This window comes from Agelaius phoeniceus, chromosome 1 (assembly GCF_051311805.1).
Source record: "Agelaius phoeniceus isolate bAgePho1 chromosome 1, bAgePho1.hap1, whole genome shotgun sequence".
NCBI classification, from domain to species: domain Eukaryota; kingdom Metazoa; phylum Chordata; class Aves; order Passeriformes; family Icteridae; genus Agelaius; species Agelaius phoeniceus.
This window is the reverse complement of record NC_135265.1, coordinates 119,328,391-119,389,338: the sequence shown is the minus strand read 5'-3', so window position 1 is coordinate 119,389,338 and position 60,948 is coordinate 119,328,391. Positions and strand designations below refer to the sequence as shown.

The 60,948-nt window shown below is 42.8% G+C and overlaps 3 protein-coding genes across 3 annotated transcripts; all 3 read right to left on the bottom strand.

Moving 5' to 3' along the window:
* Positions 1–267: 267 nt before the first annotated feature.
* On the bottom strand, positions 268–20,526 carry VXN (vexin). The gene is made up of 6 exons (XM_077186125.1): positions 20,179–20,526; positions 17,189–17,244; positions 10,570–10,699; positions 6,663–6,724; positions 4,930–5,015; positions 268–3,276 (listed from the first exon to the last, which is right to left on the bottom strand). Exons 1-6 carry the CDS (start codon positions 20,240–20,242, stop codon positions 3,090–3,092), a joined length of 585 nt encoding a protein of 194 aa, XP_077042240.1. The 5' UTR covers positions 20,243–20,526; the 3' UTR covers positions 268–3,089.
* Positions 20,527–32,207: 11,681 nt separating this feature from the next.
* On the bottom strand, positions 32,208–50,180 carry ADHFE1 (alcohol dehydrogenase iron containing 1). The gene is made up of 14 exons (XM_077186119.1): positions 50,055–50,180; positions 49,694–49,731; positions 46,740–46,783; positions 46,524–46,577; positions 45,319–45,473; positions 44,959–45,155; positions 44,476–44,553; positions 43,205–43,310; positions 41,810–41,962; positions 40,589–40,687; positions 39,612–39,690; positions 39,365–39,461; positions 36,004–36,161; positions 32,208–32,465 (listed from the first exon to the last, which is right to left on the bottom strand). The coding sequence occupies exons 1-14, from the start codon at positions 50,108–50,110 to the stop codon at positions 32,382–32,384; spliced, it is 1,398 nt and encodes a 465-aa protein (XP_077042234.1). The 5' UTR covers positions 50,111–50,180; the 3' UTR covers positions 32,208–32,381.
* A 2,655-nt stretch (positions 50,181–52,835) lies between these two features.
* Positions 52,836–54,150, bottom strand: RRS1 (regulator of ribosome synthesis 1). Its single transcript, XM_054635900.2, has one exon. The coding sequence runs from the start codon at positions 54,050–54,052 to the stop codon at positions 52,964–52,966; it is 1,089 nt and encodes a 362-aa protein (XP_054491875.1). The 5' UTR covers positions 54,053–54,150; the 3' UTR covers positions 52,836–52,963.
* Between the last annotated feature and the right edge of the window lie 6,798 nt (positions 54,151–60,948).

The window sequence follows — 60,948 nt, the reverse complement described above, 5'->3', positions numbered from 1 at the left end:
TCTGGGATGTGCTTGAGGTCAGGCGTGTAAAGGTGTATCTGATTTCTAGCTGCTGACAGTGCCTGGGCTTTTCTCTGCACATCTGATAACAAAATGGCTCTATCACCTGTACAACACTGGAGCTGCTCACAAATACACTTTCAGGCTCTGGAGAACAACCTTCATGTTCTTTGCTATCAGAGATTCACCTTTTTTCAGTATCATACTCCCTCTTTTACTTGCCACTAAATGCTTCCAAAAAACTCCTAAGTCTCTGAGATCCGTATGTAACCACATGCTACTTATTTTATTGTTTGTTTGGTTTTTTTTAAAGAATAGAACATAGTTTTAAATCAATAAAATAAATACTACAATACAAAAAATCTTCACAGCAGTTCCTGGAATACAAGGAAATTAAATATGCTTCTTGTAAATAGCTCCTTCTCTTGTGGATCCAAATTATAAATAAATAAATAAGAAAAGCATAAATACACATGTCAAAATACAGCAATTATTAAGAAGAAATATTAATAATCTCCACCTCCATCCTCATACTGCTCAAAGCTATTAATTAATAAATTGAATACTACTACTACTACTACAATGCAACTTCCTCAACAAGCAAAACTCTTGCTGCCCTGGACTGTGTTTGAGTACTTTTTGGGCCATGTTAACTACAAGGACAGGTACCACAAATGTTCACTCTCTTAATTACACCTAATTCAGTAAATGGACTTTTCCCAGTGTCTGTCCATCACCCTTATTTTTCCTTTGTTTAGGAAATGAGACCAAAAAAAAGGACTCAGTGATTGGTCTTCTCCCAATTCTTTGAATGCATGTACTGCAATGCAGGGGAGCAGTCCCACTGAATTTACTAGGTTTACCTATGTGTGCAAAAATACATATATGGATTTCTGGCAGGAGTTCTGTGGGCTGGGGAGGGGGCTGAAGTGTGATATTTGTAAAAAGTGTTTCAGGAAACTCTTGACCATGGCTCCAGCTTGGCTCAGTCATAGAGGACCTGATGTTGGCAGGGTCAGTGTGCCAGGCTCTAATTGGAAGGTGAGGTGGGCCCCTGTCTCACAGGGACCTGTTTAGGTGAGCAGCCTTCAGTGGGTGTCAGCATTGCTCTCCCATGCCAGGGCAGAGAACACACAGTCAGCACTGGGTCACCACTGCCAGCACATGGTTCGCAAGGAATTCTGTTCTCCTTCTTTGCCAGGAGCAAGAAATAAAAGCTGGAGAGCAGATCATCCCTGTCTTAGGCTGCTGGGCCAGAGAAGGACTTTCACCTTTGCTAATGAGGAGGGAGAGTCTGTGTGGTTTAGAGGTGCAAAGTTTTCCTCTGGCCAGTTGAGCAGCTCTGCTGGAGGAGCCTGTGACAGGAGCAGTGACAGAGAGCTGAACGGGAGGGCTAGCAGAGGTATTTCATGAAGGTCTCTCTCCTTGGCACACTCTGGACTGACTTGGCTCTAGCAGTATGAAAAGCCACAGTACCTTTTTAAGTAAGAACTTCCATCCCCATCCTACTACCACTCCCACCGTGTCCAGCCCTCAATAAGTTTTTGCTGTTGCCCTCCTTGCAGCCATCAGGACCATATGCTCTGTAAAGCTACTGGCCTGCTCCATTTGTTTTCCCATTCCATGAACTTTGGTCGCTCAGGCTGTCAAGCTGCAAACCTCTCCTGTGTGCTGCTCCAGCCAAAGCCACAAGTCCTGGCTGTCTTTCCCTCCCACCCAGGTGGTGCTTTGGTACTCCTGAGATGGTGACCCTGACCAGGGCCAGCTGCCCCTCACTACCATGGCCTTGCCTGTGATGGATCTCAGTGCATTTCACTGCACTGGCTGCAGGCAGGTAAGGTGCAGATGGGAGCTCCTTCCCCCTGCTGCTGTCACAGAGTCAGACCTTTATTTTTAATTTACGCCTCGGTGCATGGGCGGTTAGATCAGAGGTCATCACTACTACAAACAACAGGAGATACGCCTCCTCTGACTTTATATTTAAAGTTCTGTATTTAGGGAAACCAGTGGTTTTTTTATAATAACTAGGAGAACACTCACAGAAGGCAAGTACTGCTCATGGCTAATAATAATATTGTCCATAACAGTGGCAAAAACTTTTTTTATAAAACTGTTTCATTCTTTTTTGAGAGAAAAACTAAAGAGGACCCAATCAGCAATTTCTAAATTGAAAAAAAAAGAGAGAGAAAATTTTTTAAAGCAAATCCCATTAAATCCACCTATTCATAAGCACAGGTCTCTTACATGCAAATATACTTAGTCACTTAGTTGCATGATTTACATATTTTCCTTCCTCCTAGTATTTTGTGCACTTATTAATGTAATATCCTTTCCACATGGGTGGAGGGTAAATTGCTGACTACCATTTCACTTATAAGCAGGTTCTACAGCAAAAAGTATCCCTTGAGGGTATCCTGTTGCTAATAGTTTGATCTGGCAGGACAACTTGAAACACAAATCATTCATCACATAGCAAAGTTTGGTACATATGTTTGCAAACTTGCTCAGTTCTGGCCCATTGTTTTAGAATTTTTGCATCTTTTACTCCTGCCTTGAAACATCAAAACTGAAGGAAAAGAGATATTTAGCATGTGTCATTCAGCCAAGCATATCGCAAGATGAGGTTTTTATCTCATGATATGAGAGGGGAAGGACGACAGGCAGTGGTGCACGAGCAGATCCTGGGATTTAATGGCACTCTGTAATCAGTCTGCTGCCTTGCAGGAATGCACAAACCTCTTCGTAGGCTTCTCTTGTTGCAAGTCCAAGCTCATTCAGACAGGACATGGGAAATGGTGACCCACAGGTGAGTGGGTCAGCAGTAGTCTCAGCATTGAGTCAAGAGGTAAATTTAGCAGCATAGCTGGGATTTTAGTGTAATGCAACAAGGAAAGGCCATTGAGTTGCATCATATTCACCATTTTTACCTTTGTTAGCCTTTCTCCCACTGTTCTGAGGCAATGGCATCAAGTAATAAAAAAGGATATAATTTTCCTGGATGAGCTGTTCTGTGTCTGTTCCCTCATTGATCCTAAAGCACCTTGTCCTGCTAAAGGACCTTCTGCCTTTCCAAGGGATGCTGAGCCTTATCAGTCCGCCTCAAAGGCACTGTTTGTTGCCCCCAGGTACTCTGACTTCTTCTTGTGCTTCATCCACATCTTCCTCAGGAGGCTGGGTGTCCCACACAAGTTGCCTCCTGTCAGTGGCAGGGAAGCTTCTGCTCCTGGTGGCAGGGACAGGTCATACTCTGTTGTCTTCCTCCAGTGCTGCCTGTGGCTAACAAATAAAACACAAAGTGTGTGCAGAGTGCTTCTCCCTGGCCCTTCCTCCCTTGCTTATGGCAACCAGCCCCTCAAAACCAAGGGCTCCTGGCTGAAAAGGTGTGCCCGTGTGTAGGGGAATAGAATATAAGTAAATAAAGGTAATATAGAAAGTAATCTTATCCCCTAAAGAGTTGCAGCTGGGTTAATTACTAAAGATTAGGAGCAGGCCTGATGTTAACAGGCCACAGCTGTAGCCAATCAGGAGAGTGTTATAAGAGAGTGGATTGGGTGGTTGAGGGCTCTGGAGTCAGTTGGCTGCTGTGAGGACAAGAAGAGTCAGTGCCTAGAGGAGCTGCCTACGAGAAACATCAGGGAGGTATGGAACTCTAGCACTATGGAACCCTTGCAATGTAATGACAATAGAACTCTTGCACTAGAATGACAATACCTGTGCCTGGCTGCAAAGGTGTGCCCATGCCTGGCCCATCCCTGGGACCAGCAGGTCTGGAATGAGCAGGGGCTCTGTGGGTTGGGGGGCTGGGATGCTGCAGCTGCCACACTCAGCTTGGTGCCCTTGTTCCCTCACTCTTAGAGGAGACACCAACACAAGGGGACAGGCTACAAGTGGGACCACTCCAAGTGCATCCTCTCTAGCAGTTGCCACCCAAAAAGGAGTGGAGAGATTGCCCGAGGAGAGAGCTCCACCAAAGCCCCAGGGACCACATGGCAGTGATGAGCTCCATTAGAACTGCCATCTCTGTGAATGGAGTGCAAGGACACTGTGACAATGAACTAGTTACTGTCCCTCAGGTGACAACAGTGGCATCTCAAATCCCACCCAGATCCATGTCTGGGTTAACTGCCTGGTGATGAGTGCATTTGTACTATGATCAAGCTGTTCCTTAATTAGACTTTGTGACATAAATTTTTTTCTTCAATTAATTACATTTTCTAATCACATTTTAGTGTAAATATTACAGACTTCTTAGGGGGAAAATACTTTTATTTTGAATTATGATGATTTTTTTCCCAGTGATAAAGTAGAGCTGTAATGGGCACTGAGATAGCTGTATAAATGGCCATGGCTGATAATAAAATCTGCATAACTTTTAGCAATCTGTCCCTGCCTTTGGGAAGCAAGAGGCATGTCTGGAGGGTGGGAAGTGAGAGGAATGGCAGATTTGTCTTCACACACAAGCTGTGGGTTTGCTGGTAGATAAAACTAGCACTGGGAGATAAAAGAAACGTTGGGAAGGATTCCGTTGATTGATGAATGGAAAAATATATTTGCTTTTACAAATGAATTTTAGGTTTTCTGATAAACAAAATTAGACATTGAAAGATGAAAGAAACAATGGGGAAGAAAAACCCCTAAATTCCATATGAATTAAAAATTAAAAGGGAGGGTTATACATTAGAAGAAAATCTCTGATATGAGGCGTCTGTACCTCTCAATACCTCAGCCAATGGGGAAAGAGAGAAGGGAAACAGAGCCGGGAAATTGGGATAAAAGGGAGGCTGTGTCCTCCAAAAATTGGAGAGATCCCAGGGGAATGCCCCATGGCCTCTCCCTTTATTAGAATAAAGTAAAAGGACTCTTCTGTCTCCTTTTTGGCCATAAACCTCTGGTGTTTGGGGATTAATTTTCCCAACAGAAGGCACTTACTCTTCTGTAGAAGCGCGGTCGCGTGTGGGCGAGCCCGTGACAGCCACAGCTTTCACCGTGATATGGGCAACTGGAGATGGAGGAATCTGGGGGAGGATAGAGCACATCATTAGGAAATGCCACTGATGAGTGGGGACAGCAGTTCATCTGAGGAAAGAGGCTGTTTTAAGAAAATCAATAAATGCTGTAAGTCTCTTAACAAGAGAAAGCAGGTTAAGGATTTGACGGCCCAACTCTCACCCACACAATCACCAGTTGCTCACGTGAATATTCTCACTGAGCTCAGCACAGGACTTGAGTGAGCCACGGTTACACCTCCCATCCAAGAAGGGGCACTTCAGAGCTTTTTATTCCCTAGTTTTTGTGTTTAGCTTTGTGAGGCAGTGAGGTTTTGTGCAGAGTGAGCAGCCTGCCTCTTGCTGCTCCCCACCTCCAGGGCTGCCTGGGAAGCTGATGTCTCAGCCATCACAGCTCCTTCAGCATTCAGAGGAGTTTCCCTGTTTTGTTGTGAGCTGCTCTGTGGTGTGGGGGCACCCTGATTATGCTCCAGGTCTGCCATGGCCCCAAAAGTGCTGAATCATCCACTTCCTCCTTGTCTGACTTGACCATAAATTGCCCTCCAGAGCTGAGTCTCTGAGAACAGCATATCCTCCAAGACAGCAAGTTTAAGTGTGAGTTGCCCAGAAATAAAAAAAAAAAGTCAAATTGTGAGGTGATCTCATTATTTCAGGTGATAAGCATACTTATTGAGTTTACTGGCAACTCTGAAAAAAAAGTTCATATAATTGTTGCTACCATAACTGGTCTTAAGCTTTCTAGGGCTACTACTGCTAGGATTAATCTGAGACTGGGTACATTTAAATGTGTTTTTCAAGTATCCTAAGACTTAGAGATGTTTGAAATCAGTATTTCAAGCATCCTTTGAAATTTAATTAAGTTAATTATTAGTAGGTTCAATTGTATTCATTACACTGAATAACATTAGTTTTAACCATCTTTAAGTATTGTACTGTCATTTTTCTTAAGTGTAGCCCAGTTATCAGCAAGCAAGCGTGCTTCAGCCATCCAAAAGAGCCTCTGAAACCATAAAGTTTCAACAGCATGGTCTAGTGTTGGCCAGAAAATATTCAAAATATTTTTTTTCTTTGAAAAAAAAATGTATTATTAAATGTAGAGGCTATGAAAATTAGGGGGGCACTGTAAGACAAAGAAGGGAGGGAGAACATTTTAGTAAAGGTGAGTCATTTTTAACCATAATATTTTTTCTGCCTATTAGAGAACACATTTTGGGGGTTTGTATGATAATTTTCCCATCAACTCTTTATTTATGTTTCTGACTTTGGAGATTATTGTGTCAGGATGGCACTCTGGAGAAAACAAATTATTTGATGCTTGTTCCACTTGAGAAATTATTTTTTTCCCAATTTGTGCAATTCCCTGAGAGACAAGAGGCTGATTTCTCCCAGCCCTTGAAGGTGGCTGAGCATCCAGAGCAGGAGCCTGCCTGTTTCCATCCCACCACTCTTCCTGGTCACTGAGGGGCAGTTCTCTGTCCTGTGCCAGTCTCTGCTCCCAGCTAAGGGATCCTCTGGCATAAGTCATGTTTCAAGCTTTAACAAGGGCTGTGGAATCTGCAGGCTCTGAAGCAGACTGACATGCTGTTACTGTGGGACACGCTGATGGGTACAAGGTTTTAAGATGCATTGGTACTTGGTCTTGCTCTGTTTGCTTACCAAAGATTTTCCATCCAACAGGTGATTATAGGATTTAGATGACTCTTGTTCAGGAATTCCTACTGTAAAGCATAAGAAACATGATATTAGGTGCAATTATTCCATTGGCACAGCTTCTATGAAAAACCTCCTTCTGTGCAGTGAAACCCAGATATGGACAGAGCCCAGACACAGGTTACAGTCCCACCAGATTTGATTATAGCCAAAAGAGCAGAGTGGTCATCTATTGTGATGTCATCTATAAGTGATTGTGGAGCTGCTTAAGTCATTCTGGAAAGTCTCAGCTCGCTCCTGGACTTTTCAAATGAGATGACAAGCTGCCCTTAGCAGACCAAGCTAAGTGGGAACCTTTCCCCCTCTGTAAACACTCACATATTTCTACAATATTTCTACAAGCAAAGAGCCCAAATGCTGCTCCTCAGCCCCCAGCTTTGTCCTGCCTAGGAGATCATTCTCTCCTTTCTGTATTGCTCTGGGGAGTTATTTTAACCTGGGCAGAGATGTGTGCTATGTCAACCCTCTCACAGGGAGGGATTTCCACCTTTCTGCCTGTGGCTGAGTGACATCTCTCTCTCTGCTGTCCTCAGCTCTGAAGGTTACCCTTCAGTTTCAAGTAATTGCTCATCTGATAGCTTATCCATGGATAAATGCTCACTGACATTCCTTCCCACTGTGCCAAGGAAATATATGAGTGAGGGATGACAGATTTTTTCATGTGGCCAAATCCTCCTATTTGGCTGGGGGAACATGGACCTCTCTACTGCTTTGACCAATGGAATATAAATAATGACAGCAAATTTGGAAATAGCCAGGGTGCTGCTTACAGTGCTGTCTCCAGCATGACTTAGCAACTGGAGCTGTCTCCTCCTTCTGGGGGCAATATTTGACTGTGATAAATATCCTAACCAGCTTCCTTCTTCCTGCTCCACCCCCCTCCACTAATTCCATTAGGTACCTTACTGTATCCCCTCACGTCAAAGTTAATGCAATTACCTCCTCTCATCGTGCATATTAGGTACTGACAGTATCCAGCAAGTGGATCAGCAGTGCTTCAGCTTGTGCCCATGGTTTTTCTTTTTATTTGGTTTTGTTTTCTCTTATTTTGCCTGATTCTTCCCTTCAGCCCATCCCTCTTATTAGATACAGAAAATATTCTTGCAAACTTTTAGCAAAATATGTAAGCAAAGGAAAGTCCTCCTGGCTTCATAAGGTTTGTAGCTGCTGCCCTCAGGGCAGTGGTGGGTGGATGCAATGTGAATTCCTTCCAGAATGCTGGAATGGACTGTCCTTCTGCTTTGCTGTTTGTGCAGGATTTCTGATGGTAGCAATAAACATGCTAATGGCCTCATCTCTGTTCTTTTGTTTGTTTGGTGGTGGTTCTAATTTAAGCTTAATTTCTAAGTTTTGCCTACTCATTTCCCTTTCTCCCTTTATGAGACCTGTTTCCTCCTTTCCTGCCCTTGTTTTAGATTCCTACAGCTTTTCTCTTGCTTGCATCTATGTGTCATCCTTCAGTCTCATCTCCCCTAACAGCAGAGACCAGCAGTCCCTCCTTTCTGAGCCAGTCCCAGCCACTCCTCCTGTCCCTGCTCTAGTCCTGAAGCTCCTGTTCTTTTTTCATCCACATCTTGGCTCTGGTCCTGAGATCTTTTTGAGGTCCTTTCCTATGGTCCCAGGCTTAGTTTCTTCCTTTCCAGTTTCCCAGGCCCCACTCTTGTCTGGTTTGTTTCTTAATGGGATGGCTTATGTGCAGTGTGGTTGCAGACCAGGGATGTGATGAACATGCACCTTTGTGGACCTACTTTAGAGATTTAGCACATTTTAACACCCAAATGTCCAATTTATCTTGGAAAAGCATGCCTTGTGGGAGGTCTTTAAAGAACTACAACTTGACTGCATCTGGGTGATTTTTCATAGCAGAGCAAAAGATGTGGTTTTGGTTAGAAGGCCATCCCATATGAAACTGCACGGCCCTGCTCCAGCTTCAGTTTTCCAAACATAACACACCAGTGTTGGAGGAGCTGAACGGCCACTCTGTTTGTGTTTACTCATCTCCTTGGTTTTGTATTGGCAAGCTCTATTTTTCCTTCATGGTTTCTCACAAATATGCTGAACAAGCTTTGGTTGCCAAAAAATCAGGTCTGTGGCTGACATCCAGCATCTGAAAATCCATCCCTGATGATTACCTTCTAGCTGATCCAAAGCAACTGAATCTTCTATAATAAGATGACTCAGGCAAACTCAGTAATTCAAAATTTATCATCTCTAAAACATTGTCAGGGACTGTTACGGCTCTGAATTGTTTATGATTCTGAATAAATTGAGCAATGCCATGGTCATTATCTCATTAATTCCACTGGATATTTTAAGTGTGAAAAATGTGTATTTTATGATTGGCTTTTTGCAAATATTAAAATGAATGCTATATGTGTTATGTTAGAAAGTTATGCTGTATTAATTTTCTTAAGTAGTGTGTTAAATATACTTTTAGGTTATAACATAATGTTAAAATAGAAACTATGCTATGTAAGATATTTTTTTTAAAGAGAGAACTCACATTGAGATAGCAGCCACAGGACACCTAAATCTTTCAGAGAAAATGAATTAATTGCTCCATTATCAGAAGAAATGAACTTCTTCCCACCTTGCTTAGCCCTGAGGATGCCATTAGGATTAATAGGAAGAAGTTGACACTGACCAGACAGAATCCTTTGTTTGAATGGAATTTATGCATCATGTATGAGGTGTTTGAATATGCAACAGGCTATTGCTTTTAAGGGTTAATCCTCTGTTAATGTGTGTCCTTTTTCAGGCTTATTTTACCCAGAAAGAGGTACCTGGACTGTCCGTAACTCTTTGTTTTTATTGTCTCGTGTTGTTCTAAATCCTAATTGTCCAAATGTTTATTACTCTAATTAAATTCCTATCTTTATAACCATTTTATTACTATTCAACTTTTAAAATTTTAAAAATGAGTGATTGGCATTTTTCACATCAGCACGGAATTATCCTCCAGGTACACGATAAAGAGCCTGCTTCTCTGCGCAAGCGGCAGACTGTGATATCCAAAAACATTCTGGAGCCAGGGAGGAACGAAGGGCTTTGGTTCTGGTTCTGGCCAGCCTCAAGAGTCCATGTCTGGATGGGCTGTTTGGGTCCAGTCTGGCTAGCTATGAACCCCAGCCCACACAATCTTACATGGACAAAGGCAAAAGACCAGAAGGGCTCTTCTCCATGTGGGGACCAACGTCCCATGTTTATTTCCAAGGTGGGAAGGAGACCATCCCCTTCTTATGGGGGACTTTCATACCCAGGGAGTGCGGGGTGGAGGAAGAGGACCACATCCACTGGGATACAAGTAAGGAGGGGCGAGGGGAGGGACTGACCAGGGAGACACCACCACCACTGCCAGGGGTACTGGGGTTGTAGTGGGATAGAATATAAGAAAATAAAGATAGTGTAGAAAGTAATCTTACCCCTAAGGAGTTGCAGCTGGGCCAATTATCAAAGATTAGGAATAGGCCTGACTTTAACAGGCCACAGCTGTAGCCAATGAGAAGAAGAGTGCTATAAAAGAGTGGGGTGGCTGGGTGAGTGGGGAACTGGAGTCAGTTGGCTGCTTTGTGAAGAAGAAAGGGTCAGTGCTCTGAGGAGATGCCCATGAGAAAACACCAAGAAGGTGTGAAACTTTTGCAATAAGGAGATAACAGTATGGAACCCCTGTAATAAGATGACAACAGGGAGTGAGGGAAAAACCATGCAATGGCAGAGTGGAATAACAAACCATGTGATGCAACATAAACTATTCATTGTGCTATAAAGACTACTCAGTGCAAACCTTCAATCACCAAGTGCAAAACAACAACTAGGTAAACTGTTTAGTGCCATACAGCATTTGTGGACTCACCAGGGTGCTGGGCAGTGCCTTTGCTGGGGCCGGCTCTGCGCTGCCCGGGGCTGCCCCGCGCCTCCTCCTCGTACAGCACACGCAGGAGATGGTCACCCTGCTGGGGCCGGCGCTCCGAGAGGGCCACCACCTGCAGGGGACAGGCAAACACCCCGTCACACCCGGCCCTGGGGATCAGGTGAGACAGGAATGGCAGATTTGGCTTTACAAATGAGCTGGGCTGGTGGATAAAACTAGCACTGGGAGATAAAAGAAACAATGAGAAGGATTCCACTGATTCATGAATGGAAAAAGATATTTGCTTTTTACGAATGAACTTTAGGTTTGCTGATAAATGAAATTAGACATTGAGAGATGAAAGAAACAATGGGGAAGAAAAACCCCCTAAATTCCATATCAATTAAAAATTAAAAGGGAGGGTTATACAGTAGAAGGAAATCTCTGATATGAGGTGTATCGGGGAGTCTGTACCTCTCAAGTACCTCAGCAATGGGGAAAGAGAGAAGGGAAACAGAGCTGGGAAATTAGGATAAAAAGGGAGGCTGTGTCCTCCAAAAATTGGAGAGATCCCAGGGGAATGCCCCATAGCCTCTCCCTTTATTCGAATAAAGCCAGAAAGGACTCTTCTGTCTCCTTTTTGGCCATAAACCTCTGGTGTTTGTGGATTAATTTTCCTAACAGGTGCTCTCTCAAGGTCATGGGGGAGCTGAAAGGCTGCTTGTTCTTCCTGCTGCTTTGCTGTCATCCAAAGGGGATTTTGTCAGGTGGGGACTGTGGGATTTGTGGGATTTTGTTTGGCTCCAGCTTCTGTGCTGTGTACAGAAGTATGGGAAAATCCTGCTGGGTCTTTCTGGGACCCAGCTACTTAGTTGTACCTTTCTGTACTCTCCTCAGGAGGCTGAAATGTGCTCTTCTCCAAGCTCTACTGAATAGGATTTGCCTCTGATAGAGCCCAGATTTATTATTGCATCACATCTTGGGCAACCAGTCAAACTTATGCCATGCGATCTACAAACGTTGTTTCCTTATGGTCTCTCCTGTCTTTTGAACTTACTTACATATTGTACCTGATTAAAAACTACAGAGACTATGAGGCAGAGGGGAATTGTACTCCTAGAGATTATTTTTCACAAACATTGGCTCACACAGACAAAACTTACTGACAGCTGCAACTTTGAGGATCACCCCCCACTCCCTCCATCTCCCACAGTCCCTGAAAACAAGCATGAACAAAATCAAGTTCTTTTCTAACTAGTTGTGACTAAGCCATGGCACTCACTGTCCTGCCACAGGCAGCTGGGGATGCCAGAGCTAATGTGAGTTTGGAAAAACAGGGATACACCTCAAAAAAGTGGATTGGTCAGGACTGCTCTCCAGGATGGTCTGGAAAGAGTTTTCTCAAGAAGATCAAAGTTCCAACAGCAGGGACAGAGTGTTTCATACTTTGTTGTTTTTTTTTAGTCTTCCCTAAAGACTTGCTGCTGTCATACAGAGAGCCACTTAATGAGGGTGAAGATCCAAACCAGCCAGGAAACAAGACATGTGGCAACTATTCAGACTATTTCCTATTAGACTAACTTATGTTGGAAGCCCATGAGAAAAGCAGTTAGTTGCATCTAGCTGATGACTGGCAGCTGCTGTCTACGTGTTTTAGATATAAATATAGTTATTTTGCCTCAAGACTGAGACCAAAAACTGGCAGCTCAGTATTGACATAGAAATAGCCTTAATTCTGTCTATTGCTCTGCCTTCTAACACACACTCAGGATAAAAACAAGAACCTATTCAAGCATGTCCCCTCACACTAAATTGTTCATTTCCTCTAATTATGTTTTAATTCAATTTGCCAATAATCTGCAATGTTCTGTGTATATGATTTTTTACACAGACTTAACAACATATGCAAACCCATGTTTTCCAAAACAGGAAAGAAGAAAAATCCCAATCTAACCACTTTTAATTCTTTTGTCTCCATGTACCCTCAGGAGTCTGGACAAGCCTACATTACCTAAATCCTACTGACTAGTAGGATGAGGAGCAGAAACTGCCCAACTGTCACATTAGGACACGAAAGAACACAGGCTCACACTGCTGTTCTCAAGGTGAAGAAAAAAGGGAAGTTTATTTTCTGACTCTAACATTTATAGTTTTCTAAAAGTGACAGCAGATTGGAGGGTGACAGTGACACCTCTCCAATGACACTGGTTAAACCAACAGTTTATCAACTCTTTCTTCTTCCATAAAGGAATGCAAAACAATGAGTTATTTACAGAAAGTGTGTGAGAAAGTTCACTACAAGAATGTTAACATCAGAAGGTTTAGAAAATCTTAAAAAACCAAGGTAACACCCAACAACTGGCAAAAATACTTCTGGAAAAGGCAGGTAAGGCAACCAAAGCCTTATCCACAGCCGGATAGGGGTTTCCCCCTATTTCTGCAGATTTTGACACACAGCCTATCATGCTCCATGTGCTGTAAAACTACCTAAAGACATCCCCAGTGTTCAGTTAAAGGAACTACTGATGTCCTTGAAGACAAGCACATGCTAAAGGAGGCTGCAGCTGGCTCCCAGCTCCACTGATCACAAATTTGGAGCTGCCAACAGAGCTGAGCCTCAGCATTGCTCCGATGCTTCAGAACGGGGGTGATGCTGGTTGTGAGAGGCCTCCTGTTGTTGCTTAAGCTGTTGGCACTGTCTCCCTCCCTCCCTGCTGCCCCTGGAGCAGCTCCAGCACCTCCCCATCCCTCTGCAGCAGCTCCTGCAGGTTCCTGTGTCCACACACCCCCTGACCACACAAACCTTACAAGCTGCTCACCAGGGCATCACCCCCTGCACCACGGGCACACCAGTGGAGACTCCCATCCCCAGGACTAATATGATGGACTGTGGCCGGCAGGGGTCTCTAATGACAGCCCTTGGAGTCTGCCTCGTGTGAACCAAGCTCTTCCAGCTTTCAAGGAATGCCACAAAGCTCAGCTTTTCCCACCATCTCTGGAAAAATGTCCAGTGCTCTTGGTCGCACTCCGTCTTTGCAGGTGTGTGACAGAAAATGTCATCAACCCTCTGCTCCTGAGACAGCTGCGGTCACTTGTTTTGCATTGTCATGGAAAGAGCATTTTTGGTAAGTAGGATGTTGGCTGCAGTCACCTCTGACCCTGAAAGTGGCTTATTTGATCAGTGTAAACCACCATGGACTTGAAACTTAACATTCTGCCTACGTGTTGCACAGTTTGGGGAAAAGAAGAGGGTTTTTATCTTGATTAATAGCAAGAATTATTTAGGTACATTGTCTGTGTTTTTGAGATTCCTTGTTGCATATGATATCAGTAATGCCAAAACACCTTAAAGCAGCAGAACCTGTATAAATAAGTTACAGTGCCATTTTCCATTACAGCTGGGGACAACAGTGCAATATCTAGAACATATTTCCAGCAGCATTTTTTTTGGCAGCATTTGTTTGTAGCACATTTTGGGAGTTCCTTATCTCCTAATTCAAGATTTCACAGTGACTTTGGCTACCTCACCCATTACTGTAATATGTAAAGACTTATCTAGGTCAGGAAACTAAACCTGCTGTAGCTTGGTTTTGATCTAAAGTGGAGCTGACATTTCTCTAGGGTACCTAGGGTAAAGCAGAAGGATCAACTTGGAGTCACTTTTCTTTTCTAGACATACCAGGAAATTTAAATCTGTGCAAATGGCAGAGTCAGCCAAACTATGCAGAATTAGCAAGCTGCTCTCTAAAAACCTACTGTTTTTAGAATCTGTAAATCCTTTGGCTGGACCAGTCTGTTTGCAGGACTCTGACTCTGAAATCAGAGCCTAGCAAACTCTCTTTTTCTGGACTTTGCCATGCACATGAGAGGACTGAGGCCTGCCATACCTCCTGCTGGAATTAGCTGTGTTCAGAGGGAAGGGGCACAGAGGACACAGGGCAGTCACAGAGAGGCTCTTCCAACCATCCTGATCCTGGACTTAAAATCCCACTGCCAACCAACAACCATCCAGAAAAGGTGAGAATTAAATACCTGGCTTTGGATAAAACTTTGAAAGTTAGAGTCTGAACAACAATGTGCTTGTTAGTGGAGAAAATTCCAGATTTGTAGAGTTAAGTTATTTTGATGGCCTAATGCTGAGCTGATTTTTAATGTGGCAGCTCTAGCATGCACAGGGGTATTTTCTACTTTCTTGCAAAGTAGACAGGTACTGGTGTCCAGACAGTTCTACCCAGGGGATTTTGGGGCTAGAAGAAGAAGAGAAGGGAAGGATCTACTACCACTGGAACTAACTCTTAGTAGGGCAATAGGAACTGCAAATATACATATTGGTGAAACACTCAGCTGAAAAAGAAAAGGTGCTTCCTCCTTTCTGTCACCCTTCCACAGTCATTATCATGCTTTTGGGATGAATTCTTGTATGTGATGGAAGCTACCCCCCACAGTCAGTAATTTGAATGTTAAATCACCTAATGCTACACTGCTTGAGTATTTCTGCTGTGAAAAAAAGGTCTGGCAGATGTCCACGTTGGTTGCTATTTTTGTCCTTGCTGAGGATTAAAGTTGTGCATCCACTGCAATCACCAGAGCAGAAGATTTCATGTTAGCTGAGGCATTTCTACAGCTCTGACTGCAGGTGCAGATGTAAAAGTGAAAAATAAACAATCATTCTGCGACTCTTCTGTGGGTCCAGAAATTGGCAATCACGGCTTCCTCACAGGCACGTCTATTCCAGTACGTGCAATTTCCTTCAATGCTTGCTTACCAGCTGCTAGCAGCTGCATCCCACTGGGGAAGGGGAATGTCAAAGAGTTGGCTGTGCTCAGTCAAACACTTTGGTTTGAGAGCCATCCTGGTTTTTGTAGCTGGAGCTGCAGACCATTCCTCAGGCTTGGTGTTCCCACTGCTAATATGATGCTGCCTGCATCATGACTAAGAGCCAATCAAAGGACATCCTTAATTGGGGTCAGGAAAGCCCCAAAGGGAAAAAAACCCCAATCCTCTTAAAATATACCAACAAAACAGGGACTTTCTTATCTTATTTTCTTAGGCTTTTATGAGTACAGTGCTGCCACAGCAGCTGATCCAATCCAAATTAAATATTAGGTGCTTCCATTTAGTAGAAACAACTGTCTTCTGAGATTTGGGACAAGATAACAGGCATAGAACTTCCTTTGATTTTGATGTAAACCAGCTGAATTTTTTCAGCTGAATAGTTCTATGAGAAATATTGTCCAAAAAAAAAAGGTAAATTATCCAAGTATTTTATTTCATCAATTCAGAATTGTTCACTTTTGGTTTGGACTTACCTCTTTTTATATTGCATGGAAAACAAAACATACCAAAGGTTTAACAAATGAAAGTGGAGTATCTCAAAATGGCTTATTTTGAGTAACACTCCAGCAGTCTGACTCATCTTTCTTTTGGAATGAAGAGTAATTTTGAAATCTCAGCCTGAGCTATGGGACAAGACCAACCAAACCAAGACTGTCACAGTTTGGGAAAATATACACATGCAGAGTTTTTACCCAAAAAATGACAGACATGTTTCTGACTCTTCCTGGGGACCACTTCAGGTGTCCTGTGATGCACTGGGATCCTGTGATCTGCTTTGATAACCAAAAGAAAGGGTGGGAGTGAATGTGAGGTTTTTTTCCAGTGCACAGGTAAGTGTGGTAAGCAGGAGGACCTACAGTTCTGTGGGGAGATCAGGGAGTCAGGAATACAAAGAAAAGGCTCTTGGAAAATGAGGATGGATCTGGGAAGCAGGAAAGGGCATGGAAAAAAGGAAGGTCATGGAGCAAAATACTTCAGCAAAGTGCTAGATAAGAGACAGGTCTGTGGTGAGAAGAAATGCTTTGGCAGAAGAGTCTCAAACTTGTAAGAAGTGCTTTGATATGCAGAAGAGACTGTCATTCCTGCAGATCAGCTAAAAGGATTGTGCAAGGGGTTGTGAATGGGTCAAGTGGATTTCAGGAGTGAAAACTGTCTCTGAAGACAAGAAACCTCACACCCATGTGTGAAAGCAGCTGAACTTGCAAGACATTTACTCAGAGCATGAAAAATGCTCAGTTATTTTAATATGGGGGGTTCCTCTGTGCCCTCTGCACCGAGGCTGAGGCAAGGGCAGGCAAGAACTGCTGGGACCAGGGGACAAACATGAATATTATTATTATTACTACTTGATTAACACTGCTATGATTTGGTGTGATTTGCTTACTTTTCATTCCTGCAGGTGTCTCTAGGCTTACTGTGAAGGCTCTGTGGACAATAATGAAGTCTGTGATTCCCTCAGATGGCCAGTGTTAGTAAGCCACTATGTTCATTTTGACTGGCTCTGCATGGCAAGGCCTTTTTTGAGTTTTTTTTTGTTTGTTTGGTTTTTGCTGGTTTTGTTTGTTTGTTTTTTGGTATTTTTTTTCAAAGCCCTTCTGTAAATAAACTGCAGCTTTACAGGAACTCCCCCTTCTCTTTCCCACCCCACTCCCTGCATCAGACATGGATGCACTTCTTTACCCTGGAAGATCTGCTTCCCATTTACCCACAGCACTTTTGAGGGTATGGATAGCCAACTAGAATGTGAAAAAAATAAAATAGGGAGAGGAAAGGAGATTTTTCTTACGCTCTTTGCAAGGATGTGCTGTGAAGCTTTGGCTCGTCTTCGGGCAGGACTACATGCTGCAAAGGAAGAACAGAACATGGTCAGGATGCTGTGGAGATGCACATGTGCCCCCCAAAGTCCTCTGTAAGAATTCATGGTGGGCATGGTGGGAAGAGGGGGGAGAAGAAAGGGTTTAAGGAAGATTCCAGCTGAAACAATTGGAAAGTCCCTTTTGATGAGATCCCAGAGACCATGCTCTGGCTGCACAATACAGAAATCCATGGCCACAGGACCACAGCCCATCCCAAGTTTCTGCACCTCTCCCACAGGCTTCCAGAAGGAGCAATCCTCCTCCTTTCTCAGTTTTGATCTGGCCTCCCACCTGCCAGTACTTCAGGAGGAAATGAGTAGTGTATACATCAACTTGGAGATGATGATTTTATCTAGTTAGAGACTTTATCAATAAGCTCAAGCTCCCACATGACATTGTTTCATTTTCACTGCATGATGTCCAAAGCACAACATTTGCACTGAGCCTAATATTTTCTTTTTCAATTCTCAAAATTACCTGTTCTGTTCTTTGGCTTGGGACAATTTCCTTAAAGTCTTTGTCTCACTTTTTATTTCTTAGACCCACAAGGACACCAAAAGCATAGAACCACTAACCAATAGACACACAGGGTGCCAGGGCCACAAGCCAAGCTTTCGTCTGGACTGAAAGAGCTGGTTTTGGGTGATGGTTTTACTGGACTAAGTGAAGGCTCTTTAAACTGTTGTTGTTTGAATTAGGCTTGAAACTGGCCAGAAAGACTCTGTGATCCTCCCAGCTCCTCCTCTCATCATATCTACCCTGCCTTGTGTTCAGGCTACCAGAGCTACAGGATTTAACCACCAGTGACAGAAACAGGCTTGCAGAAAGCTGCCAAATGTGGAGAATTAACTCCAATTCTAAAGGCTGACCCTGGGGCAAGGCATGTGAATGGGGGTTTCCTATTCAGGCTGTGTGTATAATCCCAAGGCTTTGAGGAGCCAGGAAGGTTTGTCACAGGATGATGGGTGACTCCTACTCCCCAGGTGAGCTTTCCTTTAGGTTGTTGGCATACATTTCACTTGCAGTGCTTATTACTGCTGTGTATTACTATGTGCAGAGTTTTGGAGCTGTGGAAGCAGCTGGAGGTCATCCAAGGCTGCTCCTTGCTGGAGCCAAACTCCTCTCCTCAGATGGCAGCACTAACAAGTGCCTAGGCTTTCCAGGGCTCTGGTACAAGCAGAGCTGGCACTGAGACCAAAGTCACTCTTCCTAGACAGCCTGTGAGTGTCTAACAGCCATCCCTCCACTCCCCACTGAGGATGTAAGTCCTGAGCATGGGGAGCACACTGGAGAGGAAATTCTGGCCTGTGCTGTGCTGTAGTGAAACAGGACAGGAAAAAGGGAGGGTCCCTGTGAGCTGTGAGCTGCCCATTGCAGTGCAGGGCACTTCCACACTGAGCTTGTCACAAGGAAGTTGTCTGCCTGCCTGGAGTGTGCTAAGCTGTCAGTGTGATTACAGTCTGCTCTGCACAGTGTGATGTCCTCAGGGATCCTCACTGTCTTCTCCTGCAGGACATGTTTTATATTTTAAACCATGTTGAGTGTGGGATGAAAGCCAGACAAACATAATGAAGGTGGTTTGGGTTTTTTTAAACCTAGGAATACGCTGTAAGTTGTTTTTGAAGCTGCATCCATCACCTTTACTTCTGGAATTTCACTGTCTGAGGACTAAACTAATTGCTTCTAAGCAAAACACTCAAGTGCAGAAAAGTTTAGTGATGCAAGGAATTATCTTCTTGTCTCTCTGGCACTTTAAGTATTTTACCACACAGTGTAAGTAGTACAGATTTTTAGAGATTTCTACCAGAAGCAAGTGCTCTCGTACTGTTATAGCTGCTACCCAGGCTAGTGCAAAAGGAAAAACACATAAATGTGCCTAACAGTAATAAATTTGCCTACTTTCAGAATACATATGATCCACAGTCCCTCATCCCCTGTTGTCTGCCAGAATGAGTGGCAAAAGGTTTACAGGGCTGAAGAAAGGCAAGGCATGAAAGGAAAATCACAGCACCAGCAAACATGCAATTACTTGAATAGGCATTGAAAGAAGGGTGAATCACAGAAGTAGCCAGAAGTGACCCACTTGGGTGGGAATACAATGGCAGCAATGCAAACAGTGGGGCTGCAAGGCTGTCCCTGCAAACACCAATTTCTGCAGAGCTGGAGAAGGGAAAGAAGAAGGAATCCTTGCAGATGATTTATGTGGATTTGCCTGCAAAAGGATGTTTGTACGTATTTGCTGCCCAGATTTCGGGCAGCAAATACAATTACAGTGATGGTTCACTTTGTCATTTCCACTTATATTCCAAAATTAAGCAGCTGAGAGCTCATGCTCGCAGCTTGCAAGTAAAGATCTGATCTGGCCCCACAATTTGTTTTCCCTGCTTTTCCCTGCTTTCTTGTTGCTGAAATATGCAGCCATTGAGTTTAAACTAATTTGTTCAATCAAATGCAGGCTGGGCTTTGTCCGGTTCTTACTCTTCATTAGAAGCAATTAATGTTAATCATGCATTCATTTCCAGGGCATGGCTTTGGAAATGTTCCACTTATTGAGCCAGCAGACTTAAATTCAACATTCATGCACTTCACCCACTTCTAACTGCTCGCAGAACTTCATTCTCTTTTCTATTACACAGAAAAGCCACACAGTTGCAAGCTGTCACTTTAGCAGTTACCTCATAGGTACAGCAACACCGATTCCAGAGCTCCCAATTTTGCCAGAGTAAAGATTTTACAGAGCCACAATATTGAAGCACCTGCAGGGATTAGGTCGAGAAAGCAGCAGCAAGGGCTGGGCTGCAGGCAGAGCGCGGCACAGCAGAGCAGATGAGCTGCTCCCTTCAAATATTTCCCCGCTGCTAAACATCCCACCCCTCTAAAAGACAACACCACAGCCGTTGTTAGATTTGGATGTACTCACATTTGGAAGAAATCACAGTGAAAACTTCTAAATTTTCATCGCTGCAGCTGTAAATCTGGTGCATTTTCCACCTCTCCCTACTGACTGCCTTTCAGCTTCATGCAACCGCTCTGAACTTCTGGTAAATAGGTTTCACTAATCCAATCTGGCTCTGTGATCATTGTCCAGATCTACAAAGGACAGACTGATGCTGTGATCTCATCTCATTCCATATTCTTCATTGCAACATTTTCTGCTCCCATCTGCCTTTCTATGAATAATATTAACACAAAGATTTAATTTAGCTCTTGCTTAAGCCTCTACTCAGATAGGAGCATTTTATTTTACATTTGCTTTTACCAGTGTAGAGAATCCTCTGCAATAAATAGCTAATAATTAAACTCTAACCTATTGGCAAATGTTCACAGAAGTACTGCAAAGATATTTGAAATAAGTTGGGTTAAATGTGTACTTTAACACATTTACCATAAAAATTTGCTCCTTACACATAATGAGAAGATTCTAGAGATATACTAGAGAAGACTCTAGTATATTAAGAAAAGCATTTTGTGCTTTATGCTTTACCTTTTAATTTCATAAACAAATACTGAAATCTTGTGTTTTTCAAAGTAAAATTTCAAAAGCAGATGCCTAAGAAGGGCAGATGTACATAGATCTCCATGTCCCCTGCACATCTGTGGTTGCAAGGGGAGGAAAGGTGGCTCAGTCATGGATGGGTTCCTGACTTGATGGCTCTGGGGTCTAATCCCATATTTATGCACTTCAATAAAGCGTCTTCTTGCCAAAGCTTTTAATTTCTTAATACTCTCATCAGAAATTGTTCCTTTCCACCTCTATAAATATCAGTCCCCTCAACTTCTGGTGACTCAATGCTGCCATGGACACCCAAGACAGAAAATTTTGGCTTGCAGGCTCCAACAACTGATGTAGTTGGAGCACTTTCAAGTGTGAATAATGATATTAAATTATATCAGTCTAATGAATAGCCTTCATTACTACCACGTGTGTGTCTAATTAGCACAAAAACAAGTGCTGTCTTCTCCTATAGATGTCTGCCACCAACAGTCCCAGATGGAAAGTGCCAGTGAACATGGGATGTCACTGTCATATTGATGAACGTTTCTTATTGGAAATAATAAATATTGGTCAGATAGACACCCTGAGCCTGGAAGCCTTTTGGTTGAGTGGAAGGTGTCGCTGTTTCAAGAGAGCAGCGAGCGAAGAGAAGCTGCTGTCACTTGCCACCTCCCAGGGCAGGCTCCTGCTGTCCAGGGGCAGCAAAGCCTTTGCAGGGCTGGGGGCATTGTCCCAGGAAACCGTGCCGTGCTCGAAGCAGGCAGTGGGACGGCAATATAATCAACCAAAAGTTCAATTAGTTTTTGATTTATTGTGCCACATGTTCTGCTTGTATGACTGATGTCATTAACATCAGGCTGGGCTGGCGCATTCATCTGTGCCCGCCCGGCTGCCTCTGAAGGCGCAGGCACTCAACAGATGGGGAGCTGCACGGGTGCGAGGCAATTGTTTACCCCCCTATTGTCCCCGTGTCAAGCAATCAACCCAAATCCATTACCCACCGAGAAAAAGATCAGCGCACCGTCCATTCAGCACTGAATGGGGCAGAGGCGGTTATGCAGGAGGCTCTAAAAGCTTTCAAAAGGATAAAAAAAAATAATGAAGACCAACACTGAATAGTCCATTAAAAAAAAAAAAAAGCTATAACAAATTTAACCCACCCTTTATTTCACCTTCAGATAGTCAGAGTCCGATGAGAAGACAGGCACTTTTGGACCTAAGTCATTGTTTCCCAAATTCTAGGTATGACCTACAGATATTTTAAAATCATAGATGGGGTTTAACATTAGAACAAGAATTGGATTCTTCATCCTTTGAGGATTGGTGGGATGTGGAGACTGAAGTGAGACTCTAGAGCTGGTCACCAGCTGGCATTCACTGCATTACAAGGCAGGTAGGCTTTGGACACACCTTTACAAGGCACAGGATGTTCTGGGGACAAATCACTGTACATAGAGCTGCTGAAAGGCACTCACATCACTTTCAGACAGAAAAATAGGGCTCAGGAGGACAGATACAATATGTCTGGGATTGAATGAAAAGGAGTGTCCCTGTCCATGAAAAGGAGTTTCCTTCATTTTGTCCAGATCTTGCAGAGCAGTTGAGCACTATGAATGCTCAGGGTTTTGTATGAAAACTTAATGTGGCTTCAAGAGAAGACCTGCACATATTGGGCTACTTTTTTCTACCTCTGTGGGAGATATTTTGGGCAAATGTCCAATGTTGGGATTAGCTATGAAATAAGTGTAATTATATCTGCAGGAAGTGTAGTGCAAAAGCTTTACTGCATGCTACCTGATAAAGAAATGTAGGCAGTAATTTTAGACTTGGAGGAGAAACTCTCCACAATGTCCAACCCAGGAACTGCAGAGCCACATCAGACAATCTCACATGGTATCTCCTTCCAGCTCCCTACTCACCTAGTAAGAGTCCACTCTGTGGTGGGAGGAGAAAACTGAACAGTTTTTGAGTCTGTGAATCTTTTTTGGGTTTTTTTTTTTTGTCTCCCAAACTCCAGAAAATGTCTGGAGACCAGGCTCAAATTTCTTCTTCTCTACTAAAGGGAGGAATAAGGTATTAACTTAGTTCACATGGTGCCACTGCAGCCATGAGAAGGCCCTAAGAAGTTTTTGCCCTGGGATAAAGCTTTGACGTAAGACTCCCAAGTGAACACCTTGAATCCAAATTCCTCCCTGTGGGCTGTGATACAGCAGTTTGCCAAACACCCACTCTCAGTGTTGATTGTAAAGGATCAAAACGTTTCCTAGTGCCAGAACAAGGTTACCAAAGGTGAACAGGGACAACTGAGAAGGAGGAGGAGGAGGTGGAGAAGGAGGAGGAGAACTCCAGACACAAGAACTGACACATGCTGTCTGACAAAACACACATCTAACCTTATCTGCAGGCCTGGGACAGGGAAACTATTTGATTCTTGGGAGTGGAGGTAGAAAGGAGGGAAAGGCAGAGAAGAAAGAATGCTTGCTGAGGCTGAAAGGAAAAAAAAAAACAAACTTCAAAACTGCAGAAGACTCAGCAAACCTTATAAAAATGGCAGAAAAATCCAATAAACTGGTGAGATGTCCCTCTGGGGAGTTGGCAAGGGTGCTTGTTCCAAAGCCTGAATCTGTTAAGACATATTTTGAAGAAACAAATGTAGATGCTTGTCCTGTTTACCAAGTATGCCAGAGCTGGTAAACTTGAAAGGAATCCAATTTTCAAAATATGGTTACAAAAACTGTAATTAAAACTTTGAGTTATTTAAGATAAGAATCAGAAACCTCTAGACCTTATTTATCCTGGCTTCTGTGAACAAAGGAATCCCTTTTCAGTGCAGATTTCTTCCAGTGAAGTTGCTGGGAAGCAACCTGATACTCTCAACATGTGCAAGGGGTATTGCCAAGGGATTCCCTGGCCCACAGAGGACAAAGCTCTTCCCAAGACAGATCTCTGGCTTCTCCCTGGATCTTGTACCTTGTTGCATAAGAGGTAAATCTACTCTGTACTGAGCCACTTGAGCCTATTTCTTACTGTTAGCTGGGCAATATGATAAGGATAAACCCCAGGTATTTTTGGAATAGGATTGTGAACCAGAGGGATGCACAGATAACCATTTAAAAATAAGATGGGATAAAACTGCACATGCATACTGCAGGCATCTACTCTAAACCACTTCTGCATGATGCAATGCCAGCAGCCTTTTTTGTGGAAGGAAAATCACTTTGTTTTGGTTTAGGGCCACAGAATTACAACTGCAAATAACTGAAAAGGAAAACCAACCAAAAAATGCAAACTATACAGTGAGTTTCTCATACATAATCTGTTGTTTTTCTCTGAATGAAAGGAATAGAGAGACAGATACACTGTCAGTAACTTCACCTCACACTTGTAGCAGACAGCAAAACTCCTTCAAAATTGAAGTAGCACTGCACAGCTTAAAGGTGAATTTTCAAAAGTAATGTGTGAATTTGCATCTGTCTAGGAGCTGCTGTAACAGATTTTTTCTTAATTGGAATAAGATTGAGGCATTCAAAAAACATTTTGAACTTTAAATTCTCTACAGGGAACCAGGAGAGAGAGATGCAAGAGCTCTGCAGTTTGAAAAGATGAGTGCACAGGCTTCTCTGCTAATCGGGAAAGGAAATACCAGCCAGACCTGGAAGCCAGGCTGAAAGCACCCCCCTCTAGTTACAGAAAGTTAATGCAGAATTCTGGAAAAAAAGAAGAGAAAGACAGAAAAAGGGAAAAAAAATCACCCCGGTTGGCTTCTCTTATAAAAGTTACATATAGATAATTGGGCATTCACAAATTTGCCCTAAGCTTGTAAAACACACTTGAGTAGGTCCATATGATGATTAGGTAGAAACACAATGCCCAGCACCACAAGGTTCCAGTCCCACAGAGCTTGTGCCAACAGCAGGGATTGCACTAAGCCAGTATTAAAGCTAGGGCCAGGTTGAGCACGTGGAGGCTTAACAAGCTTTCATATACTGGTCATGTACTGGTAATCCACAGAAAGCATTAAAAATGTCAACAAAGGAGCGATATGTCCAAACCAGGCTGGGACAACAATAGCTCATTAAGATGCTAATCTGGAACTACATTTGTCCTGGATTTATTAATTTTTCAAGCTAATTGATCACTGAGGTCTTTATTCCCCTGATAAGCCACAATGATTTTTAGACAGGGTTTTTTCACTCCCAGTTTTTTCCTTTAAAACATTTAAAAATTATCTTGACTATTGGCTCTGGCTAGAAATATAACCAGTTTTGGGCAAACAAGCACATTAATCAAAGCTTGTCCTGTGGTTCCTGGATTTAGGCAGTGGTAACCCTCTTGCTGCAACTGCATCCTGAGTCCTGTACCATATGCAGTACAATCCACTCTTGGGTAACCAGGCACAAAATACTTAGGATTTCTCCAATGGATAAGTCTAAAGAGTAAGGCAAGCTGAACTGTCACCTTACATATCTCGTGTGTCCTTACACAGCCATCAAGCTCCTTTTGCCACATGCAATACATGTGCTCCAGTGGGGATGAAAGGTCTTTGGAGGGTATCAGATGGCATTGCCTCCTCTGGCTTAAGCTCTGTGTGAAAATGAGATTAAATTTTAAACAAGGACCATCGTTATTTGGGCTAGAGACCATAGAACTAGCAACTTAGAAAACAGGAAGTAGAAGCTGCACTAAAAGCTCAAAAGCAGATCAGATTTATGAGTCCCTTTTTGATTCAGACTCAAGTTATCTGAGTCAAGAAGTAAAGTAGCACAGGAGTTGGCACTGTGACAGACGAGGCTTCAGAATTGCTGTGCCTTTGAAATGTGATTATTTTGAGGTACCTTTTGTTCAACCAGTACATCAAATGACCATAGAGCATACAGGTGAGAGCCTGAAGGGGGGGAACTCTGATGCCAATTATCCTGAAACAGTTTTTGCTGAGATGAGGCGATTGATCTGATCTCCCTGCTGGTTTGGTCTTTGTCCTCTCCACTGATGCTGCCAGTAGGGGTGTCAAAGATCTTCTGCTGTAAGCACTCGACTTGTTTGTAGGAATCTGATTAAAGTAGATCACCTCAGATAACAAGGGGAATTAATGCTGCAAATACATAGGAGAGGATTTTCAAGCTTATAAGCTACAGAGAGGTCAGTACTTTTAAAGTCACGCAGCAGCCTCTGAGTTCTTTGATTTTCGGAGAACTCATGATCTTTACATGTCCTTTTCCTTTATCCTGTTAGCCTTTACACTTAAGCACTTCCCTTTATTACTTCAGTTTTATCTGTAATCTGTTCATTTGCTCTGTCCACTACTAGGAGAATACTGTACAGAGCTTACCCCAGGAGAAAAACTCAAAAGAGAACAGGAAAGAGTTTTTGTGGGCCTTGCTGTGGACATGGCACCTAATAACTACACAAGTCTAGATTCCTCATCCTTCAAGTTTTTACAATATTTTTAAAATGCTTATTCTTGTTGTCTTAGATGTCCCCCTGAAGTGTGATCCTCTCAACTCCTAGACTCCTACATCCTAGCACTCCAACTTTTTCTCTCTGCAATGTGTAACCACGTTATATACTCAGGCTCAACATCCCAGCTGTGAACAACTGCACTCATATGTCTGTCAGTTTTTTCCAAACCCTGCTTTGCTGTGTGCATGCTGATGTCCCTGCTGAAGGACACACTCAGACCTTTAGTGCCTGTCAGCCAAACCCCTGCTGCCTTTGTTGGGCACCTTGGTGTTTTTAGCTCATCTCTGCTGGGTAGGCCCCTGAATTGGGCTTTAGGGTTGGTGACATTATAATTTCTGACATGAGAAGTCACAAAGAATTACTTTACAATCAGAACCTGCCTGCCAGCTCTCTGCTCAGTTTTACTAGCTGAGGAGTCCTAACCTCAGGTTTTCCATTTAAAATACAAGTACAGTAGGTGTGAAGTGCATCAGCTTGACCACACCAAGAACTAAACCTGGGAGATGACTACAGGAAAGCTGTGGGACATGGCATTCCAGGACGTCCTAAATGCAAGTGGTGACACTGTGGGTATGCGTGAATGAGACCTGTGTGCTCCAGAGGCTGCAGCCCTCCAGAAGGTAACACAGAGGTGCCCCCACTCACAGAACAGCACCAGCCAGCTTCAACCCTTCCTGGAGAGAGCCTGATCCCCTGAAACACAGAGGTTCTGAGATTTTAGCAGTGCAAGGCAAATGTAATGCAGGCTGTTGATGTTAATTCACATTTTCTGCTGCTTGGATAAGCACACAGTGACAGCTTTCACAAGGCAGGAACTTGGCCATTGGAAAATGGATTATGACCACCAACTCCTGCCCATGAACTACTGAGCAATCATCCAGTGGCCACTGGTGAGACACCATAGGTCTGTGCTGGTGACCTAGGGGTGAAATGACTTTCTTTGTCTGTCTGAATCCCCAAAGCTTTCAGACTCTGATCAGGGGGGATGCTCTGATCTAAACCACCATTAATCTTCTTTAAGGTGAAAAGGTCAGAAGAGCAAGTTATTCAATGTTAATTGTAGCCTTTTTTTTTTTAATGCCAGCAAAAGGGCTTTTTTATTCCCAATGCTGTCTTAAAACATACAGCCACACTTAAACATCCAAATTTTCACAGTCATTTTCTGAAAGTGATGTCAGCTTTTAGATAAATGACAAAGACCATACCCAGTGTCAGCCCCCCACAGCTGTGTCCATAGCCATAACAACAATGCCACACAATGTTGTCCTTAAATCCCATAAAAGGAAGAAACAATGCCAGAGAATGAAGCCACAGCGTATTGGAGCTGCTGACAATCAGTCTTTAACATGTGTTATCCATTTGACTGCAGGTGTAAATCAGCATTTCAATGTCAACTTGCTAATTTAAGGCTCTATGTTCAAACACCCAGAAAAAGCACAAGTGCACTGTTAAAGTAGGTCAAAGTCACTGCAAGTCAGGGAACACAGAGGAAAGGCTCCCCTTCAAGAAACCATTCTGGGCTATGAGATATATATTTCATGATGAAGTAATGTTAGATTAAATTAAACATTTAATGGGAGCTCAGACTACAGTGTCAGCACACCCAATATTCCTTTGCTGCTCAGTTGACCTTGGTGGTGAATGTGCTGCCAGTGTTTGTGGCTGAGGAGCCAAGCTGTGTGGCTCTACAGGGTGACACAAATTGACACCTGAATTATCTCCAGAGGATACAAGTCTCATTTCCTCTGCCTTCACTTAACTATGCCACCACATGGATGTAAATTAATTTTCCCCTTTAGCTTCCATGTTCAGAGAAATAAGGAAAATATCTGCTGCCATTTGTTGTACTTAGGAGTTCTCTGAAAATGAGGTACATGTGATTTTTCAATAGAAACCAAACTCTGAAAGTATTTTTTTCATCTTCCTCACTATTACTAGGAAAGCAGTTAACTTAAGAACCTGATTAACATTCTATTGAGCCGTGTCAAATGGTTCTTCCTCTTTTTTTTTGGCTGGACAGCATTTTCTACCCACTCATTTGTGGCAGCTGTTTCAATACTCTGGGGAAAAAAAGAAACTGAATGACATTTTAGTGGGTTAATGGAAGACTGGATCTGGCAAAGTATAAAACTGCATTCAGAAATGTTGCATCTAAGGGAACTGTAGCCTTCCTAATGATGACCCAGATGTGGAGCTTTTCTTTGGTCTCACTTTCTTTGAGATATTCAGAGCAAAAAGTAGAAGCTTCTGCTTATTCTCATGGACCATTACACTTAAAAATTCTGCACTAAGCATTTTTTGACCCACTGACCCTGTGTGGTTTCTCATACATACAGTGCAGGTAAACAGGCTGAAAAACAGACATGTGCAAAGAGAGCTGAGACCTCTGCAAATTTGGTTGCTGACAGTCTCTGAACACCACTGTTCAGAGGAATCTCTTCTCCTACAGGTGGCCAGGTGCTGTGTCAGAGATTAACTCAGATCTTGAGGCAGGATTAGCAGAGATGGCTAGGTGTGGGAGACCCTCTCCTCACTGCAGCAGGCAAGCAGCTTGTGCAACACTGTGTGAGCCAGGGCTGCTGGAGACATCAGGAAAATGGTGGCATCACTTCCTGCATTCACTAGCTGGTGCTTGGATTTAAATCAAGTTCATTTTTATTTAGGAAGCACACAGGGATGGTTTGAGGAAAAATGGAGACCCTACCTTTAGGTCCTCTGCACAGAGATGTTTAATGTGGCAATGGATTTATTTGGTTGGAGCTGTTGAATCCCAGGCACACTGCACGTGTCCTGGAGTGCAGTGATGCCTAAGCAGATTTACTCAGGGGTTATGGAAAGGACCTAGACAGAGCTTGGCTGTGTCCCTTAATCATTGCTCTTCTCATCCATTTTTTCAGGTCTCAGGGAGATGAAAAGCCAACCACAAGACAGAAGATGACAGCCATGGCACAAGACAGTGCAACAGGAATGATCATACAGCCTAACCTACATGTAGTTTCTTCCAAGTTTATTCACACAGGATGATGGTGAGAGTTTTTGAAGATTTAGGTATGTTAAGTACATATTTTTTCTTTTTTTCTCTTTTTAACTGCTGAGAAAATCAGCACTGGTATGGAAAGAGGCAAGGCAAATGAGGGGATGGACCAATGACTGTAACTACTGTAAATCCCAAGCAGCAATCCTGCAGGCTCTGCTTGTGAAATGAGTGAGTTTTTCATTTGGTACTCCAGATAACACTACACCTGCTGGTAAACTATTTTCACCAGCACTACATATGCACTTGTTCATACTTGCTCTCCAAAGCTAATCTAATAAATGCAAATGGACTGAGTGAGTGATCACAAGGGCCAGCTTTTGGGTTGTGTTTACCTGCACAGAGCTCAGAGAATACAGAGTTAAATGCTGCTCTAAAACAAGCTTTATTTTTGTTATTTGCATTTCAGCACAATTTAAATTAACAGATCCATCACAGAGGGTTTGAGTAGCACAGCAGTAACAGAAGCCACAAGAACAAGCCTCCCAGATTTCACACACATGCCCAACCACCACTGGGCACTCACAATTACAGTGTCACCCCAACTCCCCACAGAAATACCAGTACAGAGTAATTTGGTGAGATGAAAAACCCTATGTAGCTCTTTAGCTGTGAATAAAACTACCACTGCCCAGGAGCCAGGATGTGACACCCTGTCACATCATCACTATTTGAATGACAGCAACTTCTGGGGCAACTTGAGCTCTCTTGATTTTTCCTCAGAAAATCCCTACTAGTAACCAATAATTGGTGGTGGAGACTGAGACAGATTTTCACATGTAGCTGATGTCTGTGGGAGAGATTCCACAACCAGTTTAAGGCAGTTGAAGACCTTGATGCAGCCAAAAGGTGAGGAAAACAGAAATGTCCCTTCTTACAGCACCATCTGCTTATGTTAGGTATAACATAAACCTCTTTGTCTCATCTGTAAAAATATGGGTATCAAGGGGGGTATGAGGTTTATTTTATAAACCACCAGGAGCTGCAGGTTATCTGGTATAGGAAGTTGTGTGAGCTTCTGTCAGTTGAAAATGCAACCTGACAATAACTGCCATACTGGGATAAAAGGCAGATAAAAAGTGTCCTGGAAGAAGTTATCCTACTTCCCAAAGAATTCCCATCAAAGTGCTCTGCTGCAGTGATGAAATCACATGCTGCTCAGTTCCCCAGAGAGTATATTCCCCCCAAACACATCAGGACTGCCATGAATTAGGCTCCTGGACAAAAAAGATTGTCTCTTCATGAATCTGTTTTGCTACCACAGATTGGAAAGAGACAGGAGTGGAAAGACAAAACAGGCCAAAAGTTTATACAGAACCATAGAATGGTTTGGGCTGGAAGAGATCTTCAAGATCTAGTTCTAAGCTCCCTGCCATGGGCAGGAACATCTTTCACTAGACTGGGTTCAGAGCCTCATCCAGCCTGACTCTGAACAACAGGGTTGGACAAAAGGTTTTGACAATTTTTTTTTCTAAATATGTCAGCTTTGCACAATATAATGAAATAAATCCCTTGCTATTACAATATCAGCCTTCATGACAGAGGTACTTGTGGGCAATTTCAGCAGAGGGGAAGGTTCAGAAGGACATGGAAATCACATGTGTATCACACAGTGGCAGTGCAGTCCCATGGCTGCCAAACCCCTTCTGATGCTAAAAACAGCCAGTATCCATCCACCTGCTTTAACAGCCCTGGAATGGATCCAGTGTCAATATCCAGCACACATCTGTCCTCAGATGCTAGGACAGCACTAGTTTGATCTGACAAATACACAAATGCAAAGGTGCAAGCATAGAGCCTCCTACTTCAACAGGGTGACTGAAAAGTTCTCCCTCCCCAGCAGAAAGAAATATGCACCCTAGAAGTCACAGGGCTCTTCCCTCATTTGTCTTGTGCTGTGGTAGCAGCATGAAATCAGATGCTGAAAGAGTCCAACATGAAGCAGAATCTGATTTAAACAAACTGTACACACAACCACGTGGACTTTTTAAATAAAGGAAAATACTATTAAAATATAGTTTCCTTTCTCCCTGCCCCACTTCCCTTTCTCAGTTGACAGCCAACCAGCTGGTTAACTGCTCGGAAGGTGCACTCTCCTTCCCACATTTAACCAGTGCTCCCCGTGGGGCTCTGTGCAGCCAAATGCTCACCACCTCTTTTTAATACTGAACCACAGCACACAGCCACTTCCTCAAGCTGGTGGCTGCACTCTGAGGGACAGCACCTGCAGGAGCTCAGCAGAAGCAATTGATGCTCAGCAGAAGCAATTGATTCACAGCACAGCAAGATACAGTTGAGAGCTTCCTTCCACAGAACACAGCAGGAAAGGGGGGATGTTGCCTTCAGACAGACAGAATGACCATGATGGATGCTGTCTTGCTATTATATGGTTCCTGTTGAGTGTGTGACCATGCTTTACTCTGGTTTTGCTCCTCTGATGAGCACCTCATATAAAGCATAACAGGAAAGATAAATATATGACAATTATAGAGATTATAAGAGGAAAGATAAATGTATGACAATATCTGTCAGAATTTTAACCCAAACCAAATTTCCAAGCAGTCTTTTACAGACAGCTATGAAGTGTCCAGATTTTTCCTAATCAAACAATGAAAAAGCACCCCAGTTCAACAGCCTTCTTAGCAAAGCCAGATGGTAAAAAGATGATAAAGCAGAACAGGATACAGTAAGCTGATATTTTCTGCAGGGGACATCCCCTCCCTAATTAAAAATTACCTTCATTATTTCTTAGCTAGCATGACTTTTTAAAACAAAACATGGATAATTTAAATAGAAGCATAATTTGCAAAATGGCTTGCAATATCCCTTAGAACATTTTTCCACCTTTCACCACCTCTGAAGCACAAGAAAGCCTTCAGTAATGCAAGAAATCTGCTCCAACTTTTATGCAAGTCAATGTCACTGACAACTGAGCAAGAAAGAAACCACAGTCAAGTCCTCACTTCAAAGCAGTGTTTAGTTAAAGATGAATTATGTGACCTTTTGGCAGTGTACAATGGAACAGAAGTCAAAGTTACCCAAATTCTTCCATGCTCTAAACAAATTCAGTCCCGTATCTATGAGAAACTACCTCTGTGTTAGAATAGACCACATTTTCCAAAACATGTTTAAGCTAATAAAGTTTCATGGAAGCCTCAAAGAGAGCAGATAAGTCTTCTTCTGTTTGGGGACGTGGTGATAGTTTAGTCACTCTCTCCTGCAAGATGAAAGAAAAACTGGATTATAAAAGGATACCAATAAAATTAATCAAACAGTAGGTGAACTATGTGTCTCTGTACTAATATCCTTCCCAGAGAATAACAAAGTTTTGCAAAATAAGTAATCAAGTAATTAAATTGAAGCATCATCAACTGCACAGTACTTTCAAGAATATATAAGCTAAAATTCCCTGTAATTAAATACACAGAAGCAAGATCAGAATGCTGTTCAGTTTCTGAGACAAGCACAGCAAACATGGCCTTCTCCATCACAGATGTCAGTACACTGGAGGACATTATCCTGAGAATATAGTCCATTTTAAAATTAATTTGCCAGCACTGAACTAGGAGTTGGAGTTTTAGGGACCAAGACTCTCAAAATACTACACCTCTCAAGGCCCAAGAGCTGCTGTAAATGGGGAGAATAAACAGCACCTGTAAGTCAGACTCTGAAAAAGAGACACAGCAAAGGCAAAGTATGAAACTGCTTAATAAACAGCCCCACACCTCAGAGTCAGAATACAAAGGAATTGTGGTCAGTCTTCATTTGGACACTGATTCAACAGAATGTCCAGGTGCTAAAGCCCCAGTGACTGCAATGAAACTCAGGTATGTGCTTCAGTGCTCTGCTTGACAAAATAAGCACAAAGGCAGGGGATGCAATTCAGAAAAGCCCTGTGCTACTGAGGATGAGGAGCTGCATTAGTGTAGGTACCCAGTTACTGCAGGAACATTCAGCTGAAAGGGCTCAACATCAGTGTACTCATACTGGTCATGATTAGAACTTTCATGTTTTCAACAACCAATGATTTTAACTTTTACTGAAATACTGGGGAGAGTTAGAGATGTCTGCAAAGACAGAGTCCAGGCCCACACTAGGAACACATTATCTTTAGATGAGGTGTGTTTGAGCAAGAAAGAGTTTCTTCTGCTGCAGCCTGTTTCAACATCTCCCTTGTGGAAGATGCTGCCCTCCAGTTCCCCCTTTTTTCACATGTGAACAGTGGCTATCATTTGCTGAGGTCCTTGCCTGAGGCATGGAGTGGGATGCAGGGGAAGGGGCTCCCCAGTGCCCTGCCTGGGCAGGAGGCTCAGCTGAGCCCCCTGGAAGCAGGGTGATGCCACAGTACAGGTTCGCACCCGCGCGCTTCCCCCGGTGCGCGGGACACCACTGTGGATGTGGTCACACGGCAAGCCAGGCCACCACACTGCCAAATCAACGTGAAACAGTGGTGAGAAGTCAGCTGTGAGGTATTCACAGCTCATAATCATGGTTAGCATGGCTTGTGAGAAGTCTGAGAAGTGCAGCTCTGTGTGCATAATTTTACCTGCAGAAGATTCACTGGTGCATAAGTGGCAATCAAATGGTACCTCTCTCCCCATTGCTGACACCAGTGCTGCTACTCACAGAGATCCAGCCAAAGAGAAGACTAAGATTCTTCTATGCAGTTTTGAAACCAAATGGAAAATTCAAACAGCACTAGGGCAATAGTGTGTTGTTTTTTCAGACTCATAATATGCAAAATATGACAACACAGTGCTCAAGCATTCATAAATTCATCATATTAGGACCGTCTGGGCCAAAGCCAGTTTTGCAGCTCTGAGCGCTGAGATGTCCAGATTTATCTGTAAAATCACACTGGGTGACAGGAGACAGCGAGCCTGACAGCCTGACCGACTGGAGCATTTCCCAGCTCTGGAGACAGAAGGCTGCAAACGGGTGCTCCTCCCGTGTGCCTGGACACAGAGGCACCATCACTACCTCTGCACAAGCTTGCTGATCTTTGCTGCTGCCCAGACAGCGAGGCCCTGGCTCCCTCAGTCTGACTCAGTGCATCCTGGTCCCGTGCCAAACCCAGCAGCTCCGGACTCATCACTGCCTCAGCCCCACTGTAGCTGCCTCTGGGATGTCTGCAGGGGCTGGGTGGACAGAGAACAGCCCTTCCACAATCTCTTCTTTTCAGTGCCCCCATCTCCTCTCAAACATCACCACCCAGCCACCTTGAACTTTGAGACAGCATCTTCTTTGCTAGAATAACTGCTGTCTGTAAACAAGATCAATTTCAACAGCCTCACTTAGGAAGGGAAATAAAATTCTGTTTTAACTTCAAGTTTGTCCCAACAGAGCTCCCACCCCAAATCCCAACAGTCAGATTACATTCTGCCCTGCAGCCTGCACTTCATGGTGTGGAATATACTTGGCAAACTTTTTAGTGCTATCACCACTGCACCACATTGTTTTCTTGATGTGAATGGGCCATTGCTGTATTACAAAGAAAACCTACTGCAAGATGAAAAGCAAAAGAATTATACCAAAAAATAAACTATGGATTAACCCAAGGGTACTAACAGATTGTTAAGGAACACTGATACATTTGCATCATGTTACATCTCATACAAAAAAATAAGGGCTGAGAAACTATTAGGTCATCTCATTTTACACAGTACAATGAATCACCAATGCCATAAGAAGACAGAAAAACCCTTCAACATCTTTTGGTGAAGAACCCTTCTCCAGCTAAGCAAAACTTGCATTCAATGTTTGTTTTAAAGGAATATGTTTATCAAAACAAACCCTCCAAATGCCCCATAACAATGCACATGCATAACCTACTTCATGGGTGCTTAGTTTTCTTCCTGGCTTTGCCACTGCTGTTGAGTGTGATCCTCAATAGTTGCACCTTTGTGTCACTTTCTCAGGTATAAAATAGGAATTTTAATATTTACTGTTAATGTAACTGTTCTAAGGCGCTCTGAGATTTATGAGTGAGAAGAACTATACAGGATCTGCTGTAAAAAGTGAATAACCTTTTGGCCTAAAAAATTTTCACTTTCTCCATAGTAATATTTCCCTTGCAACTTGGTGGGAACAAATACTAGGTCCATAGCATATGAATCAAACTGTTTTTTTACAAGGAAGACTCTGGATTTTGCTTTAAGAGTGGTGTGTTGCTGTTTGCAGTATCTTTGTGGGCACTGAAACAATAAAGGGTATTACAAGTTTAATCTATATCATCCCAGGGGACCTTATTTCAAATTCTGATGGGGGTCAATGGAACAAAAAAGCCATCTGCGAAGAAAAATGCAACTTCTCAATATGGAAAGTTTAATGCAAAGTGAGTTTGACCATTCTTACCAGATAGCACTTGGTATTAAGGCTTTATCTATAGACCACCTGCACACATAATTAAGAGAGGTAGTTATGAAAAAAGCAGTATCTACTACAAAGATCACAGGCCTATGAAAAACATCCTCTTTTTAAAAACTGTAACATTAAAAAAAACCCAAACCAAACACTTAGCCCTTTTTTTCTGTATCCATGTGAAAACTGCAGCATGCACTCCATCCCACTGAAAAGAAAAATCTAAGCTATGGAGTGAAACAATATCTAGTTGACTATCCATAATTTTCTCCATTTAAATAGTTTTCATGCAGGAATAGAAATAAAACTTGCTGGAAAAGAAGCACTTCTGATTTTTTTCCAAAATCTGTTCTATTTTATTTTGACAAGAAAAACTGTTTTGCTCTCTGTCTTACCTGAGGCAGAGTGCCTTTGACTAATGCAGGGATGTCTGCTTTGGAATAACCAATTGCAGCCAAGCCATCATCAACATTCAGATCAAATAGGAATTTCCGGAGTGTGTCTGCCAAAATAAGCCCAGCATCTTTGATTCTGGCAGTGCGGATGTCAGCTCCTAAAATAAGACATAATGCCTTGACTGTAGGGTGGAGAGAGCAGAGGAAGCCTGTCCTGGACTTAATTTAATCATAATATCAGCTGAATACATATCCATACATAACAGCCACTGCCCTAAAAGCAACAAGAAGTAAAAAGAGGAATCAGTCCTCATTTTACAGTTGGAATGGTTTGTGAAAGGTGGAATAAAACAAGATCAGAGGCACGTTCACTGCTGCCAGAAAGACTAACTGCCACATGAGGTTAACTTCCTTTCCCTCTGTGCTCACAGGGAGAAGCACTTTTTAGTCTGACTAACTGCTGGGAGGAAAGCAGCTAATGCATGAACATCAGTGGTATTTATTTGTATGGACAGTGTGCCAAATGCTAACTTCATTTTAAGGCCTTGAGTTTGCTGACATCTAGAGGACTGTTCTGTTCAATTACACATTAACAGAGAGGACTACAGCATGTGGGCTGAAAAAGGCAGAAGACAGCAGGGCAGTGTTCAGCACGTTGAGTAAATTCTAAATTTATTGCTGTTTGAATATGTGCTGACTTGTGTAGGGTACTGTAGAGCTGAAGAGGAGGAACTGCTCTCTTGGAAACAACTACTGAACAGTAATGAAAACACCAATACAAAATGAAAGATTATAAATATTTCTTACAGAATAGCTCGTGTTCCCTTCTTCAATGAATGTTCAGGACTTACTTAAAAGTAATAATAAAAGTATGTCCAAACAGGAGACCCAAGTTCCTCCATATGATTTCTTTCAAAGTAACCCAAACTAAATTGGTTCTCTGTGTGACCTCACTGATGTTACAGCAGAACTATTTAAGGTCTAAGTGCTACACTGAGAGATGAGTAAGAGCAACACATAGCTACAGGAAAAATATCTTCTGTGATCCTCACACAGCTCAGTGTAACATTCAAAGGGAGTTAAGGGAATAGGAGACCTGCAAGCTCACTTGAAGAGCTCAGATATTCAGGTAGTAAGGCTGGCAGTAATGTAGTAAATAATGTCTGGGAAAAAAAGATAAATAAGATACGAGAGAGTCTTGTACAAAGTCTTGTGCTATTGGGGCCATGCCATGAAGTCTAAGTTTATCCGGGTTTTGCTGTGGAGGGGTAACTCCACAGCAAAAAGACATAAACCCTCTATCTTCAGATGGTAAAGTAAAAGGGAAGTGCAGGAGGATAAAATATGACAGTAAATGTGGTTGGCAGTTTTAAAATATTACCATAGTTCTAGTACTTTCTTTTTGCTCAGCTTAAAAGATTCATCAGTCTTTAATTGCTCTTAGAAAATCTCTGGCCACATGCACACCTATTTCAACTGTCTAAGAATCCATCCAGGGAGGTATTAGATTTTTTCTGGCTGTACCCAAATTCACAGCTGTACATACACACAACATAACTATTTAGTAATCTGCTTCATGTCATAAAATACCTTCTTAGTCATTGCATTTGGCAACATGACAGATTTGAATCAGCTACTGTAGTCAGTTGGACTCTGGAGTGGACTCAGAAGTAAACACCCCAGATGGGAATTAATAAATTCAATCCCACGTGACATGTTTTCAGCAGAATCCCTTTCCAGCAAGGCACACAATGACGTAGTTAAACTTCTACTGAGAAAATTAACAGAACTTCTAGAGACAGAATTTATGGCAGAAGTTAATACCACAAAACCTAAGGGAACAGCTTTTCAGTCACTTGTTTTAAAATCAAGAGTCAGAGCTGAAAGTTTCTGATATAGTGTGCTGACCAGTTATCCAGACACAGTTTGTTTCATTTTAGTTGTGTGTAATTGCTGTAGGAACACAGATATTTATTAGCTCAGTATATGACTCCAGCTGAGTTTGTGTTTTGGTTTTGACCATAAGCAGGACAGCATACGTTAGAGGAAGCCTGAACAACCTCACAGACCATTTATGAAATAAATAGAACTTTAACCCAATGTAGTTTTTCTGACCATGTTGTTTTACACCCTCTATAAAATACTATAAAATATATAAAATACCATAAAATAATATAGGATATATAAAATATTTATACTATATATAAAATACTATAAAATGTCTATATTAAAGTCCTATTCTTCTTGAGATCTCCAATGCTTTGAGATTACTTACACAAGCAAGTCATACATGTGACTGGACTGCTGTGACTTGCATACAGAAGGCTGACCATACAAGGGACTGAACACAAATTTTCCAAATAACAGGAGAGTTGACCTAACGACTTTTTCTCCACTCCCTGCACTGCTGGGCATGTGGCTGTGCCTGCTCCTTGGCCAGCATGTGTTTTAGCAGCAGTGTAGCCACAACACAAAACCTAGTGCAGGCAAACCCCTGACCTTAGACAAATAAATTAGCTCAGTGCAGAGCCATGCTGTCACAGCTAGAAGCTCTGCGACTACATCACTGGAAGCTGGTTTATTACACACAGTCATGCTGGAGGTATAATAAAGAGCTATCCTTTCTCTAAGGACACCCTTTGATGATGGGCTGTAACATAACAAGGCACTATATGGCAAAATAACCTTTAAATGAGCTGTCAGCTTGCAACTGTCATTTTTATTCTGCTAAAAAGCAGAAAAGGCCATTTTGTTAATTAATCTCTTTTTAGCCATTACATATGTGTCCACAGAAAAGCAACTCCAGGAAAAGCTTTCCCTTGGCATCAGCCACTGAGAAATTCCAACACCTACAAACAAGCTTAGGCCTACATTAGAAAGACCAAAACCCACAGCTGTGTGCCATGGAAAAAAGAGCAGGAGTGATTCAAAATATCACTGTTCTAAATCACTGCCACAGCAGGGAATTTGTTAGGGAAAATACTTCCTTTTAGCCAACAAATGCCCCTGAGTACTGGTTCACTTTGTGGTAACTACTCTTCATAAAGTGACAAGAGTTGTGCCAATCACAGCTACTCCTTTTTGATTTGCAACAGACCTCCAGTTAATTTCAGCTGTCCACTTTTCTAGCCAAGAATCAGATTTCTCCAGCTTGCTCCTCTAATCACATCATACAATATCAAAATTCAGCATTATTCCATCTAATTTGCATGATATCTAATTCCACAATCTTGTTTTCTAAACTTAAACCCCTCCCAACAACCAATGACAATTGCTTGCACACAGTGTTTTTCAGTCCCGAAATGTCATTTTGGAAAGAATTCCATTTGTACACAAGAACTGTACCCACAGATGTTCCTACCTAGAATCTCTGCAGCTTCTAAATGCCGCTCAGGATGTATCTGTGCTGTGAAAGCAAACACTGCTGGGGATGTCAGCACCACAGAAAGGCCATGAGGCTGGGAAAAAAAAAAAACCAACAAGAAAAAAAGAATAAAACACATCAACAGGACATGTACTTTTAACTTCAATGGACTTTAATGCTCATTAATGACAGATAACAGATATTCGAAATGTATATTAAAAACCAAAAAATAAACAAGTTTTACCACTAAAGAGTGATCCACATTATAATCCTTTGGTTTGTAAGTTTTCACCAAACCAGAAATAGGGTAAGACATTCCATGGCTGGAACAGAGAGCAGAGAGAGAGTGGTTAGGGCAGCTCTCCTGGTATTTGGAAAATTTGTGTTCAGTCCCTTCTGTGGTCAGTTTTCGGTATGCAAGTCTCTTCAGTACAGATTCTCAGAAGGCATTGACAGGTATGATGTGGATATTAGGTACAGAAAACCCTCATCCCTCTGCACCTCAGGGACCTAGCTGGAAAAAACAGTACCTCCTTACTTTGTGAGTGTGAAGTTATATTACTTCACTGACTGAACTGAAAGATCTTCAGTTCCTAAAGTAATGTAAATATGCCAAAAATATCATAGTCTGCATACCTATGTGTTCACACTGTCTGAGAAAAAGAAAGTTTAATTTTGAGATATAATTATAAAAGTAGACTTGCTCACAGAAAAGGAATGAAAGGAAGGTCTCTGAAGAGAATGACTGCTAATAACTTCTGTACACAATTCACTTTTAGGCTTTGCTTCTTTGAGCTCATTTCAGACTGCTGATTGCCTATCCCACAGACAAACTTACAGATAATTGCATCAGTTCAGGAAAAACTCAAGATTACATCATTGCTGTCTCACTGCGGAACAGCTGGCATGGAATCTAACATTTTAAGTGTCATTGACTTTTTTACTCTTGTTTTTACTACCAAGGAAGGTAAAGACGGCTGTGTTTTGTAATTTTCACATGACTGGTTTTGAGTATCACAACCCAAGAATACACAATCCTTACACACATAGATGACAAAAGCCCATCAGTTTGTCACAACACACAGGTCCTTCAGCATCACAGGCCAGGCTACAATCCCTTACTCTACGTTCAGCAACAAGGGCAGCAACATCTTTGACAATCTGAAACAAACACTAGCTGTAAGCTGACCTCAGATGGAGTTACTATTTCTCTGTACTCACCAGAGATGAACACCAGCATTGCCAAAGCCAATCCCAGCAAAAGCACTTGCCAGGTGCATGTTGGCTCTTGCTTCACGGTCTTCAGGGTTTCTGATGGCTCTGTGACCATGGAGGCAAATGGTACCAATGAATTTTCACAAACAGATTGGTGATTCAGGAGGGAGAAGGGAGAGAGAGGACTTCTTTATGCACAGATATACAAAAAATCTAAAAGATAAACTGAGATTAAAATGGTGGAAATGGAATCAAGCCATGCTTTGGTAAAAGAACAAGGCTGCATCTGGATCACTTATGTAGATCATACTGGTTCACTGAAGGGCAAGCTTCCTTTCACTTTTCCAAAAAACAAGTAAATAGAGTGGATTTAACCATATTCAATTCAGTGGTGAATCAAAAAATTCTAGTTAGAATGTTTGGTAATTCTGTGTATGGCTCCAGGATCACTCCAGCTTTCTCACCATCTCATTTGGTGGTGCTCTAGACCCCACCACCTGCGTGGGATGAAGACAAGATTCCCTGGCTTCCTGTGCCTCAGGATCCTTTTGAAGTTTGACAGTGAGGAGAAAATGTCTCATGAATAGATTCCAAAGGAACAAAAACCATTTTGACTCACTAGGTACTGTGAAAAATTTTTTCAAAAAAACCCCACATTGATCTTTAATAGAAGTGCAAATGGTATGCAAAAGCTGTAAAGAGGCTAAAACTTTATTGACAGGGATCAACACCAATTCCCAGCTAAGGCAATACGTATTCTAAACTGAAGGTCTTTAAGAATGAGAACGCTTGCAATAAATGCATACTTTTGCACATTCATAAGTGCATATCTTAATTTACACTGAAGGCCACAGAAGTAACATCAGCAGTATTCTATTCAGTTTGTTACATATACCCCTTATTCTGTCTTAGAAAGGAGGTTCTTGAAAAAAAGAAAAGTAAATTCTGCTCCCATATTAACTGAACAACTTGAAATACCTTTAACTGAGGACTTCAAGAATAGATTCACAGAGGCATTAAAAAGCTACCTCCTCAAAACAAACTACTAATCCAAATTTTATCTGAAAAATATTTTGCTTTATTTAATAAAAATCCAGGGTAGAAAACAAAAGCTTAATGTTGCAGCTTGCCTCATTCTAGCCTAAAATTTCCATTCTTGCAGGCCCCCCGCTTTGGGGCATTGTGTACTGAGCACCCTGCAGGGGGGATGGCTGTTAAGTGTGTTACCTTTTCAGGTACTTAGCGACAATTCTCAGAGCGTGCAGAGCCCAGACGTCGCTGATGGGGTTGCTGCCTTGGTAGGCCGGGCGCTCGATGGGGTTGGAGGGGCAGGGGCTGCGCTGGTGGTAAGGGAGAGCAGTGTACGACTCCAGGGCATGGCTAACAGAAAGATGGAGAAATCAATTACTTAAGGGAGAGAGCTCCCTTTCACTGCCCTGCTGTCCTTTGAATGCAGGTTCTTTTTTATTTCTGGTGTCCAATGGTTGCTGAAACAAGAAATACAATCTCACAGACAGTGGAAGAATGCTGGGCCAGCACCTTCACAGCACTTCCTCTCCAACACACACACAGAAGGCAATCTAAACACAGTCCCTTTCTATCAGCTCACACCTGCTAAAAGCCTGGTTGGATGCACCAGCACCTGTAGTGTTTCTCACTGAAGAGGGCTGTGCATGTGCAATGAGTGCATTTCCTTTCTGTAGGACAGGAACCATAAAAGACTTTAGCACTGAAACTTCATAGGGTACTTTTCTTCTAGAAGTACTGACCTTAAAAAAATTATGGGTGATATTTAAGGTAAGTGGAATTGCCAAGAGTCTCATCTCCCACACACTCATGAATCTGACCACATAAAGAAGAGGCACTGCCTATATGACTCTATTAAGATGAACAAAACTACAGACAAACCAGTTTTATTAATGAACAAATGCCTTTTTTCCATTACAGACATTGCAGGCCAGGGTCCTTCACCACACTTGAGAAGTCACAGTTTCATTACATATCTATTACTTTAATATACATAGCACCCAGAAGCAAAGTAAACTGTGGCTCTCCAAATAGAAATGCCAATGTATTTTATGCAGTTAAGCTGTTGGTTTGAGATGAATAAAATTTTGTGCCAAGTAAAAAGCAAACTATGAGATTGGTTCTGAAGATGACCATAGCTGGATGAAGACCTGCTGGTATCTCACAAGCTTTTATGGATTTTTATTGACACATCATGGCTTTTGTTAGAAAATTCTTATTCTCTATTCCCTGCAATGCCTGTGATTTATGATAAATGCTATTACAAATGTGATTAATCATCTATCTCCATGATCCCTTAAAAAGGGACACCTGGACTCTCTTCCCTGACAAGAGCTATTCTGGAAGCAAAGAGTTTCTCCGGTGCACTGCAAAAACATTCAAATTTCTGCAAATGTAGGATTTGTTTCCATACATTCTGAGGGAGGCAGTGAAACTAAGGAAGAGGAAAGTCTGACAGAGCTCACCTTAACAAGAACAGCAAACAGAAAAAAAGATAATCCTCTTGTGCCCTCAAAATACATTTTTCTACAATCATCATAGTAAAAAATACAAAATTTAAATAAATTCATGTAGCAGCCTATGCAGAAAACTCACCAAAGCACATCAAAGCCACTGTTGGCCACTATTCGTTCAGGCATAGACAGTGTGTGTAAAGGATCAATGATCCCTAACGTGGGCTTAATGGCTCTTGAAGCAATACCTGCAATGTGCAAAGGGAGGAAGATCAGTTAAAGATGTTTTGCAACAAATATAAAAATAGGACAAGTTAAGCTTAATGTTCAAAACATGACAATGAGGAGAGAAAAAATATTTGAAACTATGAACATAAAAGCAAAGAGAAAGAAGGGAGGGTTGAGAGTATTTATGAATGTAAACTGATGATGAAGTCTCTCTAAAAGAGTTACATGATTTGAGACTCTGCCTGAAGTGGATTATACCAGACAATGTTCTCTCCCTGTTTGCAACCCTCCCTGAGCAGCCTTGCAAGATGTCTGTGGCATCTGCAGTATTCTTAGATTTGCATCTTCTGTGGACAGGCAGAAGGCAAAACTGGTTTGTACCTGCAATCAATTGTTATTGCCAGTTGCTGTCTTCAGCATCTGTAATAACCATGCCCTTGTATTTCGGTTAAGGGCACAAAGATGTAGCTCTGAGAGAGACAGACAGACAGACAGACTGATTGATTACGTATAGACTAGAAAACTCTTGAGCTATTGTCTCCTTAGCACACCCATCTGGGTCCTGAGTTCTGCAGACTGTGTGGTGTATAAAATCCACATGTTTAGAAGCAAAACCTTAAACAGCTGTGAAGCTCAAGATGACATTTTAGCCTTAATCTTTATTTGCCAGGGATGAAAAGGCCAAAGGAAGACAGTGTCCCTCACTTGCACAGCATCCCATGCCTGAGGTTTCCAAAGTCAGGAAAAGGAACATTTGGTTGCAATTACACAACAAAGAAACAGAAGTCTTAAAAGTAGAAAGAAAAATACAGAGGAAATAAGGAACAGTTGGTTGACCCTGAATATAAGTGGAAATTTCCTTTGCAATTAACATTTTCTGCCATTTAAGGACTTGAAAGATTTTAGTTTCCTGTTTTGCCTTCAAACTATAATCCACTGTATTACATAGGTATTTGATTATGTTAATAAGATATAAATTTAATTCAATGAGGAAACCTTTAAGCTTTTAAAATCTGCCTGTGGCTGTTGAATCAAACGAAATGACACCTGAAATGACATGCAGCATCCTTTCCTTTCAAGGCAGGGAAATAACAAAGACATGGGAAAAGCAATTGTCTTGAATAACACACAGAAACCCCCACAAAACAAACAAAAAAACCCCAAAACAAAGCACCAAAACCTCACCGGTTTTAACTTTTAGTTCTTTGAAGTCAAAAATGGCAACACCAGTGGTTTCACTTCCAGTGCCAGATGTTGTAGGAACTTAAAAGGAAGAATGGAGATAACAACAAATAATAAGAAATATATAATACTGCAATTTAAATAATAAAACCACAATAGTAACACCACCCAAAATACAGGGCCCAGGAAATCTTGGAGGTATCCCTGATCCAAAGCCAAGAGATCAAAGGGAAACTGCTACTTTGATCTCTTTTCTCAGTAAAGGAGTCTAGCTGAGCTAAACAAGACAAAGTAAAGATAAAACCTCTGATTTTACCTCCACTGAATTAAACAGCAAAATGACTTCTGAATACAACTAGAGGAGAAGTTAGCCCAAAGGAAGCTGAAACAGCCACAGTAAACTGATTCCAGTAGAAATATCAGGGAGTGTAGAATGCCTCACCTTCCCCTTGCCCCAACTCTCCACACACTCTCCTCATCCTTTACCTGCAATGAGTGGCTTGAGGGGCACAGTGACCGGCTTCCCTTTCCCAATAGGAGCATTGACATAATCCAGGAATTCTGATGAAGGGCTGGCTGCATACAGGTTGGCAGCTTTGCAGGTGTCTATCACAGACCCACCTCCAACAGCAACATAGGCATCAAACTCTCCCTTTTTAGCAAATTGGATGGCATCCAGGAAACTTAGGACACAAGAAAGATTTTCCAATTAGTCATGGTAAAACCAGTACAGAGGGAAACTAACTATTAAGGCCAGCATGCAGGCCACAAGGAGGTGTTTAAAAAGCCATATGAAGTCCTGTAAAGGCCTAGTTGGAGAAATGCACTGTCAGAAGCAAATTGTACCTTTGGTCTGTCGGCTCCACACGGACATTATCATATATTTGAAAGTTTATACCATATTTTGCCAAGGAGTTCAATACTGCGTTTACAGGAGGGAGTTTGGAGAGGTTTTTATCTGTCATCAAACAAATTCTTCTAGCACCAAGATTCTGCAGGTCCTATAATAATGAATAAAAAAAACAAACAACTGGTATAAAATCATACACTTCACTATTTAAGCACTAATCCAAATCAACTGAACCATTTGATAATAATAAAACCCTGACTTAAAAATAATTGGTTATTGCAACATTTTTCAAACCATATCCACTGAAAAAAAAGAGCATTAACCACACACATGTAGAATAGAGAAAGCAGAATAAAATTTTAAAATATTTTTTCCTAAGTTCCTGTGAGAATGAAAAAGGCCTTTTCACAGATTGCCTCCATTAACTGCCTACCAAAGCACAGCATTAAAATATTAAAAATGCAATACTGGATATTTATTTATTATTGATGAAAAATCAAAATGAGGTGGCAAAAGGAAGAAAAACAATGCTACATCCTAACCTTTGCTAAGTTGTCACAATAGCTATACAATACGTATAAATTATTCTAGTGGTGTTTAAAGTGGTGGTCATTTCATTTACAGTCTGACTATAATTTTACTTCACAAATTTTCAAATATAAAAGAGATCTATTAATGCTAGAAATGCCAAAAATGAGGAAAAATGATAAATGACAAAAGCCAGTGATAAAAGCACACTGGAACAATGTACTCAGGTAAACCATCTCCCACTGCTGAAACAAAAATTCTACACTTACACAGGGCAAGGTGAGAGCTGAATGAATATCTAGCTAATTTAATAGAGTCTCTGATTGAGTTAATGAGAGATAGAAAGATGAAAGCAGTCTTGAGAAAATACTGGTGAGTCAGCAGGATTCAAAATTTTTTCTGAAGTAAATTCCTGGTCAGAGAAAAACATTGTTGCATACTTGTAGCAAAGTACCAATGACTCAATTATCCCCTGAGCTGCATTTCATATACCAGAGCACCACTGATGCACCAGGCTTCTGTTCTTCAACCAACAGTATGCTCTGACCTTTGTGCACTGATACATTGGACCACATCATATATAAGCTTTCCTTTATTAAGTGGATTTATAGCACTGGCAGCCCTTCAGAAAATAACTTTTTACCAGGGATGGACTCACACCATAGCAGCTTACCATGCCAATCTCTTTTGTGACTCCTTCTCCATATCGGATGTTTGAAATGGCCATCTATAAAAAAAAGAACATTTCTTTTTCTCAACAAAAGTGGCATCTGGCCCTACTCATTCAAATATTTACATTGATAATGTAAATATTTGTTAAGTGATGTATTTGTCAAGAAGTATTGTTTGTACAGCTTTTAAATGAAACATATTTTATTATTAAATCTACCTCAAATGCATAGTCTGTACTCCCCAGAGTGGGCCGTTCAGGAACTGGAATGGAAATAAAACAGTAGAATTAGGAAAAAATAACTTATTTCATTCTGTTTCTCAGCTCTAGAGTTGACAGATTCCCTTGCTTTTAGCATCACTAACATATTTCCACAGGTCATCTCAGCTTGTCTGGATAACAGTCACCCATTTCACTCCTTGCTGTTCATGAGATTAATGATCCAAGTACTTGATCTGACTCATATAATTCAACAAAACAAGTGTGTTTTTCAAGAATTAAGTATTTTTTATAAAAACTGAATGAATTAGCAGGAAGGTTGCATGAGAGTTTGTTTGCAGTCTACAAAGAGCAGAACATCACATAAAAAAGTAGAACTGAGTATGTGTGGAGCATTCAGGCTGCTACATACAAGCTGAGACGTGCTAGAAATGCAGCCCCTATCATGCAGGGGCTACATGATAACCTTTGGAACAAAGACAAATTCATGAGACATCCTCTTTATTACGTGGATAGAGAACACCTTATGTATGCATGGGAGCAATACTAACAGGTGTTTACACTTCTTTTTACTTCTGCCTGGTCCTGAACGTGCAGGTGAAACAATTATTTGCTATAAAATTACCACGTGCACTGCTAATAATAAATAAGAGTCAGTGTGTTAATATTAACTTTAATTAGAAGATATTTATAAGGACAGTATTTCAGTCATAGCTTCTCTCTGCCATGTTGTTTTTGCATAGATTATCACAAAACTCAATTTCTGGATTATTCTGATTTTGCCATAGAGTGAAGCAAACTGCATCAACTGAAATTGCCCATTCTTCTCCAAGAAAAGACCAGAAGAAGCACTCTGCTCTTCCTGCTGTAGGCATGCCTTACGTCTGTTATATTAACTGAAAATACACAATTTGGATTCTGATCCAAGGAGTGAAACCATGGTAATGAGGCTTGCAGACATGCTGGGGTGCACTGAAGCACTGACCCACAACAGTAACAGATAGATGTATTAAAGCCCTTTATGTACTTTCTATTCAAGCACAGGCCAGCTGCTATCAGCTCCTTCATTGCCACCTCTTGTCAGGCTGTACATGTTTGACCTCTCCTGGAGCTGGAGTCTGCTGTACTTTCAGTCATTAATTTGACAGGCTAAGGACATGTCCAAACCATTTACTCTCTTGCTTTCTCATAGTACAATAGACACCCTGCTGTAACATTCTTGAAACAAACTTAACTTTCAGGATGAATTTTACTGAGTTCAAAAATTGTACTATTTCCTTGAACACTGCCAAGGAGTGGCAGTGTTCAAGGAAATAGTACAATTTTTGTACTAAAAAAACCCAAAGAAGTTTGGGGTTTTTTCAGCTCTAGTCACTGTTCAATCATTTCCCCCTATTTAGAGATTTACTGAATTGAGATCATCTTGCTACGCTATAGACTCTATTGCTGCCTAAAACTTTCAGAGAGGGTTCTTAACTCAGGCTTCAGTTTGGCAAGAGCTTAGTTTAAATTGACTGAGTAGGTCACCAAGCAGACAAGCAAAAGAACAAAATTCTGTTTCTCAGCTGCACTGTCTTGCTGTATGGATTGTCTTGGGCAAAACAAGTATCTGAATAGAGAAATAGTTTTTCCATATGTAAAATGACTATGTCAATTATTTAGGAAGTGTTCTAAGCATGTGAAATCATGCTACTTAGAGTTACACATTACTGAAATTATTGCCCAAACCACTAATATTTAGTGGATCTGGAGACTTACCAACAATCTGGAGACTGACAGATACTTATTCTCCTAGCCTCCCTACAGCCCATGCAAACAGAAGCTCCTCCTAGGGTGACTGGGGTAAGTCAGTGCAGCTCCCCTGCTCACAGTCCACAATCCTGGCCTAAGCGAGCTGCGTTCTTGGGACTGACTGTATAAAAACCCAGTGGAGATTTTATTCCCCAGGCCAACACACACCTTTGTGAAAGGCTACTTTTTACCCATATCTTCCTGTTTCTTTTCTGGTGCAACATGTGTGCATCCAAAAGCAGATCGAAAGTTGAGATGGTTCAGGTGATGACAGCCAGAGCAAAGTTCAGATCAAAGAACTGGCCCCACGGTATGGGGAGGGAGGGGACAGGAGGCAGTAACTGTGGTTTATGTGTGTGAAAAATGTGTATTTTATGATTGGCTTTTTGCAAATATTAAAGTGAATACTATATATGTTGTGTTAGAAAGTGATGCTGTATTAATTCTCTCAAGTAGTGTGTTAAATATTGTTTTAGGTTATAAAAAAAAGTTAAAATAGAAACTATGCTATGTAGGATACTTTTTTTAAAGAAAGGACTTGCAGCAAGGTAGCAGCCACAGGACACCTAAATCTTTCAGAGAAAAAGAATTTATTGCCCTCTTATCAGAAGAAATGAACTTCTTCCCACCTTGAAGGCGCTGTTAGGATTCAGAGGAAGAAGTTGACGATGACCAGACAGAATCCTGTCTTTGAATGGAATTTATGCATCATGTATGAAGTGTATGAATATGCAACAGGCTATTGCTTTTAAGGGTTAATCCTTTGTTAAAGGGAGTCCTTCTTCAGGCTCATGCTGCCTAGAAAAGGATACCCGGATGTCTGTAACTCTTTGTCTCTATTGTCTCATATTGTCCTAATTCAATTTGTCCAAATTATTATTGGTCTAATTATATTACTATTTTTATAACCATTTTATTACTATTAAACTTTTAAAATTTTAAAAACAAGTGATTGGCGTTTCTTACGTGTGGGAGCAGTGACTCTCTCCAACAATAACCACTAGCACTGTACAGCTGCAAAATAACAGGTTGTTTACCTTCTCCTTTAGATTGTTCCTCCCCAGCTGTTGCCTGCACCCTCTGCCCAGGTTGCACGGATACATACAGCCCTCTGCAGGGCCACGGCCTACAGAATTATTTTGGAGAAACAAATTAAGTCTTACCTTGGGAATAAGTGTGGCCATGGCTCGGGCACCGACAACTAGTTAAAATGTTAAAAAAAAAGTTATGGTTAAAAGGGGAAAACTAAAGCAGAAAACTAAAGCTTTACGTCCTAGAAGTCTCCTGTAAGCACCCCTTCCAAGGGCCTGCAGCTGAGCCCGCCGGTGTGCAGCGGGAGCGGGCACGGAGGGTTCGCAGGGGCGGAGCGGCCGCTGCTTTTCGCGTCCCGGCCGCGGGCCCGGCTCTGGGAGGGACCCCCGTGAGGGACCCCGTGAAGGACCCCGTGAGGGACCCCGTGAAGGACCCCGTGAGGGACCCGGGAGGGCCCGGCGGTACCCCCGCGCCCCGTGCCGCCGCACTCACGCCGCCCGCTCCAGCTGCCGCAGCAGGCGGGACACCCGCGCCCGCCCCGCTGCCATGGCCCGGATCTGGGACGGCCGGGAACGGGGAACGGGGCCCGGGACGGGGCCGGGCCGGGCCGGCGGCAGCGCCTCCTGCCGGGAAAGCCCGGGACAGTCCAGCACACAGCTGTCCCAAACAGGGACTCGCAGGGTCAGGGGGAAAGTGTCCGCATTCAGCACCCCCAGCCCACGGCCCTAAGGTCAGCGTGGTCGACACCCAACTCAGGCCTGTTTTAAGGCAAGCAGAATCTGCTTGCTAAAACGGCACAGAATGCCAGTGAAGAGCGACTAAAATCTAATTAGGACTGAGTGCTTGTTGTGTATTTGTCACAGAAAAATACTGAAAGTAATGGAATTGCAAAGTGAAAATAATAAAAAACCCCCCCATGGTCCTGAAATTAGGTGAACTACTTTTCTGACTCTTCAGTTGTGCCCAGTGACAGGACAAGGAGGAATGGTCTAAACTAAAACACAAGAAGCTGCACCTCAGCATGAGGAATTTCTTCACACTGAGGGTGGCAGAGCACTGGAACAGGCTGCCCAGGGAGGTCGTGGAGTCTCCTGTCAACCTGTTCCTGTAAGTTCTTCTAAGCCTTCTGATGTTTACATTTTTGTAATGGAGTTTCTCGGGCACTTTTCATGCAAATAATGATTGTTTTGCATTCCTTTCTGGAGAAGGAGAGAATTGATGGATTGTTGGTTTGACCAGTGTGGTTGGAGAGGTGGCAATTTCATCCTCCAATCCATTGTCACTTTTGAAGTTCTATTAATATCGGAGTTCGGAAATAAACTGCCACTTTTTTGCCTTGGACATCTCAAGAGTGTGTCATTAATTTCGTGTTCTATTGCGAGTCTCCCTCTCTGGAGACATTCAAAATCCACTTAGAAATGCTCCTGTGCCACCTGCTCTAGGCAACCCTGACTTGGCAGGGGCCTTGGACAAGATGATCTCTAGAGGTCCCTTCCAACCATGACAATTCTGTAATTCTATGAAATCACAGTAAATTACAGTGCAGGATGGATCAAAATTTTGTAACCAAATTTTTAAGCTTTAAGCTATGTTGCTTAGCTGCCAGCAGTCATATACCAGTACTGAGCAAAGGAAATATTGGATTCTGACAAAAAAAGTATAATTTTTCTAATGTAACAGATATAAGTATTTTGCCTTTGCATACTCTTTGTGTCTTACTAGATGATCTTTAAGGTCCCTTCCATCCCATATCATTCAATGATTCTATGAGCAGATCAGAGAGCCTAAACTCAGGATTTTGTAAGGTACTGAGCTTGGGAAAGCAGGTTAGTGATCTGGTCAGGCCCCTACATGAAGCTGCAAAACCTTTATTCACTTGTGAGAGCTAGAAAGTGGCAACACCACTGGAGCACCTGCAGCTCTGCTCAGATGACCACTTTGCTGCTGGAGATGAACACACTTCATGGGATTTTAGTGGAGAAAACTGACCAGTAGCCTTGTGAGCAGCACAGAATTCTCATCAGATATTTGTATGGGAAAAAGAGCCCTTCTCTGTGGCTGAGCATGTACAAGGTGTGCCCTATGGAAATGCCTGGAAGATCAGAGATCTGGAATGTCTCTCTGTTGATAACAGAGGGTTGTGCCCACAAGACCATTCCTGCCACTGACAGGACCAAAGCATCCTGCAGTGCTGCAGACAGCTCAGCACATGGGCAGGAAGCACTAGAGAGGCAAAGAACACACCTTGTGCAAGGCCCATAGGCTGGGCAGTGGTCAGTCCATCAATGCTACTCAAGCTCCAAGGTGTACACACCCCTTCTGCCCACAGCAGCTCCCCTACACAAAGGATTTGCTTTCTGATGCTTTTTACTGAAGCTGCCATCCTAATTGAAGTGCTACAGAACAAGAAGAAAACTGTTTAAGTCACCCAGCTTTTTCAAAAACTTGCAGTGAGGCATTACAATATCATTAACCACTAAAAACATAAACGTTTGAAAACATTATTTAACTGAGATTACTGAAACTTGTTTTACTAACTTTTTTACTAGGGAACAGCATCTTCCCTGTAGCTAAGCCACACATTGAGACAGTTGATTTTTCTTTTTTCTATTTCAAGTGTACATATGACACTACAAAGTTCAAGAGTAATGGGAAGAAGTCTGAGAGAATTTCTACTACCTGCTCTCAAACTGCTAGGTAAGCACTGTAAGATTATTTCTATAAAATGATGGATTACTGTTACTACAAGGAGAAATTTAGGTTTTAACCTGTACAATACAAACATTTTTCTGCTGAACTCAATGGCTGGTCAGCAGCTTTGACTTCCTTTTTTCATCAACAAAACGCTGTAGAAAATATGTACAATTTCTTAGGCCCTGCAATAAATCTTTTAGTAAGTTTCCATGTTCCTTGTGTAACTGAACCTGAATACCACAGAGCTGAGCGGCATAAACTGACTCACAGAGCAAGAGCTCCACCGTCAGGCCACTTTCTCAGGGCAGAGAGCAGAAGCCACATCCTTTAACTGCTATTCCATCAAAACTCAGGTCACATCTGCGGTCCAGTTCCAGCTACCTGAAAAAAGCTTTGCTCAGCTTTTGTCCTGGCAGAAATGCTGCAACTGCGAAGCAACATCACCTGTGAAACAAGTCACTGTGACACCCTCAGATTGGGAGGAACCGGGACACCCTTCTCCCTTCACAGGACACCGACTTCCCTTGGATGGAGAACACAGCCCTCCTTGTCTACCAGCTAAGAGCCAAACGCAGGATGTTTTAGAAATGTCAGAACGCATTTATTGACAGATACGTGTGTGAACAGAGCACCGGGCAGGAGGCTGGCAGCGACAGTCCCTTCCCACGCCTCGGTGGGCATCCCCAGCCCGTGCCGCACACTGTCCCTCACGCCTTCTTTCTCCTGCCCCCGCCGGTGCCCCCGCCCGCAGGCTTCTGCTGCTGCGGCTGCCGCCGGGCTCCGCTCTTCTTGCCGCTGCGCCCGGGCCGCTGCTGCCGCCGGCCGCGCTTGCCGCGCTTCGACTGCTTCTTGCCCTTGTTGGCAGCGGCCGCCTCGGCTTCCTCCGCCCGCAGCTGCTTGTTGACGGCGCGGGTGATGTCGAGCACCGGCTTCTTGCTGCCCATGTCCCGCAGCAGCTCCAGCTGCCGGCTGCGCTCGGCCGCCAGGTTGCCCAGCAGCGGCTGGAAGCGGCGCTTCTTGCCGCCGCTGCGGGATGGCGGCTCCGCCGGCTCCTTGGGCAGGCGCGGCTGGAAGCGGCCGAGCGAGGCGGTGGAGACGCGGGCCACGCGGGCCACCCGCCGCAGCTCGTCGCGGTCCTGGTGGCCGGTGGGGTGCAGGGGCGCGGCGGGCACGGCGCTGCCGGCGCGGTGGGCTCGGGCCAGGTTGCGCAGCCGGTTCAGCTCGTTCCGAGCCACCCGCTCCCGCTTCTCCCGCCGCAGCCGGGCGAACTGGTCCTCCTCGGGGTCGGCGCCGGCCGGCACCTCCGCTAGCCAGGCGCGGGACGGGTCTCCGCCCGCCCGCTTGTAGCCCCAGCGCCGCCGCCACTCCTTGGCCTGCTCGTCCCACACCAGCGAGGTTTTCTTCTTGCGGCGGATGCCCTTCAGCCGCGCGAACTGCTCCCAGCGCGTCGGCGGCCGCGGCTTCGGCGCCGGCTTCTCCCGCGGCAGGCGGAACGTGGGCTCGGGCAGCTGCGCCACCAGCGGGCCCCCGGCGCCGCCGGCGCGCTCGGCCGGCAGCTCCCAGAGCCGGGACACGAGCAGCTGCGTGTTGTCGCGGGCCAGCGCCCGCAGCAGCGCCTCCCGCCGCGGGCCGGCCCCGCGCAGCGCCGCCGCCGGAGGGGGGTTGCGGTCCACGGCCAGCAAATTGCCCAGGTCGTACTCCAGCTCCAGCTCCTTTTCCACCGTGATGCTCCGCCGCTTCTCCGCCTCCTGCTCCTCGGCGGCCGCCAGCACCGCCTCCACCCGCACGGCCGCCATGGCAGCGGCTCCACGTGCGAGCGGCGCCGCCGCTGCCCCGGAGCGCGGCAAAGCTCCGCCGGGTCAGCGCGCCGGAACCGCCGCGCCCGGAACCGCTGTGCCCCGGGGGCGGGACGGGCGCAAGGCCCGCCGGGAGATGTAGTCCCGTCGCGCCGGCCCGCCAGGGGGAGCCGTGGTTCCCCGCAACCCGCCCCGCGGCTGCCGGACCCGCGGTGTGTCAGGGGTGCCCTGGTCTGCCAGGGGATCCCCGGCCTGCCAGGGGACCCCCGGTCTGCCAGGAGACCCGCCGCCGTGGCTTATGGGCATGCACTTCCAGTCACAGAATCACAGAATGAATTCGGCTCGAAAAGCCCTCTGAGGACATTAGGTCCAAACTGTGACCAAACATCACCATGTCTACTAGACCAGGAAACTGAAGCGACGTCCAGTCTTTCATTAAAAACCTTTAGGGACAGTGACTCCACCACCCCCCTAGGCAGCCCATTCCAGTATTTAATCATCCTCTCTGTGAAGAAATTATTTCTAATACTCAACCTGAACCTCCCCTGGTGCAGTTCAAGATTATATCCTCTTGTCTTGTCACTATTGTCTGGCAGAAGAGGCCAAACCCTACGTGGCTACAACCCCCTTTCTCCTAACTGTAGAGAAGCATGAGATCACTCTTGAGCCTCTTCTTCTCCAGGCAAAACAACCCTGGCTCTCTTGGCCATTCCTCATGGGACTTAATCTTCCGGACCCTTCACCTATGATACTGATGATCACCAATGATACTGATGAAATCCCCAGTGACCCCCAGGCTGGGGTTGTGTGGGCTTCAGGGTGGCCCCAAATCTGTCTCCTGCTGCCACCATGAGTGGTGCTGAGGTGGAGGTTATGTGGGAAGACTCAGGACATGAGGGGAGGCAAATGCCAAAAGCTGAGTGGTAGGACCATCATAGAGTCAATGGGACCCTGCAGCTTCCCTTGCCTTTGCCTGCACTAGGGATGTGTGGTGGCATCCAGACATTGAGACTGTGACAGAAATTTTTTTTTTGTGTGTGTGTGACTTTTTGTTTGTGATCTTTTTTTTTTTTGTTTGTTTTTGATTTTTTTTTTTTTTAGCATACGATCCTCTCTGGTGCTCCTTGCTGTAGAGCAGTCCCACTGAGTGCTCCTTGCAGGATCAAAATTCAAGTGCTGTATTGCAGCTCCACCGAGGCTGGCACAGGTGTTGTGGGTAAATGTGCCTGCAGAGGAGGGAGGGGAGGAACAGCATTTGGGAAGCAGTATCGTCTGGCAGATGTCTCCACAGACATAATTATAAGTGAGGTGATTGGGGTGATATGGTGTGCTCCTAAAGGTCAGCTGGGTCACAGATATCTCCATGCTATTTTTAAACAAATGGGCTACAGAAGAATCCTTTTATAGCTATACAGTGATTTGGCTTGTGTGGCCATGATATTTTGAGCTGATCCCTGGTGCCCTGAAAACAAGCTCATGATAGCACTTAGCTGTAGTGCAGGGCAATGAGGGGTGTTTTTATACAAGGTACAGTTCTATTCCAAGTTATTGTCCCATCTTTGCCTTTACATTAGTTTTGGAGTGATGGAAATGATTCTGAGTGTAATGCCACAGCAGTGCTGTTGAAATGAAACAAAATGCCATTTTTAAAAGGTGAGGACAAATAGCTGATTCTCAAATTCTAATGGCTAACATAACACCAGTTACCCACAGTCTAACCAGGATTTTTTTTTTCCTCAAGTCAGCTGTTTTGAGCATGATTTGTATACTATGGAGCAACAGAATCCCTATGCATTTAAATCCATGGACTATTTTCTTGTTTACCACAAGATGGCATTGGATAATATTTTGTGCCGTGTGTAGCTCATACTTTCACCTGGAATAGCAGATAAAACTAATTTTAAAGACAGTTCTTTGAAGAGGTGCATAGGCTCTATCTAGATTTAGGCACTATATAGATTTAGGCATAAATTTGAACTTTTGAACTGCAAGGCCCACTGTTTTGTTAAAGTCTGGTTAATACCCAGGTACCCTCCTGTTTTATCTTTATGCAGCTAACTCTCAGAGTTCTTTTGGTCTGTATTTTACAAAGTCCAGAATGCTTCAGGTAGATGCCTTGGGCTGAGAGGACATCATCTCTTGCACTTCCAAAGTGCTTGAACTGTTAGTGCTTACCACTGGAATAGCAGGAGTGCATGCCAGGAATTGATCTCCTTGCTTTACCTGAAATATGTAGAGGAATCTCAGAAGGTAAAAATTACATTCTGGAAACTGCTGTGTTGATCTGAATTCCAGCCTTTTTTATGTATTCCAGGAATCTGCACCTCAGAGCACGACTCTGCTTCTGGATTTTGCAGTTTGTGATTTCACGGTGTGGTTGGAAAGTGGTGGTTGGAAGAATACTGGAAAAGATTTGTAAACAGTCATGAATATTTTGGGAAACTATCCCATTTTGAGGAGGGGCTTCTGAGCTGACTGTAGTAATCACAGCCATGTTTTGAGCTTGTACTCCCAGCTTAGAGCTGGGGATTGTAGCCAGGTACATGGCTTCTGTCAAGGGAATAGATGAGTACTTCTGCAAGTCTGGGCCTTCCAAAAGATGAAATGCTAATACCAACATCCAGTTATAGAAGCAGCTTTAAGAAATGAATGTTTTTATTATCTCATGTTTAATTCAGATTTTAAAAAGACTTTCCCAGCAATTTTTAAAAGAATGATTTTTTAGAAGTGTTTATTCATTCTGATCATCTCTGTTCTGGGGTTCCTGTGTTCCTTTTGGCATATCAAATATCACATTTCACAGACTGCCTGTTGGTTGTGCTCAGCTATAGGGCTTGACAATCCATAGATAATTAAACAATTCCATCATTGCTCTCCCTTTCCCTGAGGTACTTTACCTCTTCAGTGTGAACAATAGCAATACATGTCACAGTATGTGCATATATGTGCTTAATGCTGTACTTTTTGCTTGCTCTCTTTACTGGGAGGTGACCAGTCAGGGTTTGGATTCTCTTGCAAAGTGCAGTTTTTATTTAAGATGAAGAAGGCTGTAGAGTCGGGTCTTTTTTTTTTTTTTTTTTTTTTTTTTTTTTTTTTTTTTTTTTTTTGGTGGTTTTTTTTAACCACATGAAAAATTTAGCTGCATGAGAAACATAATATGGCAGAGTATAATTTAGAGAAACACTCGTCCAAAAGATTATTTGAAAGCAAAATGCAGGATATATGTGATGCACCAAAAGAACTACAGCATCAATGTGACAAACCATCAGGTTTGTTTTTCTTGTGAGAAAGAATAAAGAATTATCCTACTTACCTTTTATTTCTGTGGTTTCTGTTCAGCTGGGCTGCAACTTGAAGTTTGTGTTTGATAGGAGCTGCTGTAATGTACAGGATTCATGTCTCACTGTTAGTGATACCATTAACTTAGATTTACTCTTCAAACTTTTGCCAATTACCTCTGGATGGCAGTAGATGTAGTTACAAGATGATTCAATCAATTCATAAGCCTGCTGTGAGGATTGTTATGAAGAACACTTTTATCAGGCAAACTCAAAGTGCTGATAATTTTGGAAAATAGTAGAAAGTGCCCTTAAAATATCCACACTATCTCCGAATAATTCCCTTCCACTGACTTTGTTCAGTACATTTTGAAGTAAAAATCTGTGCTGTAGGATTTTTTTTGTAAAAGGGAGAGGTTGTTTGCTCACTGAAGCTATATTAAGTACAACAATTTATGGATCCAATTCTGCTTCCTGATACATTTTTTTTTACCCCTGTAACTTACATTTAATGTATTTCAGCCTGTGTCCTATTTCCTGGGACATATAAGTGCATTTTCAGTCCAAATAACAAAACACAGGAATGCAAATTTGGCTAAACAGACTCTTTCCTAGTCACTAGTCCATATAATGTTAAAAAATTGCCTGTAAGGAATAAAAAAACCCCTACAAAACCCCTACAAATATTTAAGGCACCCTCTTTTATAAAATGTGCGAGTTGACTTCAGCAGTATACCAAAAATGCATCTGGTAGTCAGAGGTTTTTATGTTACAAGAATTACATTACTCATTACAGATAATGGGGCAGTCATGGTTTCACCATGGTAAGGCCTTACTAGGAACCTCATAGGGGACATGCTTAATTCTAAGCAAGTTGTGTTGATGGGGATGATATTGTCTGTGCTCACACACTTCAAAACCTTTCTAGTTGGTTTGTAAATGAGCAGGTTTAAATTTACTGTCCAAAGATTTTATGTGATTAGCAGAATGCTGTATTTATGGAAAAACCCCCAAAAACTGTGCAGATGAAAGTCAGGAGGCTGTAGCTCTAGTTCCAAAACCTAAGACTAGGTAGTTTGGAATGCAGTTACAAGTGGATAACTAAGCAGAGCCTGATTTTTGGTGCAGAAGCCAGAACACAGATAGCTGTTGAGATAGCAGGGAGATTTGGATGACTGCAGGCACTGTGGAAAGTGATGGGTAGACCAGAATCTATTTTCATCATTTGACTGGTTGTGACTGTGTGGTTTCACTGAACTGATTTTGGGTAAACAAAACAAAGCTAAGCTAATTTGAGGCCTTCCCAAGTCCTTGATGCCTATCTTGCTATGCATTAGGGAATCAGACTGAGAACAGATTGTGATGTGGTTTGCTTTTTTTATGAGCTTAACTGTGACCTGATTTTTGTTTGAGAAAGTTTTCTTGTAGCACAGTCTTAATATTAGAAATACCAGCAATGGTGTGGCTTGGTTTTGTTGGGTGTTTTTTAGGATAATTTAAAGAACAAAATGAGAACTTTATCTGGCAGTGATGGAAAGAATGGCAACATAGTAACACATTCCTGTTCCAGGGTCAGTCCTTCTTATCATCTGTCTAGAGTAGACCTACTTTTTGGCATAAGATTACTTCTACGAGTTAAAAAAAGCCAATGAACACATTTCCTTCTTTAGAACAAATCTGTCATGCTCAGAGATTTGTCCTTGATTAAGTCTGCACTTGTAAACAGAGGAACAAAACAAGTTCCTCTGTTCTTGGGTTGGGTTGGAATTATCTCCAACACTGGAAGTGAGAAACATGAAAGTCTCCATCTATGACATAAAAGATGGGCCATAGTCATTGCTGATTTTTGTTGACAGAAGTACACAAGACAAATTTAATGGAGCAAGGAGTTCAATACCATGAATCTGAGAGAAGGGTAAATGTATGTCTGCTGGCAATGACCATGCCAGTTCCTATATTCTCTTGCTTTTGTGAGTCAGAAATAATCCCTGTCCCAGCCAGTGGCCTTCTTAGGATGTGTTTTCAATAGAAAATCTCATCCTTTTATGTGCCTGCACAGATACTCCATGCATGTGATTAAACCTATGCAGATAACAGCATTCATATATGCAAGAGATACAAATATTGATTTTGGTAAAGGAAAAAACATGAGGCCTGATCTTAAAGCAAGACAGTACAACACACTCAGGACCATGATTCTTCAGGAATCTTTTGGGGAAATTTGAACCTGAGACTAGACATAGGTCCAAGCATCATTTCATACACACACCACAACCATTTAATGCACCTCAACTGCCTGAATCTTCCCCCAGCCCTTGCTGGATGATAGGGAGATGCCTGCTGAAGTCCTGCTTGCCAAAGGTGTCTTCAACACCTCAGCACTAATAGACAGCAAGAAAAAGATTTCCCAAACATGGTTTGCAACCTTTAATCCTCCATTTTTCCATTCATCAGCAAGGATGATCTGTCAGGATGGACTGTCAGGATGGACTTTTGTCCTCAGTGTGGTTTTAGACCATTTTGTTCTTAAAGCTACTTTAAAGACTTCAAGGTCTTGCTAATACATTTCCAGTTGATAGTTATTAATGATATGGGAAAATAGTCTTGGGTTAGGATTTTTTGTACACATAAATAGGACACTTTAAAAGTTCAGTCCAAGATATTAAGGAGGATTTCAACCACATGTAACTGCAGGTAACTTTTGCAAGACAAGAATCATCTCTAAATTTCTGTGAGCTTCTACCTAGGATGTATGTTGTGGCTTAGAGTAAATTAGGAGAAATTCTGTTAAACAAATATTATTCTTTTTGAATGTCATACAGCCTAGGGCTGTGGCTCTACATCATTACCAAGTGACGACAGATTTGGTTAAAATAGTTCTTATGGTGAAAAAGAAGTCCTGGAGATTAACGTAGTCAATTCACATGTTTCAGGCCATGCTCCCAGGGTAGCTGAATCAGCACAGCTTCTGGGGTGGGGTGGGAGTGTGAATTCGTGGCTAGGCATTTGAGAGGGAACAGCAATCTCTCAAACTGGTTTTTTTCCTGAGGGAATCAGCCACAGCTTGACTCACAATCAGGGATGGCTTTCCTTGGAGAAGCAATCCTGGTTTGTACCTATACAGCCGAGCAAACCTCTTCTTGAAGAAGTCTGTGTTGTAAAGGGGGCTTAACTGCTCTTGTAGCTGCAGAGACCTCCCATAGCTCTTCCTGTAGCAACCAGAGTTCACGGCTTGCTGTGTTAAGGGAATATGGCAGCAATTGGCTGTTATGTTATTATAATATACTCTAAACTAAATAAGTTGCTACACAGACTGCTCAGTCATTCCTGCAAAAGGTTTGGGAACATCTCAGATGGGTGGAGTGGGAATAACTGGACGCAGCAATGACGTTGGCCATCACAAGGTAACCTCCCTGCTGCTGCTGCTGCTGCTGCTGCTGAATCAGAGCCCTCAGAGCTGGGGCAGGAAATCCCTGTCCTAATCTGCAGTCAGGGCTCTTGAGTCCTTGGATGGGATGAGACTCTCTGAACTGCTCAGAGCCTCCCTCATGCTGCCACAAACCCAAATCAGCTGTTCTGCAGAGTGCATCTTTATTCTTTTTGTTTTCTGCAATGTGC

What these genes read in the sequence shown, in the direction of transcription:
- VXN (XM_077186125.1), bottom strand. Translation starts at nt 20,242, where the DNA reads ATGCACCAGATTTACAGCTGCAGCGATGAAAATTTAGAAGTTTTCACT. An exon ending in AGCACATCCTTGCAAAGAGC is followed by an intron (nt 10,700 to 17,188) that starts GTAAGAAAAATC and finishes TGTCCCCTGCAG; the next exon opens with GTGGTGGCCCTCTCGGAGCG. An exon ending in AGGCACTGCCCAGCACCCTG is followed by an intron (nt 6,725 to 10,569) that starts GTGAGTCCACAA and finishes TATGCTTTACAG; the next exon opens with TAGGAATTCCTGAACAAGAG.
- ADHFE1 (XM_077186119.1), bottom strand. Translation starts at nt 50,110, where the DNA reads ATGGCAGCGGGGCGGGCGCGGGTGTCCCGCCTGCTGCGGCAGCTGGAG. An exon ending in CGGCAGCTGGAGCGGGCGGC is followed by an intron (nt 49,732 to 50,054) that starts GTGAGTGCGGCG and finishes CATTTTAACTAG; the next exon opens with TTGTCGGTGCCCGAGCCATG. An exon ending in GTGGAGCCGACAGACCAAAG is followed by an intron (nt 45,156 to 45,318) that starts GTACAATTTGCT and finishes TTGTGTCCTAAG; the next exon opens with TTTCCTGGATGCCATCCAAT.
- RRS1 (XM_054635900.2), bottom strand. Translation starts at nt 54,052, where the DNA reads ATGGCGGCCGTGCGGGTGGAGGCGGTGCTGGCGGCCGCCGAGGAGCAG.